We start from the raw sequence: 72,089 nt of genomic DNA, 5'->3' as shown, positions 1-72,089 counted from the left end.
ATACTAACTTTAATCTATTCCAATCTATTTTACTAATACAATACATATTAATAAAAATGAAATTTAGGGCTTCCCTGGTGGCGCAGTGGTTGAGAGTCCGCCTGCTAATGCAGGGGATGCGGGTTCGTGCCCCGGTCCGGGAAGATCCCACATGCCGTGGAGCGGCTGGGCCCGTGAGCAATGGCCGTTGAGCCTGTGCGTCCGGAGCCTGTGCTCCACAATGGGAGAGGCCAGAACAGTGAGAGGCCCGCGTACCGCAAAAAAAAAAAAAAGATATTTAAAAGATATTTTTATGTTTGTCTATAAGGTTAGGTTATTAAAAAAATACCTTTTCAAAAGAAGAGAGAAAAAAATGAAGAGGAAAATATACCAATGGACAAAGATAAAAGTTAAGAGTAAATTCAACTTGGAAACTAAATGTTCATCACGAAGAGAATGTATACATTATATGGTATATTCAGAAAACATCCATACAATAAGCCAATCTATACAATAGTTAAGATGAATGAACCCAAGATACACGTATCCTCATGAATTAAAGTTCAGAACAATACTTTATATTGCTTATGATCACATATATGTATAATAAAAATATAAAACCCTGTTTAGGGTAAAAAGATATAACAAATTTAGGATGGTAGTTTTCTCTGAGAAGTGGGGGATGGTAATGGAATCAAAGAGGAGTATCAAGGGTGCTGTGCCTGGACTCATATGATATCTGCCTAAAGCAAATAAGGTTACATATTAAGATTTGACAAGATTGGATGGGGTGTTCATTATGTTTTTCTCTTTGTATCTGAAATACTACCTAATTTGAAATTGTTTTTAAAACTCATCGGTTTCAAGGACTATGTCAGATTTAGCATAAGCAAGCATTGCAATGGGAAGGAATATCTAACTTGCACTGAGATGTCTTAAGAGCCCAAGATATAAGAGTTTTGAGAATCACAATCCCGCCAAAAAATAATTTCTCAATGTATTTCCACCTGGACACATGCAACAAATGATATTTGCATTCTTACTTTCATGGGCATTCTAGAAACTACTTGTGGTGAAATAAAGCATTACAGTAATTTGCAACTACCACAAATATGAAAGGGAAAGAAATAATCCTTTGCTCACTAGAAATAAGGAGCAAATTTAGTGTACCTTCTGCTGCTCTAGTTAATAACCATACTTCTATTTTGACTCACCAAAGCAGCCTATCAGAAAACATTAGAATGAGGACGTAATTCTAGGGTAAACTTCAATTTGCATTAATTTACTTGTGTATGACAGTTATTTACAAGTATTAGTCCTCTATGAACTGGAGAGTGCCATCTCATGACACTTTTCTTTGGCTCTCTCTATTCAACATCACAATCCGGCATTTTCTAACATTCAGAGCCATCTCTGTTTGAATTGCCCTGCACGCCCCTACCCCATTCCCCTGACCCGTCTCACCTCACCAGTCTCACCTAAAATGATCCAACCTCAAAAAGGCCTTCAGGGAACCACCCTGTTTTAGTTGTATTCATTTATTCACTTTTATTCCTCTCTCCCATAGATTGGAACTGCCAGAGCAAGAGGGTGCTTGCCTACTTTATTCACTAGGGTTAGAAGGTGATGCAATGTCTGGCATATCATGAGGATCCAATAGATACAGCCTGATTACATTTGAAACTCATATTTTTAACATACCTCACAAGTAATTACAAAACCCTGTGTGGTGGGGACTTCTATTGTAAAACATTAGTAATTTACTTCTGCTGTTATTACAAATTTTTCTTAAGACTTATAGAGGTAGTAATACCTCAATAAGTGGGTAAAGCGCTTAGAACAATGCTCAGAATATTAAGAAGCTCAATATAAAATTTTGACCAGAAAAACCTTCCAAGATCATCTACCTACTCCCTCTAATAGCCACCCTTATTTTTTTAAGGAAAAAAAAAAGCTATTCATACACAAATCATTAGTCATTAGGTATTCCAGTGTTTATGAGACAAACAATTATGAGAGTCTGATAATTGTCTTAATACATCTGTACTTAACATAGAAAAGGAAGCCTGGAAATTTTTTTCAAAATTAGAATCTCAATTAAATGCAAGTCAGTTTCTAACTCTGCCAAACCATAACAAATACTTCATTTTTATGCTCTTCCTTGCTTATCAAACTGTCATAGAAAAAAAATGATAATCCTAAAACTTCAACATAATATTAATTATGCTGTCATACAAAAGTCAAGACAGACTAAGTCACACAATATTAAGCAACACCAAATGCAAGGAATCCTTCCTCACCATCATTATTTATTAAAGTCACAAAACAGTTTACTGTATTAAGCTAATGCTTCATAGGCCCTCCCAAAGAGAAACCTCATTTTCTCCAAAGAAGGATATTTGCCTATACTTAGTAAAAATAAAATTATAATCTCAAGAATATCAATGCACTTTAGCACTGATGGATGCCAGAGACTCATCTAAGGGATTATGGCCTTTAAGCCAAGATTATTATTATTTTTTTAATTTTATATATATATATATATTTTTTAACATCTTTATTGGGGTATAATTGCTTTACAATGGTGTGTTAGTTTCTGCTTTATAACAAAGTGAATCAGTTATACATATACATATGTTCCCATATCTCTTCCCTCTTGCATCTCCCTCCCTCCCACCCTCCCTATCCCACCCCTCCAGGTGGTCACAAAGCACCGAGCTGATCTCCCTGTTGAGCTAAGATTATTTTTTAAAGTTGGTTATTGTTTACTTCATTGAGTGGCACATTTAGAGCCTTATAATTTCAAAGTCTTGTTCATTCAAACACACATTCTAAGAAAATACAGTAACAGTACATGAAATCTGAAAAAGAAACCACATTTTTCAGTTTCAATTTATCTGTAAATGTCTTAAGCTAGTGTGAGTTTGATGAACATAAAAGATAAGAAATAATAAGAATTAGTTTTGATCATATTATATATGTCCCAGAATACTTTTTTGCTCATCAAAACCCTCATTTTCCTACATTTTTATGACCCTTTTTTTTCATACTTCTACTATAGTAATTACAATGGTCTAACTTTCATTAGCCATTTTATAGGTTTTCCTATTTTACTGAATTATGAGTTTTGTGAGGGCAGGTGCTATATCATTCCTTTTTTTCTAAAATCTTCCAAAGCATTTAAAATTTCAGCTTCATTTTATATGAAACAGTAAAATATGCAAGTAGAAAAGGAAAATATAGGTATGTTTTGTCATTATTATTCAATTTTAATATAACAAATTTAACAAGGTCAATATTTCCAGAAGTTTGTCTCAAATAACATACACAAATCCCTAGACATATTCAACAAAATAAGTATGAGAAAGGTATTAACATCCCTTTATGGGATGTACCTTACCACATTCAAAATTCTGAGTATTCGCTACAGTAAGAAAAAATATTTAACTTTATTTTAACCAAGATGATCTAATATATCAAACATCTGTGCTTATTAATAGTGTGATTTATCACTTTACCCAGCTTTTTAGAATCACTTAAAAATTATCTGTCTGAGAATTTTTAGCACACTCTCATGCCTGAAGAACTAAACAAAAAGTTAGTAAATATACCTAAATACTTTGAAGACATGCATCAAACACAGACTCACTGCATTTTAAAAGACAAAAAGAGTAGTCAATATATATACAGATTTAAGTGATCAATTTGATGTTTTTTTCTTTTTACTCATACTCACAGATCATATACATGTATGTAGCCATGTGCTGCAGTACTGTGGAATTCTGTCTATAAGTGAAGAAATAACAATCTAATATCAACTGTAGCCTGATTTTATTCCTTCAATCTAAGTCAATGTTCCAGAATCCTTCTTTCAGGATTTAGATCCCATCCTGAGTGAATACCACCTGCTATAGTTATATTAGCCAGTAACTATAACAAATAAAAGTTATCAAGGATTATTTTACAGGTCAAATTCTTAGTCTTTACTCTCTTTGGAAGTACCTTTCTTTTTTCAAGAAAATTCACTTTATTTTATGATCATTCATATGTATTTTACAATACTGAAATCAATTAAATATATTTCTTACCAAAAGCCATCCCACTTAAGAAAAAAAGAAATACTATAAGCAATACTTAAAAGAAATAAATTTACTATCTATTAATTGCAAGTGGATGTGGACATTTGCCAGAATTACTAAAGAAGCTGTATTATCATTGGTGTCGCACCTATGCACCTATGACTTATCCTGTGACCAACATAACAGGAAGAAAACACAGCTAGATGTCAGCAGTTTCACGTCACCACTGTCATGCCTGGGTGAATTTCATTTAGCACCTGCTGGAGTTAAGTGTTGTGAAGAACAAAATTTAATATTCAATCAAGACCAACATGAATCCATTTTGCCCGAGTCTACCCTTCTGTCATTTGTTAAATACACAAAGTACACTAATGTTTCCTTTACTTAGGCCTTAACTGAGATTTAATTGACTTAAGTTATAAATTAATCATAACTAAAATATCTATTAAAAAGTCAATGCTTAGTCACCTTTAAAATTAACAACTTTTAGTTTTGATTTGGATTTTTCAAATATATAGATATACCCAGTTGAATTCATTAGAAAACTTATTCATTGGAAGACCAACACAACTCACAAATGAACAAAACTATACATAAATTATATATATTAAAGAACTCAAGTTTCAAACTATAATAGTTTTCAGATATTTTTGGCAAATTACAAGTAATATAACTTACATAAAGTAAAATAGTTCATGTGTGCATGTAGGTGTGTATACATGTGAGAGAAAAAAACTCATCTCTAGAAAAATCTTTGACTTGAAAAAGGAAGAAGCAAAAGTCACTATTAGCAGTGAAAATGATGAATTTTATTTTCCTTTGCTCTTCTTTGTATATTAGATCCTAAGTCCATATTTATTTGGTCATTTTTCACACCACATATGTCAACTTTTATCCTAGCCTATAGCATCCACCTGTATATATATCTTTCTACTTTCTTATCTACCTTTCTATCTATCATAAGACATTTATCAGAGAAATAGAAATACCTTCACATGGAAAGTTTAACCTAAAACTATCATTTTAAAAGTTAATTTCCCACTGTATGTGCTGTAAAAAATTAAATACAATTTTATACCCAAGTTTTATCTTTTAAAAATACTACCCAAATTCAAATACTTAAGCAAGTACAATTCTGAAACAGACTGTACTCATCCTTAGTCCTTTAATCATTAAAGGCAGAAAGGCATAAATGTTCAATATTTTAAGGAGTTATGTTGTTTTCATTGTGCAAAACATATTCTCCCTCCTCAATTTTTTACATGGGGAGAATTGATTAATATACGTGACCACTGTTATTAACCAACCTCCTTCATTAATTCTTACCTGAATCAGGGTTATGTCTGCAAAATGTACTGGACCTAGAAATGTTTGTGGCTACTTGAAATGCCTCTACTATAACTAATATAACTACTTTGAAAGTTTGGACCTAGTACTCTCTGGACCTCTTGCTTTCAGCCCCCTCACTTCGTTGTGCCTGTAAATAATAATCACAGATGTAAGTACCTGTCCCAACTCTCAAACTCACATACCCACATCTATACCCAGACCTTAACCTTGTACCTCACCAGGTTAACTAAACAGGTGTCTGCAATTCTAGTGGACTCTAAATATGCCCCAAGCAAACCCTGTTTTAATTCTATAACGCTTCCCTCTATTCTTCTGCTTAATTGCCAGCTTTTCCAAAATTTTTTTTTTTTTCTTAGACTGATTCCCAAAAATATCTGCATGGGAGTGTGATGGAGTCAGGGGAGTTGTATATCTCCTACTCTCCATTGCTACTTTCCAACCACTGTTCATTCCCTAACAAATTACTCTCCTCTTTTGAAAGCTCTATTGTTTAGTGTACCTTGCCAATGTGTGAATCTCATTTCCATAGACCTTCAACACCTTCTCAATAGCTTTAACCCTAACATACAGCTAGCTCCTTTTTCTCTTTATCTTCTGTGGTCTTGATATTGATGTATTTGCTCTTTCTAGCTGTCTGGCTTCATACTGAATAAAATATATCAGTTCGAAAGACTGTTCTAGCCGATGATTTTGTAGCATGATGCTATAGACAGCCTCTCTTTCCAATTACTTTTAAAAGATTAAAGACAAAAAATTTAAAGAAAAAATGAAGATAAATCTACCATTCTAATTCATCTATTTTCACTTAAGAATGGTCTTTCCAGCCTTATAAATTATAATAAGAGCAAAACCATATTTTAATTAATATTATTTCATAAATATATGATTTCTCCAAATAACAATCAGTTATTATATCAATGGTTTCATAACATTCCATCAATTTTGAAAGGCAATCTTGCAGATGAATTCAGATTTCCCAATTTGGAGCCAGACTGAGTTAAAACTCTAATTCTCCAACTTACATTGCAGCGGGAACTTAGTCACTTTTCTGTTCTCAGTATCCCATCTGTAGAATGAGAACAATCATGCATCCTTATGTAGTTTTGTATATCTGGCTCTTGGAACCTGACACCCAAGTCGGTGCTTAATAAGTGTTAGACTGTATAAATTATAATGTGCCATGTTTTCTTTATATAACCATCTCTATTGCTGGAACTGTAGATCTTTATAGTTTGGGGGTTTTATTTGTTTTTACTACTAAAGAAAATGATGCAATAAGCATAGGGCCTTTCTTCTCTTAAATCATTTGTCTGGTAAAACCCTAAGGAATATTAACTAGATCCAAGAATACAGATGCTCTTTGGCTCTGAATATGCCTTTTTAAAGAAAGATTTGTAACAATTTATAATACAGCTATTAGGAGATCAATTTTATCACCATACTGTTGGTACTTAATCACTTGTTTTCCTAAAAAAAAAAATCTCTCTTCCCTTGTATTTCCAAAATGCCCTCTTTTTGCCTTTCTCTCTAATCACTCAATATGCTATGTTTTGCGTCCTTTCCTCCTTCCCCACAGATTGTGGCCTTTCCTAGCTCTCCAGCCTCTATGCGTTTCTGTGTTCTCTTCTTTGATATTATAATCTAATTTCATGCTCTGACATCTTTTCTATTCTGATGATATCCAAAACAAGATGGTTATCCCTGAAATATCCTCTGAGATCTGGAACTGAGTAATCTAACTACCCTCTGAAATCAACATTCCAGTAAATGCACAAACTTCAATTTTGCTTGATTTTACAATCGCTGCCCCAATGTTCCAGAATGAAAACCATGGAGTCATGTTTACCTTCCACTTCCAAACAGCCAGCTAGTTGCTAAACCCTGTGGTCCATCTCCTCCCCTAGAGGGAATCCTATACTCTAATTTCCAATATAATCTGGTTCATTTAAAAAATTAACGATAAGATTAAAAAATGAGGTCAAGCATTAAACTGTACATTCATAAAGACCTCTCATTACTATCCCAAATAGAGAGAATAATGCTTTACATACTTTTTTTTTTTTTTTTTGGCCACACCGTGAAGAATGCAGGATCTTAGTTCCCTGAGCAGGGATCGAACCCGTGCCCCCTGCTGTGGAAGGGTGCAGTCTTAACCATTGGACCGCCATGGAACTCCAACTCATTACTATTTTGGAGGGGAAGGCTTTAAAGGAGAGACGACACCATAAAGATCACTTCTGGTATTGCTCTAACTCACTCTCCTTTCAATGGGATCTGAAATAAATTAATTCTGCTTTACATTCAGGCATCAATGAAGTACCCATGTACAATTAAGTATGCATGTCCTATGACAAAATGAATTAAATAGGTGTGTTCTCCTTTACAAAATTTTCTCGCTTTACTAAGTTCAATAATTCAGTTGTTCTGCTAGGCAGAATTCTAAAATTGATCAAGAGGGAGGAGATATGGGGATATATGTATATGTATAGCTGATTCACTTTGTTATAAAGCAGAAACTAACACACCATTGTAAAGCAATTATACTCCAGTAAAAATGTTAAAAAAAAAAGAAAAGAATAATAATAAATAAATAAAATGGATCTCACACCCCTAAGATTTCTGCCCTCTGGTATACACACCTTATTTAATTCCCTCCCCTTTAGTATAGGTGGAGACTGTAAATATGATGGGACATCTCTCAATGATTAGTTTATTAATCAGTTGACTTTTGAGTAAATCCAAAGAGATGATATCTAGTCAGGCTCAATCCAACCAGGTGATCCTTTGGAAGAGCCTGGGTCCTTCTTCAAGCCAGAAATTTAAAGTGTGAGATGGATTCCACATGAGGGAAATTCTCTGTTACTGGCTTTGAAGGTGGGGGAGCCCTAAGACAAGGAAGGCCACCAACCTGCAAGAACTAACAGTGGCTCCGGTGGATAGCCAACAAGGAAACAGAGATCTCAGTCCTACAACCACAAAGAACTGAATTCTGCCAACAACCTGAATAAACTTGGAAGCAGGTTCTTTGGCAGAGCCCCCACAAAGGAACACACCCCAACAATATCTTGATTTTAGTCTTGTAAGATCTGCTCTGAGAACCAAACCACACTATACCAAACTTCAGAGCTACAAAACTGTGGGCTAATAAACTGGTACTGTTTTAAGCTACCAAGTTTGTGACAACTTGTTACAAAGCAATAGAAAACTAACACCCATGCAGGAAAAAAAAAAAAAATCAGTCTTCACTGCACTACTTGAATTTAGAGTAATGTCAGTTTTAAAATGGACTCTATATTTAGTTTTCCTTTAAATGTTATATAATTTTTTTAAAGAGAATATAACATCATTTTTATAACTACAAATGATATAATTATTTCTGTGTAACTTAAATAACATTGTATCTGTCAAGAAGTATATTTACAATTTCCCTGAGGGTGACAGAGTGTTTTAATTAGGAAATACACGCTTGTTTTTTTAAGAACTAAGATAAATCATTCTAACAATTCTGGCTACTGGGCTTCATTTAGTAAAAAGTCATGATGATATAAAGCCTATAAATACAAAAATGTGAACTCATTTAAATGTGAGGAAAGAAAAAAAATCTCAGCCCATTGCTAACATGAATTAAGCCGTTTAGCCATAATTTTCAGTGAGCATTTCTCATGTCAACATATTCTTGTTGGTAATCATTTATAGGCCATTTTCTAAGGCTTTCCAAATATACTCGCTTGAAGAAAATCCATGCTATAACTTCTCCCAATGAAAATCTTTTCCAAATCTTAGAGATACTTTGCTTCTTTTCATATGTAAAGAATGCATTCATATTAATATGCCACAATCACAGAGAAAAGTTCATTAAATAAGTAAAAATAGAAGCACTGTTGACACAGCAAATAAAAGCACACAGCAATGCACGTATTTTCTTTTAGTCAGGGCCCATTACGTTTTGCATTATATAAAATAACCTGACATAATCTTTCAAGCTTGCAGTAAAGGCTCACACTTACTATTTAACATAAAAACACATTTCATTAAGCAGCTTAACTCTTTTTAGAAGTGAAGCTTCACTTAGAAAGGAATCATTTTTATCCCGTCTATTCAGCAAAAGGTATATCTTGGTACCATAGGCCTTCTAGATCTGCCAACTGTAGTGAGCAAAACTATCGTTTACTGAGTTTCATCAAGTGCAGCGTCATGAACTGTTCCTAAAGCTTAACAGGTATCCACTCTTCTCATCCTCACAACAGCCCCATGAGGGAGGTCCTCTTTGATAGGTGACAAAACCGAGCTACTAAGAGGTGGTACAGGTGCCATCTTGACAACCCTGCTATGCTGCCTCTCAATAGATCACCAAACCCATTGTCTCTTTTCCTTGAAACTTAGTTTCATTCGTTTATCCCTCAGCCATAACAGAAGATACAATATATTTTATGGACTCAATTTTATAATGAGGCTTTACATGCAGAAAGTTCTTCCAAATATGTGGTGTATGTGTCTTCTTTTCACCTTTTGAAATGAGGCATATTGGGAAAAGGTGAGGTAGGAAAGTCGTTAAAAACATTTGCAGCTCACCAGATATGAGTCTGACCACATCTTAGCATTCAACTTGAACTCAAGTTGAATTAGCATTCAACTTTCCAGTATACCTTATTCAGGTACTGCATCTGCAGTAACCATACAGGACTAATTCACTGGTTGTATAAAGATTTCATGACAGTATGCCGCTGTAAGCTAAGTACCTGGACTTGTGAGTCTACTCTGTGCCTTGCATCTAGGGAGGCAGAGAGATAATTTTTTTAAAACATAGTAAATTAGTAAATGAAATATTACGTTACAAGGTAGTAAGTGCTCTGGACAAAGAAAAAAGAGAGCAGGGTAAGAAAACATTGCATTATGGGAGGTGCCAGGCAGGTTACAGTAGTAAACAGAGTGGTCTAGGCTGGCCTCATTGAGGTAATATTTAAAGAAATAATTAAAAAATAGAAAGTTCTTACATTTTCATGTAAAAAAAGCTCATCTGCTTTCTAATACTTCTGTACTTTAAGAACACATGCAAAGATATATATATTAGTATGTAAGACTTTTTAAGAGGGCTTTAAAAATACTCGCAGCCAATATAGAACTAAATAACCAAGTTTCATACTACTTCTAACTACAATTACGATGCTATTAACACAAAGCATGACTTTTACTCTACATGCCATTTCCCTAAATTCTGTCTTTCCTTCATTGAACAAACACGTATTGACTACCTACCACATGCTGGCATTTTGATAGCACCGACGGTGCTCCAAGGGTCACATTCCCATGGGATGACACGACTAAACAGGCAACTGCAAGATATATAAGAGGGCTGACTGGAGTATTAGAACATGAAGCAGGGGGTCAAGGGGAAATGGTATCTGAGATGAATCTCAAAGAATGGACAGGAGGTAAAGATGTGGGGAGGTGGAGAATATTGAGGCACATGCAAAGTATTGAGGCACATGGAGGACTGAAAGCATATTCTTTGCTCATGGCACTGAATATAGTCCTAAGTGAGAAAAGACTAAGGGATTCAGTAGAACATGATACACAAGGAAACTGCAGAAATATTCGGCAACTTGTAGGAGAATGAAATTTGAGAAACTGAGTTTCCCCAAATAAAGTATTCATGGTCTATCACATTAGTGAAGACGATAAACAAGGGCTCAAACAAGGCTCTCACAGTAAGACTAAGAAGGAGGCAAGAGAACAGATATCTTTAGCACGTAGAATTGACAACAGTTGAAAGCTACTGCTTCCGGGCGAGTGATAGAGAAAGAGAAGTCAAGAATGACCCTCGGGATCTGTGATGCCTTTCAGTCTAACAGGGGACACATGAAGAGGGACACAAGGAAAAAATGACGACTCCAACATGGGGCATATTGAACATGAAGTGTGTGTCATACACCTTAATGGAAAATTTCCCTAGATGGTGCCATTTATGTGTCTGGAGGCAAAAGAAAGAATTTTAGGAATAAGAAAATGAAGGTACTGGGCTTCCCTGGTGGTGCAGTGGTTGAGAGCCCACCTGCTGATGCAGGGGACACGGGTTCGTGCCCCGGTCCGGGAAGATCCCACATGCCGCGGAGCGGCTGGGCCCGTGAGCCATGGCCGCTGAGCCTGCGCGTGCGGAGCCTGTGCTCCACAATGGGAGAGGCCACAACAGTGAGAGGCCCGCGTACCACAAAAAAAAAAAAAAAAAAGAAAAAGAAAAAGAAAATGAAGGTATTAATTAAAATGTATTTAGTATTTAAACTAGTATTTATTGAGCAATATGTGTCATTTAGAACACTAGTTCTGCCAAATAAGTAAAATGACTATGTGGTAAAATAATTTTTTTTTATACTTGGTTCAACAAAGTCCTTTATTAAAAGGATTGTCATAGAAGTAATATATGCAATTCATATCTTTAAGAGAAATTAAATATGAAGCATTTGCAAATTTTCTTGAGGGATATGTTTTTAGTGTAGCATTGTGTGGGATGCACATAAAATGCTTTTTTGGAAAAAAAACCTGTCTTAGATTATTCAGACAGGTATATTATCAAAATATGTTGTGTCCATCATTTAGTGTATCTCTCTTTACACTGTATTACAATGCCATGAGAAAACTGACTCTAGGTCAATTAGATCCCCATAAAAGAGGAAGGCTTTTAAATAGAGGATGATTCTTGTTATAAAAGTCACAAAACACATTCAATCTTTTGTTCTGCATGGCTCAGCTGACACTCTTCACTTCTATTTAAGTCTTTTAAGTCTATTATTAAGATTTTTGTATACTTAGATAATACTTACATAATTACTTCTGTATGAACGTGACTTTTTTTAAAGTGGAGAGTAGTTATTTTTCCAGTAGTTACTCATGTATTGCAGTATGTTGATGAATTAAACAAGAATGAAAGAATAAATACATGATATATAACAGATGAAAGAAGTCCACAGAGTTTCAAGAAGGCTGAGTAAATAGCAAAAGAAATTAACAGGCATTCGGGCATGCCGTTTACTCAATGAAAAAGTAAATTGTTTACTGAGTGCTTTTTTTTTTTTTTTTTTTTTGCGGTACGCGGGCCTCTCACTGTTGTGGCCTCTCCCGCTGTGGAGCACAGGCTCCGGACGCACAGGCTCAGCGACCATGGCTCATGGGCCCAGCCCCTACTGAGTGCTTTAATTAGCTTTCCTTTGGAAGTGTGGCTCAGGTAGACAGGTTCTATTTTTAGCAGGTGCAAAAGAAAACTGCTTGTGATGGTACTCTGAGCTGATGAGAGCAGTGACAGTGTGTGGTATGTTGAAAAAAAAATCATTCTACTTATAAAGTTATGGAATCGTGAGATAAACTGGGTGACAATGTATGACTCTTATACATGTTTACAGTTATAAATGTATAACTGACATGCTTAAAAGGTAATGTAAGTGAATACAAATCTAATTTAAGGATTTAAAAACAATTAAGATAAACTCACAACCATCATTTACCTATATACTTATTAGCTGTTAAAACAGTCTTCTCATAGACTTAAAAAAAAAAACAACAACAACTAAAAGTGCTTTAAATGAATACCCCTTCTTTCTGTGGATTCCCAGATTGGTAAATTAAAATGACATGTCTTCCCACATCTGACTGTCCATTTTTTTCACATGAAATTTTAAAATATACAAGAGAAGCAAAAAGTACTTAAATCCAAGTTTAAGAATTCCACACATAGACATATGAGGTTATTTTTATTCCAATGGTTAATTCCATGTGCAAGGCATATTTTGGTTTCTCCTGATCATGCTTCTATTTGACACCATACATTTTTTAAAACTGGTAGATGTGATTCACAGTTCTGTATGCTAACACACAACACTGCACGTATGTTATCTCCCCAAATTAAACCTCATGGTATTTTAAGTCCTAATTTCTTCCCAGGGAAATTTCTAATTTTAGCTCTAAAATATATACATATGCATATACACACACACACACACATCTACTTGTATATATACAGATATACACACAAATAAGATTTTCCAATGTTAAGAAATATTAAAACATTATTTCAATTATTTACATGAATATCTGTTGTTACATTTCCCTCCTAGACTAAGACAGATCTACAATAAGTTGTATAAAATGACCAAGTAAATTACATTATCAATAGTATAGACTGTTATTAGACCAAAACATTATTTTGCTATGTGATTAGATCAATTTTTATAATTTAATAAAAGAGTAATCTCAGAGTCATGCCACAACTCCGTGTAGTGAAAATCCCACTGAATTTACTTTCAAATCATATTAACATTATGTTAATATGGGGGGGTTATGTAACTCACATATAATAAGGCAAGAAAATATTAATATATATATTAGATTTTGGAGCATGTATTTTCTGCTAGAGCAATGCTTGTTTGAATATAAGATTGAGTTGTTTGTTTCACAAATTTTTCTCGTTTCTTTTGTTCACGAGCAAGTCAAGGAGGGAAGTTTTAAAAGAAGATGCAGAAAACAAACAATGAAAAGGGTATTTTTATTTAGTACTTCAGCAACCACTATCTGACCCCAACCTTAATAAGCATATCATTTCAGTTCCCTGAGCCCATTTTCTTCATCTTTAAAGTAGGAGTTTTGAGAAGTAGCCTTTATTCATGAGTTTCATGGAGCTGGATCAGAGGCAGGCCCAAGAGTAAGAGAGGCTGCCAAATGGGCAGCTTCCAGCCCTTAGTCACACAGATGAAGTTGGCCTCAACCAGCACACTTCCACATTTATCAGCTTTCTACACTTGGTGTCTATATTCAACATCATTGGAAGGAACAGTTGATAATATTTTAAGCTTTAAAACCACTGGATTATTAATACCTTTGGGAAAGACAATCCTCAATGGGTCTCTCCTATACCTACATATCTTACGGGGTTTGCCAACAATGCAAGACCTTTACTGCTCTTCACCTTGGCCATTTCTCAAGCTTCTGTGTGGAATAGGCAACCACCATAGGGATGAGGCCATGTCTCCCTCTGGGACAAAGAGCAGACTAACTTACTGCTTGCTATAAAAGAGGTGGATTCCACAAGCTCAGTGCTCCTCACCTGTGACTCAAACCTACGTGTGTAGCATCAATCTAGGCCCATGTCTCATGTGACCCACATGAGAGTGGGGGACAAGGAGAACTGATGCAAATATGCTGATGTTCATGCTGCCTCCTGTGGTGTGAGTAATAAAGTTCTTTGCGTCCAACCCAGGAATCTCATGTCTACTATTGGCATCCATGAAACTGTAACACGTTAATTTATTAGTTTATAAGTAGAATAAGGTAAAGCCAAATCCTGGGAAGGACAATACCCTATTACTAGACTCTTGCTAAGGTGTTCATGGATATTTAATATCTTTAAATATTAAAACTAGACTAATAAAAATAGTAAGGTGCTGACACTCTGAACTAGATATATTACTAACAGTACAAATTAAAGAATCTAGAAGAGAAAACTGTCTCAATGGAAATTTATTACATGAAGAAAGTGGCAATAAAAACCAGAGGGAAAACGATGTATTACTTAATAAATAACATGGAGATAAGTGGCTATACGTTTTGAACATATAAAGTTAGGCCCTTCACCTCACATCATACCAAAAATAAATCAATTACAGATAAATAAGTGATCGGACGTGAAAAATAAAACTACAGATGTTTAGGAGTAAATGTGGAAGGCTATTTTTATAATAAAAATGTGCAAAGGCCTTCTTTAGCAAAGTAAGCAATTAAGGAAACATTGGACGATTTGATTGCATAGAAGTTTTTTTAAAAACCTCATGTACAGAAGAAAATTTCATAAAGAAAGTTAAAAACAAGTGATCAACAGGGAAAGTCATTTCAAGATAAGATGACAAAGAATTAAATTCTCTAAAATACTTTAAGAAATATACAACATATGCACACGAAAATATGGCCAATGCGTACAAATGGGCAACTTAAAAAAACAGGAGAGATACAAGTCGTTGATAAGCTCTTGATTTTGATAAATATATAACGTTTACTCTCAAAGTAGGCAGGGAAATTTAATATTATGCAACAATACTATTTAACTTCTGACTCTTGAAACTGATAAATATGAACTACTATCCAGTGTGGGAAACTAGAGACACTAATAGTTTGTTGGCAGGACTATAATTACTACCATTTTTAAAAAAAGTAATATGGAAACTCTGTCAAACATGATTTGCCTTAACCTTGCCTGCCCATTTTAAGGAATTTATCTAACATATCAAGATACAATGGAAAAATATATGTGTTGATGTTTTACTGTAACCTTGTTTGTACAGTAACAGGAACTCGAAATATCTTCAACATCTCAGTTTTCATGAGGAGAATGTGCATCACTATTGAGATACTGCACAGCTATTTCCCTCATAAGTAGAATGAGGCAAGTCAGTGAAAATTCACTTGTCCAATGTATAAAATTTTGTGAAAAAAAAGAATTCAATGAAAATACGTATAGTAAGAAAACATGTTCATTTCAAAATAAATACATTAGTTTTAAAAACAACTAGCCCATAAGACTTTTTGAAAAATCTCAAATCCTTTCCTTTACATTTCACTGTTGGTATAACCATTATAGAAATAAACAAAAAGCAAAAAAAAAAAAAAGACATCTAAATAGATACTAAAGCATTACCATGAAGTGCAAGGGCAAGAGGAAGCTATTCATGTTTCTTCAGACACTTTGGTACTCTACCGATTGTTATAAGGAATACTGCTTTTGTAATACAAATTATTAGAACAGAATTTTAAAAGAAAATAAATTGCCAACAAGAGAAGAAAGGAAGAAAGCAGTGGATGGACCACATGACATATTCAAATTCTAACACTCTGTATTGCTGAGACTTCTGAAAGGAAGTGACCCAAAAACTGATGATATTCACCCAAAGCCACAGGGAGAATAGAAACAGACCCAAAAGTTCTGAAAAGAAATAACAGAGGAAACATTTGGAAACAGAGGAGTTAGTAGAAAAGAGAAGAGATCCTGACCTAAAGGTTGGTATGGCCACAGTACACTAATCAATAGTACAGATATCTCTTACTGATGAGTAGCAGGGCCTAGAACATTGATCTTCAGGCCAGGCTGGGTCAGGCCAGGCATCGGTATTTTACTTCCAGAAGATGAAAGCCCTGAGAACTATCTGCTCAGTAGAGCATGCAAAGAGAACGAGCTATCTTGTGTCACATGAGGAAATTAAGCTCTGGAAAAGCTAATCAGAGTACAGCAAATATAGTAATAGTCATGGGGTTTTTTTTGTATAAAGAGAAAGAAATATATCCCGCACAGCAATATACCGCAGTACATGCACATGCAACTGCAAAGTGTCATGTGAAAAGGTAGTCGTAACCTCGATATTTAAGGAAGAAAAGCCTTACACAGTAGTAACCAACATAAAATTATCAGTGAGATACTTTACAGTTTTCATGCTAAGTTTTTGAAATCCAGTGTGTTTTTCACACTTTCAGTAATTTTAATTTGAGCCAGCCACGGTGCTCATTAGCTACGTTTGTCCAGTGACTATCTTATCAGACAAAGCATCCCTAGAACAACAGTAGCATGTATGCAAAGTTGGTCAAAATAAAAACTGATAAAACTACTGTGGAGGACCAGTTTAAGATAAATATAACCTATGCTTCATCATTCAGCCATATGCTTTCACCTAAATAAATGTTGACCAGTTGGTAGGCTTATCTGGAAAAAAAAAAGGATGCTGCTGGCCTCTACGTTTCTGAAGCTCTCCATCTGCATGTGATTCTAAATCCAGCCATGTAACACAGCCACCATTATTCTAGGGGCCCCAAATGTTACCTGGTTTTGATGCACATATTAGCAAATTTGTTGATATTAAAGTCCTAGTAATTACCATTGACACAACTTATAGGTAAGCGAGGACAGAAGAAGTGACATTTGTTATCCAGTTCGCCAGGTTACTTAAACATGGTCCAGGAGATAGAGCACTGACTCAGCCTCTGAATGATACCTCTGTGGCTTGGTAACTACCTTTCTGATACTCTTTTCCTGATCTCTAGAGCGGCTGTAAAACCTACCCCACACAGTTGTGAAAAAACGACTGACACAATGCCTTTCACATAGGCCTAGTCAAATACCAGTTTACTTTTTCCGACAATGTCTGCACAATGTTTTGTCCGGATCATAATTAGAATCATCTTTATACATTTAATATTTAAATAAAAGTTCTGGTAATCAAAGAAATACAAACCAAAGGAACCATATTATAGCACTTTTACACTTCCAAATTAACCAATTTCATTTTAAATAATATTCAAATTTGGAGAGTCTGCATTAAGAAAGGAATCACGTATGCTAGTGGCAATGTCAATGACTATCACATCTCCAAAGAGAATCTGATACTTCAGGGTCCTTGTTCTTTGATTCAGTAACCTTAGTAGTAAGCTTTCCTTGGGAAACAGTTAAAACTATCAATATTTACATCCAAAAATGTTCATCTTATTTATAGTGAAAAAATGAAGACATTCTAAATCCCTAATACCAGGAGAATGTGTATAAAAAAGCATACAACCATAGAATTGAATAATATGTAATCATTTCATATAGTATTTAAGAAATGTTTAATCACATGGTAAAATGGTATATTATCATGTTACTACTGGGATATAGAACTACCACATAGAGTAGAATATTAAATACATAAAAATGCACAGAAAAAAAGACTAATGAAGAAACTACTTTTTGAAAAAATCTGTTTAATCAAAATATCTCTATTTTAAACCCACATTTGGATTTTTGTTCAACTAAATATCACTTAATAAAAAGTTAACATCAAATTTCTCCTAAAGATTAGTAAGTAAAAATTTTGTTTCTACCAACTTATCAATTTTCTTATGTCAGTCAAAAAGTGTCATCTGGTGTCCCTCTTTGCCACGCATGCCAGAAATTTTTAAACAGAATGTAGATCTCCATCATGGAATTCTTTAAAAATGGGTTATTGGTAGAATTATTTTCTCCTTATTGATTTTTGATCACTCTGTCTTTAATTGCTCATATATGTGTATATGCATACTCTTAAACGCTTTTTTGTAACAGATCTATTTCTTCAAGTACTAAGTAATGGTTTTTAAAGTTAAAGCAAGATATTATGTGTTTACTGAACTAAGAAATGCAGCACATCCCCAGCAGGCCTTCCTTAAGGGCATGAGAGAAAATGCAAAAGCCACCTTGACTAGAGAGTAAAGATCTGAAGGGAACTCAGTTACACCACTGGGTCTTAACTGGCTCAAAAGGCCCATTTGTTGCCTGGTGACAAATCTATGCTAGCTACTCCAACATAATTTAGCCCATGAATAATTATCTTACTAAGGAAGCAGAACTATGACTCTAGGGCTTCCTGAAGCATGAGGAAACATAATTTTAAATCGTACTTTCATAGCAAAAATTTACTTTCCAAAAGGGTAGTACAAACAATAAAACAAATACCCAAGATGAGTCATTTTGACTCCTTTTTGTACTTGAATTGACTCAGAATGATTAAAATTCACTAGGTAAACTGACTGCCAATTTAGGCTGTTCTTCTCAGCACGCCTCCAAATTCTGTAAGACTAGAAAGCCTTGCAATCACGTTTAAAACTCCTTCAAAGACAAAATATTTCCTGATTTGGCAGAAATTAAAGCCTAAAAAAAAAAGTTCCTTGCTATCAGAGGTTAATGGATTAGAGTACCATTTATACAAACTGGGCATAAAACAGTTAAACCGTAAGGCTTAGGCGGAAGCCTGGCGACACCCCAGGGCCCTGCAGGCAGTCTTGGCACTCTTCAGGTGCTGTGGGAGATGCTGAGTAGGAGATACAGGAAACAACCTTAGAGACAGGTGTGTTTAATGAATGGGCGGGGGAAGGAGGATAGTGTCTATAGCTCCCAACCCATGACAAACTAGGACCAGCTCTTCTCACCCCCAGAACAGGACAGAAAAAGGGGAGGGAAGAGAGACACCAGCAGGAAAAGACATCCTGCCTCACAGTGATGAGAGTAGTAGAAGCAGAGGCTTATAATAGAGTTACATGTGCTTTATTAGAAAAATAAATGGAAATACATAGTTGAATCCTTTCTTGAGGAACACCATTATTCTGCATTACAGGCGAAAGCCTGAGTATGTTCAGAATGTGCTCTTTTCAACTGGAATGAAATTACAGTGCCAGCGCAGCAGAAAATCTTGGATCACAAGAAAAATAACATAAGCAGAACAAAGAAATCATGGAAATAAAACACGGATCAAGGAGGAAATACTTTCTAACCACTCAAAATGAGGAGAGATCAGTAAGTAGTATAAACGCTGGGACAGCACCACAAGTTAAGCATATACACCGAATTCACAATTACCTGGATATACATGGACATGTACGCGCGCACACACACGCAAACACAGAGTGGCTTTTGCTTCAACGAATCCCTTCTGCCAGTCCTCTAAAGTCTTCTAGGTAAAATAGTAGGAACTACGGCGACAGGGATTAACTCCACTGACCTTCATTCACTCCCCTGATGCCAGGTCAGCTAATGGACTTTATTTACCTAGAGACCAGAGGGCATTAAGGCCTTAGACCAGCTAAAAACTTCACTGTGATTAACATAGTCAAGTGGAACCAAGAACATGAGTCGACTGCTTCTGTTACATCAAATTTTTTTCTCCTCTGAAATACGATCTTCCAGATTCAAAGAAATGACCACAGAAAAAAACAATCTGAACAATGACAGATCATCTAAATCCCACTGATCATACTTAAAATAAGACTTCCCCTAAACCATTTGAAAACTTAAAACCACTTATATTTTCAAACTATTTAAATTCCACACACATCCTAGATAATTCTCTGCTTGATTCAAGGAATCTCCTTTCCAAATTACCACTTCTGAAATATAATTTACCAACACACAGAAAATCAAAGATTTTCTTGAAGGTTTACTGTCCCTCTGCCCAAGGACTCTCATTTCACACCTTGAAACACTGACAGAATTCTAATAATCCTTATGGCCCAAATGTGTACATATACATATGTACACACACACACAAGTTATAGCCCTTTTTTCAGGGTGCACAAAATGCACTTTAAATGCAGACATTACGGTTTTGTTTTTAGCGGTGCAGTTTGTTTTCTAACTATTTAAACTAACTGCATGGTGTTGATACCACAGGCTCCTCATTAAAGGGTACAATTTTTAGAATCTATGAAATTAATACAACTGTCCTAGGAAAACCGAAATTTCCCTCTTCATAATTACACAACAGAAAACAACTCTTTTAAAAATATGGAAGACACTTAAGGTTGTTTTGCTTTTACAATGAATGCTGAATACTGTAAGTAATAATTACAGTTGTTACCACTCATGAAGTGCTGAGAGAAACCAAATTTTATCTACTTTTCAAATGGGTTGTGGTTAACATTATTCATCACAGTTAGAGAGGATAAGAATCAGCTTAAGTCTATAGGGACAACACTTTCATACGGTGTTAAACATGTCAAAGCAACTGAATATCTTTCAAAAGTAAAAAATAAAAATATTTTATAACTTATTATTATTTAAAAAATTTAACTCAAAAACACCACCAAGAATCTCAAAGCTTCTTTTGTATAACTGCTAAAAATCTGTTCCGTTTTTTTTCCAACCCAATGAATTACAAAATCAAGGAGAGGAGAATAAAATAACCCTTAAGTATTTTTGATTTGTATAAAAACAATGAACAATGACCTAAATTCAATCCCAAAATGTTCACTAAAACATCACTGTTACTTATCTAAGACAGCAGCATTATTCAACTTCTCAGTCTCTCAATATCCAAATATTCTAATAGCCCTAACACACGACTAATGCTTACAGATTCATTCTTCTATAACTGTATTAGGTAGAAAACTGTCATCTGCTTTTCAGTCATTTACACTGTATAAAAAGTGTTTCGGTCACCCCATTAAAAAAAAATCCTTCACTTTAGTCACTGAAATCCATATAACTTCTTTTTCTTTCCACAGTTCCTAATAAAGTGCTCTATTATATTTATGTCAGATAACAGTTCAAACAGAATTATAAAAAGTCTAGACATTATATATTTGAACCAATATTTTCTAGCAGACAATATTATTAACTTACTCAAAGCTCTTAACTTTTGTAAGATAACAGATCTCACGTTGTTTATAGATTTGCTATCAATCAAGCTTCTCTTTTTAAGGTATGAAAGAGACTGGAAGGATTAGAGATACTGGGAATAGTAAATTACAACTCTTATTTGGTGTTTTTAGGTGAAAATCAAATAGTGCTCTGAAGCTATAGGTTGTTAATTCATATAAAGGATGGGATAATTGTTATTTTAAGTTGTCAGCTTATTTCATCATCTTACTTCTGGTACTTTAAGCCAGAAAAATCTAAATTATGTTAACTTTTAGTAAGAGTAAGCCTATAATAAGTAACTGAAACTTCTTCAAAGATACAGGATCAATTTTTCTTTATTAAAAATGTATTTTTTGCTCAGAAACTTGGCCACCAAAATATTTCAGAATAAACACGATATACTCACATTCATATGTGATACAAATACTGCTTACCTCAGTCAAGTGTGGTGTAGGGTTAAATCCACAGAGGTTACACACTTCTTTCTTGCATTCAGTGCAAGTATTGTAGTTAGGAGGATCCTGAGAACCTATGTTGAGTTTAGTTTTGCAGAGAGGACAGGCTGATTCTGGTTTGGGGACTTCCTCCAGTCTGGGGGGAAGAGCAGCCTTTTGAGGCTCGGCTGTTGAAGGTTTGCTGTCCTTAGTGGGCAGAGGCTTCTTTTCCGTTTCTGTTCTTTTTACTGTTGAAACTTGTTCAGCTTTGGGCTCTAATTTTTCAGCTACTAGAGCTTTGGTTTCCTTTTTCACAGGGATAGCCTTTGCAGGTGCAGGTGGTGCTGTGGATTTGGGTGGCCCCTGAGAAGCAGGTGGCTGTGAAGGAGGGAGTTGTTTTGTCGGGGCTGCTGGCCCACCCTGTGAATGAGACCCAGGCTGGCCTGCTGTGGAGATGAGATTCGATGCCTGGCTGAAAATGGATGCTCCAAACCCAAAGAGTTTCCCAGTCACTGTTTCTTGAGGAGTTGTGGGCTGTGATTTAGGGACGTCAGAAATACTTCCCAGATTCAGACTAAAACGTCTCGACTGCTCCTGAGGTTTCGGGGGCTGTGGAGATGGGGGGGCAGTTTGGCCAGCGGAAGGTCGTGGACCTTGGGGTGTTGGTGCCCCTTTTGGCATAGGCTTGGCATCTGGCTTAGGACTCATTCTGGTTTGTGCTTTCTTGGGTTCGTCCTTCTTCTGAATTGAATCAACTTGTTTTTGACCTTTGCTCTCTGAACTAGGCCCAGGATGTGAAATAAGTTTTGAATCTGATGCAGGTCGAGGGATGACTTTAGAATCGAATGGGGTGACTTTTTCTCCTGTGGGTGGAAAACTCTGTGAGGGTTTGGCAGAGTCTGGTTTTACAGCAGGAATTGCTTTCTCTTGATCCTGTGATGGTACTTTGGAGCTTGGAACATCCGGTTTTGCTGCTGTTGACAATGAAGACACAACGTCCGTGGCTGGCTTTTCTGTCTTGGGCTGCTTTGGTTTATCATCAGCCACGGAGACCTTGGCCTGTTCAGATGGGACGGAAGGCTCTTTGGGAGGGGCCGGCTTGGAGGAGGACTCTGCCACGGGAGGCTGCTGGGCTGTGACTGGGAGGGAGCCACGAAGGGTTGGCTGTTTCACTAGTGGTGGGGGCTTTTTAGACTCAGGTGCCTTTGAGACATCCTGTTTGGGTGTAGTATCTTTCTTTGGAGAAATCTGCTGTGACTGTGGGGTTGGCTTGCTCACTGCTGATGTAGGAACAGGGGCGGTCTTCGGTTTGGGCTGGGGTGATGATGGAACTGGAGCCAGGTCACCTCCTAGAGCTCTCTGCATCTGACAGTTTAAACAGAGCCACTCTTTTATCTAGAAATAATATAAATAATATAAAACAATAGTCAGTGAGATAATAACAATGTAGAAACAAAAACATTTTTTAAACTGCATGGTACCATTTGAAACTATGTCTCTTACTATGCAAAACATAAAATATACATCAAATAATTTTACTTAATTTCTATTAAAATATTAAAATGTTAGGTACATTACAATATAACTAATGAACCTCTGAGCCTTAAGCTCTGAAAACAAAATAAAAATCAGCACAGAATTGTATTTTTCTTCTAATGTTAGTTTTGTTATTCTTTGCCTTTGTAAAACAAAATACTCAGTTTGATTACTCCTAGAAATAGAAAACCATGTATGATAAAAGAAAATTAATTATAACATATTAGATTCCAGAATCAGTTATGTTAGATATTTTCTCTATTGATGGCTCATAAGCAATTTTTAGTTATATAACCCAGAGTATGCTTCTCAAATTATTAACACATTACTACCTTCTTAAATTAGCAAGAGCATCACTTCCCCCTCCAAGGTGATATAATCAAATATGAGAAAACAAAAAACTTGTATTAGCCACTGTAGGTTAGAAAGAGAACATTCTCTGTTAAGAAAATAAATGAAAAATAATGGCACACCCTCAAATTATCATAGACAGCATCATCTAACAGAGAAAACATTGCTTCCATTTCCTTTTCATTACTGGAAAGAGCAATATAAGTATGCAATATACTTATATGACTGGTGAGATATATATGTGAGATACACATCATATATGCATCATGTATAGGCGTAAATGCATCTGTTCTTTTCATATCACCTTCATTGTTAAAAGGAGATGTTGAATTTGGTACTACCATATTTTAGAAGATATTTTAAAAGTACCTATGTTCAAAATTTACCTTTTCTTATTCCAAAATAATGTATGCTCATTATACAAAACTTTAAATATTACGAAAGTAATTTTGAAGGGCAAATTCATGATCTAATCTTTAACTCCCAAAGTAACCAATGTTACCAGTTTAGCACTGAAGTTCTTTGTTCAGAAATCTACACAGTGAAAAACTAAATATATGGAGCATAAGTACGAGAAAAGTTTCCTACAGTACAAAATTGTAGAGTATTAGGCTGGCAAACAACATACTCTCTATTTGAAACAATTCCCTTTTGAAAAGAAACCAAACTAGTCATTTCTAAACTTTTAAAAACTTTTTTCACTTGACATTTTATGCTGTTAAACTTTAATGAAAAAAAACTCTACTGTACCTTTTTCTTAATCATTAAAATGGCTTAAAAAAAAAAAAAAGACACTGAAATTATTTAAACTCAGGTACCAGTATAACAGGGCTTATTTTGCAATCTCATGGAAAGCAAACTTTTGTTTTTAGAAGGTTGAAGGAACATTTTAAACTCTAACTGGCAAGTTATATTTCTGTTTAAAAATGTGAATCAAAAAGCAAAATGAAAACATTTGTTACATATGGGTGGGAGGTACTTGGGTGTTCATTACATTTGTTTTCAACATGAGTATTGAGTACTTATGTATTTGCTATATTGTCTTTACCTTTCTGTATGTTTGAGGCATTTCACTAATAAATAACTCTTTAAACATAAAGATATTTGAATCCCAAAACATAATCAAGCAACTGTTACCTATGTAAGTAACATGACTAAAGGTGAGCTTGAATGTAAGGAAATTCACTCCACTTTGTCCCCTTCTTGATGGAAGGAAATTTCTCCATAAACGTGCCCCTACACATTCAGCCATCTCCCTCCCCTACTGCCAATGTCAATTCTGCTACTCTACTATTTATTTTTTCTCATTTGTTTTCTTCCACAGTCTTAAATGATACCATGTGACCTGATAATCATGCAGCCAGACAAGATGAAAGAAAATATAATTAAAAGCATAATTCTTTACTTATATTTTATCAATGATTTTTTTCTATAAATTATTATATGAGAGCTATACCCAGATTAACCACTTTAAACTACAAACTTCTAGGGCTAGTGTCTGTCATTGTATTAATTGCTCTTATTCTTTCTAACAAATGGCAGAGCCAAAGAAGACGCAAAATGTATTCATCTGTTTCTTTCTTTATTCAAATATTTATTGAGCAACTTCTACTTAGCACATACCACTGAACAAAAGAGACAAAAATCTCTGTCCTCATGGAGACTATATTATAGAAGAATCAGGTAAGAAACAGGTTAAAGCATAATATAATTTCAAGATAATCACAGATATATAATAAGTATCTGATGGTGATACTGTGATGAGTCCATTTATCCTTTCTTCCTGCAAGTTCTCCCTCAAACAAGCCCCCCCCCCCCGCCAATTTCTTTGGATTCATTTGGTCTTATCAGCAAAATTTTAAGTCTCTTTGCCATGGGAACATTGGAGCGTCATGCATAGCTGGCCAGTAGGCTTTTACTCCATCTTTGGACCACTGCAAAATTAGAACACTACCACAGCATATCTAATGTATGATTTCCTTCAATAGTGGGTCACACATACTATACTGTCCTCAATCCAAAATCAAATGTTTCCTTGTAGTTAATAAATGTATGTGACTATGTCTCTCAATAAGCAGACAAGGGAGAGTTAGGAAAAGAGGGGTGGATAACACAGGTCACTGCTTCTTCATAGGGATACAATTCTACTTTTCTCTTAATACACCCTTTTTTTGAACATCTTTTGTCCTTCTCATGACCCCATTTTCTTCACTTTGATAAGCAACATATAAAAGACATCTGATCCCTCAATGTTCCTCCTCACTGTGAGAATACAGGTTAAAATCATTGTCTGTAGCTTTCACAATATGAAAAGCATTTTATCCTCTTAGGATTTTTCAGAAAGAGCCTCTTTTTTATTTAATTCTGGCCAAATCTGTTGAAAACAGAAATGAGTTTTATCTCAGAACTTAATCTACTACTGAACACAGCAGCATTTCCAAGTCCCTGATTGAGCTGAAAACAAAAAATCTTTCCTATACATTAATAAAATGAAAAACTCCACAGCCTGCCCTGACATTAATATCATGAACCACCATCTACTTTTTCACAATGCACTGAGGGAGAGTTAAGGAGTAGTAATAGCACCTTTGCCCTCTCACTCATCCGAGTTAAAAATCCCATTATATCTTTACTGCATTTTCAGTTATTTCCAAAGTGTGTCTGCATTGCTTGTGAAAGGTAATTCCCCATTCATTCGTTCACATTTCCAAAGCCACTGTCCCTCATTTGGCCCTTGTCATTTCTCAAATACTTCATACCTCCACCAAATATAACCTGTTTAAAACAAACCACCACAGAAGGGGTTGACTCTACTTCTCTTCAAACCTCAACGCCTCTCCAATAACTGTGAAATAAAGTTAATTTTTGCAAGAAATTCAAAATATATAATTTTGCTCCTGTTCTCATGTTAGCACTTACATAATTCTGCTACCTCCAGGGCTGTATTTCCCAAAAGACTGTAAGCAACAAATGATAAAGACTTCCTGGTATAGTCTGACATAATTCTGCTACCTCCAGGGCTGTATTTCCCAAAAGACTGTAAGCAACAAATGATAAAGACTTCCTGGTACGGTCTGACCCTTTAATAATTATAGATGTTCACGAATATTTTTTGAGCTGGTTTCAATCACATAAATTAATTTAAAATGTTTATGCTCTTCAAGCTACAACATTTCTGTGTGTACTCTGTTAATCGCCACTGTTTACCTTGCCTAAATGGCAGGCCTCTACCTTCATTTTCTGGTTGCAAGCCATTCTCCCTATACCATACTTTTGCTCATGGATCATACATCCTCATTTTGATTCGAACTGAAGTAACACCCCATACTTACCCCACCTGCTAACCATACATATTTTCACTGCTTGGAGACAATTACTGTCTTGTTTAACTTCTAAAATTAAATGTTTATCTCCAACTATGAACAGAGATGAACCTGAATTTACTACCATCATTGCCTCAGACACCTGCTGCCCGTTCCATTTGGTATCCACATCTATAACACAGCTGGTTCTCCTAGTTCTGCATGATTGGGTCTTCATTTCACTATAGCTATGAATGTGGATCTTAGAAGACTTTAGTCCTTATCCCTTATTACCTATGCCAAAGAAGTCAGACAATAGCCAAGGCCAAGCCTAATTCAGAAGAAGCCTTTCACCAATATTTCATAAACAACTTCCCAGGTGCCCTGACACGAGTAGCACCCGTTCCTCTCATCATCCACATCCATTTGATAAGCAATGGGAGAAATTCAAGAAACAATACCAGGGGAGCCTACAACTGTATCAGTATTTCCAAAGCCACGGTTCCTGATCTGGCCCTCGATGAGTACTTTTATCCTTTCTTCCTGCAATTCCCCCCTCAACTCCCCCCCTCCCCACTTCTTCGGACGCTTTTGGTCTTATCGGTAAAATTTTAAGTCTCTGTGCAATGTTAACACTGGAGCTTACCTTCAACATACAAGCAGTAAAATGAAAGAATCTGTGTTAGATAAATATGTCATGCCTTAACTATTCATAAATTCTAGATTTTATATAACAAATAAGGAAAAATAGTCATCTTTTCCTTCCCCCACCTATAGTCTTACTTACAGCAAATGAATAAATGGAATTCATGATCTGGAGACACAAGTGTTTAATGAGCTACTCTAATCCAATTAGCTCTATAGAAAGAAGCAAAAAAAGGCATAGAATCGTTCATTCAGTCTTCTGACAATATGCTATACAAATGGGGGTAAGAGAGTAGTCAGCCAGGATTTCTGCTCATTCTGAGGTCATTGTGTATTCTAACGTGGACCTGCTTATAATTACTAACACAGCTCCCTGTTTAATCCAACTCCCCCGGCTCCCTTTTATGTTATGTATCAGAGCCGAGTCATGTGAAATATAGTAATACAACTTCACTGGCTAAGGCTTTTGCTGGATAATCATAAATGTCTTACTAAATGTTTCAAAGGGTACCACTTGAAAGTTTAATTGTAAATTCCACACGGAGTTTCAATTATTGGTGCCACTATCAAAAAAGTACTGAAAAATTAGATTCTGATTTTTAAGAGTATGTCTTTAATGATAATTCAAGATAATTAACTCAATACATCTAACAAATAAGATGAGTTGGCAAACACTGGGGTTCCAGAATTAAAGTATATTCCTGCTTGGAACTGTTCTTAATCTATTCGCTTCAAAAGATAATGGAAGCTTCTCAAAACAAAAGTGTCCAGAAGGCATTATGACTAACATCCACCCTTCAATGTGCTCCAAATTGGACATTTTAAACGCCAAATCTACATAAGATTTATAATGGAATCTCTGCTCAACAACACAGCATAGTAGGAGGCATAATGGACCATCTAAAGAACAAACACAATATTAGGAATTTATATTTGCTGGTGTTCATACCATTCACGTTAGCTACTGAATACATTTTCTTCAATCACACAATCACCCTGCCCTTGTACTAAAATCTGCTGGGTTCTTACTTCTGGATGCATCACAACTCAACTTTTCTGCAAACCACGGTATCTAAATGTACCATTTACTCCATCAAGGCAGTGTTCTCACTCTCTCTTACCTGAGTCACGATTCGAAATCCAATTTGTACTCCTCTTCCATTTACCAAATGCTTCCTAGGCTTTACACGATGGCCCCTCTCCTTTACCACTTAACTATTCCATTCTCCATTAAGATCTGCCCCTTCTCAACTATTCCTACTATCGTTTGAAGCACAGCATTTAGACTCAAATAGATACTGCTTTATATTTTTTTTCCAATTATTTCCTCTCTTTTCCTATCCTCACATGGACTCTTAAAAAGAGCAACCACTTCTTATGATTACTCTTACCTCTGTATTAGATACCAAGTAAATTTTAGATATTTATTGATGAATTATTCTAAACTTGTTTCCTACTTCTCATCAAATGATCTCTAAGTTATCTATGTATTATTTTTATTCATATTATTTTGAATGCCATAGAGAATATAATTAAATAATATGTATCGGATAATAACATATAATATTATCAAGAGAAACCCAAGGTAAAGTTTGGTAACAGATTATGCGTTCTGCTATTCAAGGAATGCCCAAACCACATGACCTCCTCCACAAAGGCAGCTACTAGCTGACAGCAGTTTGGCTGCAGATGGCTCACTGCAGTTGACATCTTTATGCATATTAACGCACAATTTATTTTGGATAAAAACTAGACACTAGCATTCCTCAGAACTGTGATGACATGCTCAGCGACTTGATGAAACTGTTTTATTTATGACAATCCATCCAGAATTTGAATGGATACCTTCTGAAACTGTGTGGATTACAATTTCTGCTGCATAATTCAGAAACCATTAACAAACTTTGTGAAATGTAACCTAAATCTGCACTTTTTTCTTCATAAAGCATAGTAATGTTCACCAAAGGCTAGAAATAACATTTGTTAAATCTTCACAAAATAGGGTCAAATGATAAAAGCATATCTGAGTGTCAGTGCAGCCCAACCGAAAAAAACTGCCACTTTAATCAATTTACAAAATAATTACAGTACAAAGACTTGAAAATATTATTTGTATTTTACTACAGCAACACAGAAGACCCCAAATCAGTAAACTGAACTTACACATATATTAACACTTCTGACTGCCTCTCACATGGTGAATTCAAACTTTTATATCTCAAGTGATTAACACACCTTGAGCTATCACACAATTTTGTAGCCTGCGATCCAATAGTTTCAATTAGGCAATGTTTGTGCAATTATTTAAACAACTTATTGATTGTCCTATTATTTCACTTAAAAGTGAAAAAAATTACATTAGTGAAAAGACTCAAAGGGCTCATAAACTTTGTGAACTCATTATATATGCTGAAATTTAAATATCTTTAATTTGATCAGATAGTAACTGGAATTAAGATAATCATTTGTATGTTAACTTGGAAAGGAAAGAAGTGCTTTCAAAAATACATATATGAGGGACTTCCCTGGCGGTCCATTGGTTAAGACTCTGCTCCCACTGCACGGACCTTGTGTAAAAATACAGTTTCATAAGGGATTTTAGCCTCTTTCAGCTTTCTGTGAATGGGAGCCCCCTATAACTTATTCAAATCTTAAATAGTTTTATGTATGTGCATTTTCAAGAATGTATTTAAGGAAAATCTGACTTTAAAATTAATCAGCTTTACATTATTTTCACCTTTTTTTCACAAATCCTAGCCACATTTTTCATTACCATTGATTTCCTTCTGACCATTTTTTTAAATCCTTCCTCTTTCAAGTTAAAAAACACACAGATCTACATATTAAAATTTTTCCCAACAAATACAATTATAGTTACATGTTCACATGATGAAGCCTGCCATTGACTTCTTTGAATTCTTTTACCTAAGTAGAAATCTGATCCGAAGGTTTGATGAATTCTACTGGTTTGATTTTCCTGAATAAATGATAGAAATGTCATATTTGTTTTACCAACTGATTTAAAAATCTTTATTTCTGATTAGATAGAAGAAAATAATAGAAAGGTAGTTTATTGTTTTATATTCAGGTAAGAATGTATCTCATCCAGGGCTTCCCTGGTGGCGCAGTGGTTGAGAGTCCGCCTGCCGATGCAGGGGACACGGGTTCGTGCCCCGGTCCGGGAAGATCCCACATGCCACGCAGCGGCTAGGCCCGTGAGCCATGGCCACTGAGCCTGTGCGTCTGGAGCCTGTGCGTCCGGAGCCTGTGCTCCGCAAGGGGAGAGGCCACAACAGTGAGAGGCCCGCATACCGCAAAAAAAAAAAAAAAAAAAAAAAAAAGAATGTATCTCATCCATATGGTGTTTATTATTTTCTATTTTACAAACAAGACTCCATCTGCATTTGCTAAATTATTGACTCTCCCTCTAAACTCTGAGTTCTATTCTTAACAGTGAGCAAAGTTATCAACTTCATTATGTCTATTTTCAAAATCTAACAGAGTGGCTGGCTCATAGTAGGAGCTCATGGCTTTCTGAAGAACAAAAAAGAGCTCAGCAATATAAATAAGGCTTTGGTTTGAGCAAGAGTGAGTAGAAAGGTATAAAGTCAGTGCTCTTACACCTCAATGTTTTACACTAAATTTCAAAAATAAACTCCTGCCAAGAAGGTTAATTTCTTTTTTTTTAATTGAAGTATAGTTGATTTACAATGTTGTTAGTTTCAGGTGTTCAGCAAACTGACTGAGATATACTGATATAGATACATATTAGATATATATGTATACACACATATATATATTCTTTTTCAGATTCTTTTCCATTATAGGTTATTACAAGATATTAAATACAGTACCCTGTGCTATACAGTAGATCCTTGTTGTTTATCTATTTTATATATAGTAGTGTGCACCTGTTAACCCCAAATTCTCAATTTATCCCTCTCCCCACCTTTCCCTTTCGGTAATCATAAACATGTTCTCTATGTCTGTGAGTCTCAAGAAGGTTGATTTCTTATAACTTTAAGAATATGTAAAATTCTCTCTCTCTCTCTCTCACACACACACACACACACACTTTCTGTAATCTAGAAATGACTGGTTTAAAATCAATGTGCTCTTCTATTTAAAAATGTTGCTAAATTTAGATCTAGCTTCTTGTATGAGATTCATTGCTAAGTAATTCTGTGACCTTGCAAATTCTTACCCTCGGTTTCCCAGTGACAAACGGAGTTAACAATGATGGCAACATCCCTACTTATTAGAATTTTTATACAGATTAATAATAAATACAAATATTTATTCCTGCCAATTTCAAAGCACTTCCACTTATACTGCCAAATGTAATTTTTTTTTAATGGTTTAGATTTTTTTTTTAACATCTTTATTGGAGTATAACTGCTTTACAATGGTATGTTAGTTTCAGCTTCACAACAAAATGAATCAGTTATATATATACATATATTCCCATATCTCTTCCCGCTTGCGTCTCCCTCCTTCCCACCCTCCCTATCCCACCCCTCCAGGCGGTCACAAAGCACCGAGCTGATCTCCCTGTGCTATGCGGCTGCTTCCCACTAGCTATCTACCTTACGTTTGGTAGTGTATATATGTCCATGCCTCTTTATCGCTTTGTCACCGTTTACCCTTCCCCCTCCCCATAGCCTCAAGTCCATTCTCTAGTAAGTCTGTGTCTTTATTCCTGTTTCACCCCTAGGTTTTTCATGACATTTTTTTTTCTTAAATTCCATATATATGTGTTAGCATACGGTATTTGTCTCTCTCTTTCTGACTTACTTCACTCTGTATGACAGACTCTAGGTCTATCCACCTCATTACAAATAGCTCAATTTCGTCTCTTTTTATGGCTGAGTAATATTCCATTGTATATATGTGCCACATCTTCTTTATCCATTCATCTGATGATGGACACTAGTATATGACAAGTCTCACAAATAAGAAAAATAAATACTCAGAAAAGTTAAAATGACCTGACCGAATTACAGTAAGAGTAAAGTAAGAAGACAGGCAAGAAACATTGTCTATAGTGAAGTTACTGCTTCTTTATCAAAGGTAACTAGAACTACTGCTGATTGAATTCAGAGGAATATCAGCGAGAGTATTTATGTGTAAAGGGCAGAGCTAGGACTACAACCCAGGTCTTTATATGCCTTACTGATGCTTTCGATATTGGCATTACTTTAAGGAAGATATATAAACTTCTAATAGATTATTTACATCTTTGTCTTCAATGTAGTACTTTTGAAATGTTTGTAAGTAAGAGCCCAGTTTCACCTAAGCTAATTAAGATATGGAACAGCGGAGAGTGTTAGGTATGTGTGATTTCTCCAGGGATGTGAACAATGAGCAAGTTAACCCATCCCTGTATTAAGTTTACTGATCCAATAATGATTCTGTTAGTTGTGGGTATCTGCTTTCACAGCAGAACATCTGTTCTTACTAAGCTATACAGATCATCATACTAGCTGCAATAATATGTAGCAACACTTAGTAGACATTACAAAAAGCTGGGCATGCAGAAAGACACCTGAAACATCTAGTTATTTAAAAGCTGAAAGTGGAAAAAAGCTTTGGTTCTAATGATTAAACTTATGGGTAGAGCATGAGGAATACATATTTATTTTATAGGTGCAACATCCAAGTAATGAGGAAAATGCTGCAAACTAGACCTCATGGAAAATGAAAGCTAAACGAACATGGCGTTCGTGAACACATTTAAGTAGCAAGGATTTTTAAATGATTATTTCTAGTCCTCTAAGTTCATGAGAAAATTATTTTAAATAAATTTTGTTATACTCAGGGTATTTTTGTTTCAAATACTATGAAGGATACCTAAGGATTATTAGAGAATAACAAAACAAAACAAACCCAGAATATTCTTTGTCTTCTAAAAACTTTATGTTTAGAATCAAGGGACTTTATTTCTCTTTACTGGGTTCATTTAAAATTGTGCCAGTTAAAGTATACATGCCTGTGACAAGCAAAGAACAAATGAAAAAACGGACCAAATCTGGCATTACAGGCATAAGGCATTTCAAATCATTACTGTTATCTAGAACCAAAAATTCCTGACATTTCACCAAGTAGAATGCCAAAGCTAAAGATGTGAAAATCGAGACTCTAATTTACCCATTCCTTCGTATCATATAAATTGTTTAATCAGTCATGTGATGAATGAGAATTTTTTAAATTACTCAAGTGTTAATTATAAGATGAATTTCCAAATACCGTATGCTAACACATATATATGGAATCTAAAAAAAAAAAAAAAAAAAAATGGTTCTGATGAACCTAGGGGCAGAACAGGAATAATGACGCAGATGTAGAGAATGGACTTGAGGACACGGGGTGGGGGGGGAACGGTAAGCTGGGACGAAGTGCGAGAGTGGCATGGACACACATACACTACCAAATGTAAAACAGATAGCTAGTGGGGAGCAGCTGCATAGCACGGAGATCGGCTCAGTGCTTTGTGACCACCTCGACAGGTGGGATAGGGAGGGTGGGAGGGAGACGCAAGAGGGAAGAGATATGGGGAAGAGATATACATATGTATATGTATGGCTGATTCATTTTGTTATACAGCAGAAACTAACACACCATTGTAAAGCAATTATACTCCAATAAAGATGTTTAAAAAATAATAATAATAATAAAGCAAAGGAAAATTTTTAAAAAAACAAAAACAAGCAAAAAAAAAAAAAAAAAAACGAATTTCCAAGGTTAAAAAAATAGCACAAAGGGCTTCCCTGGTGGCACTGTGGTTGACAGTCCGCCTGCCGATGCAGGGGACACAGGTTCGTGCCCCTGTCCGGGAAGATCCCACGTGCCGCGGAGCAGCTGGGCCCATGAGCCATGGCGACTGAGCCTGCGCATCCGGAGCCTGTGCTCCGCAGCGGGAGAGGCCACAACAGTGAGAGGCCCGTGTACCGCAAAAAAAAAAAAAAAAAAAAAAAGAAAGCACGAAAAGGTTTGACATTAAAAGTAAAAGCCTCTCTCTCAGGCACCAAGCTTGCATCTTCAGAATCAATCAGTGTTAACTTTTGCTGTGACTTTTTCTAGTGGCTGCCATTATAACATCAAATAATAAGTTTTGATTTATAAATTTAAGATGCTATGTATTTTCTCCTTCTATAAAAGCAACATTTTTTCAAAAAACAACCTTATATTATCATGTTTTAGGGTTGTCTTAAGCAATATCCAAGAAATTATATTTGATGTATTAATTAAATATTTTAACACACAGTTAAAGGATGTATAACTTTTTCAGTTTGATTTGTGTACCATCTAATATCATTTCACATTCCACTACTATTATGCAATCACATTTTAGAAAAAAATGACTCTTTAGTCTTTTTAGTTTTCTTCATTTCTGGGGCATAATCAGCTACTCCATCCCACTCTTTTCATTTTCCATTTTAATAGAGGAACTCCTACAGTGATTGTGATATATACATACATACACCTACATACACATTTATACATATATACATACACTTATACAGTGCCAATGATTTTTATGGACCCTTAAGTGTGAAAAAAAATTCTTAAGCTGCCCTCACACTCCCTCTTGATATCTTGCCTGGATAGAGGATTCATCTAATCACCATCTCTACAAATTTAAAGAAATTGGCTGTCTTCTGTGTTGACACCTGCCTGATTTCTCATCTTTTTGTAGATGCTAATTTTTTTCTCTGTGGAAGTCTTCCAACTTTTCTCCTTACCCTTGGAAATCAGATTATTTCACCAGGATGTATCTATCAGATGTTTTACTAATCTTGCTTGATCCATTGGTGGATCAAAATCTGAAGACTTACATTTTCTTTCTTCTAGAGCCTGACTCCATAGCCTTCATTCATTTTTTTCTGGAACTCCTATTAGAGCTCTTAGATATAATTTCCATGATTTTTAATATTTCTCTTAAAGCCTCAGAACTCCCAGAGTCCCAAGGGAGCCCCAGAATTTCAGATGACCACACCCCCAAAATGTCTACAACTCCATGGACAAGAGTTTAGAAAGAGCTCCTTATGCTGGAGTAAAATGCTCATTCCCCAGCCTCCACATCACCACAGGAAGGAGTAAAGAGAGGCATCTCAGAATTGTGCACATTCCTGGGTACATTCCCACTCTTTCCTTTCTTAACCCCCCTCGAGCTCCCAGCCTCAGAACTATACAAATTAGACCTTTAGTCACCACTAAAAATTCCAGATTCCTGAGTCATCCCTCAACTCCCAGACTCCAATCCCCCAATTAGAGGGAGTGAGAGGACCCTACCACCACATCACCAACCCTCCCTTGGTCTGTGCTATAACCTTCTACTTCATTTTTCTCCATAACACTTATTACCATCTGTCACACTATACGTTTTATTTATTTGCCACTCTTACTAGAATACATGTCGCACAAGGGAAGAATTTTTGGCTACTTTATTCACTTTTACAACTAGCACAGTCCAGAAAAGTGCCTGAAACATAGTAGGTGCTCAGTTAAATAGCTGGATAATTTGCACTACAAGCTGGGAAAATTCTGGGTCTTGCTTTTCCAGAACATCAACCAGGCCTATTTTTACCCTCAATCAGCCCACTGAAATTTGAGTGTACTAATTATTGATGAAATACCCTCTCTTAAGTATTTCTCAGGAATAATAAGAATTTTATAAGTTCTTTATATTTCCTGAATGGACTCCTTCCTGTGAGGTCAGGTGTTTTGTTTTGTCTTTCACTAGTTTATCCATGTCCTTCCTGTGATATTATTGCTAAAATGTCAAGTGACTCTCTTCAAACCATTCATTTACAGTGAATGTCTCCATTATTTAGAATGGGTAATCAACAGAGGTTTTTCTGTATTTCTTGACAGTTCTGCTTCCCCATTAGTCCTCTTCTTTGAATAAGAGGAAGTAGGATGGCAGAGGGTCAGTGTCCAAAGTAAGGACAGCTTTACTAGGAGGGTAATAGATTTAGTAAATTTGACTCCTTAAGTGTTTTGTTTGTTTCCTCCTTTAAATCACTCTGTTGTGGGAGAGGAGCATTACTTCTTCTCATTTTCTTTCGAAAGCCCTACTTTTCTCATGAGGGCCCTTCCTCAGGCAGTTCATCCCTTCATTTGGAGAATTCTTTGGCTTTAGCCTAAGCAGAAGAAAATAAAGCCTCTTCTACCTGCTGTCTTCCACTAGAGATTAGGAAAGAGTCCACTTGTCCTGTTTGTTCCTCCTGTAGTTCTGTAATTTATTACTTGATCACTACCTACGACCCACTGTTGCTGTCTGTATTTGTGGATGCTAAGCTCAGAGCTTCACTGAGGCTCCATAAGGAAGCCACCTGACAGTGGTTTCTTTAGCTCTGTTTCTGTCACTACCTTTCCATCTACTTTCTATCTTCTAGGAATTCTTCAACCTGCCAATTTATGTTATTGGTGGTCTTTCCCATTTTTTCAAACTACTACACTTTTTTTTAATGAGTACTTTTTATTATTGGTTTTACTTATTCATTTATTTTTTAACTGAGGTATACAGAACTACTATACTTTCAATCTTTTAAAACTGGGACCTCTAGAGAGGAGGTGAACGCATATGTGCTCAGAACCGTGTTGCTGTCTCTGCTTAGAATTTGGGGTGACAAATCACCTTTGTGCTAAAACAGCAAGCAACTAAAGAGAATATTCCTTTTTCTAAAAGCTCTTTCTGCTACTCCATCATCAGGAATGTCTTACTGGCTTTCTTTCTCCACAAATTCCAGCCTCCTAACGTTTGGCATATCTCTACTTTTCTTAACAGATTTTTCCCCCTCAGTTTCTCCTACTAGAAGTAGCAGGCTGATCCACCTAAAAGAGGTGGCCAGTTAAGTCATTTTGACAACCTAAAAAATTTCAGTCATTTTTTGTTTGTTCTTTAAAAAGTTGAGAGAGTGTATATGGAAGTCTAAGTGCGCTTGTTTTTCATTTTTATTTTTTAGCTCCTGAGAGATGGCCATGTTTTTGTTAAATAAAACATCTAGCTTCAGCCAAGATTAATATATGGGCCATCATGATCGAAATAATATGAGGAAAAAAAACACCCACCTAAACCCACTTTTATCACTAACATTTAGTTCATTATTAACAGTCTAAAAAATGACAAGTCATTTCATATATTACAAAATTTCCTAAGAACCAGGAGAATTATCACACATTAGGAATAAGTCTTTCAATCTCTCCTTAAACCTACCTGGTCCCAGCCTAGATATCAAAAGAGATAAAGTAAATCAACAACAACAAGAACAACAACAAGAAACACTGTAGTTACTAACTGTAAAGCAAATGTTCAGTTTCTGTGTCAGAAAGCAAACCCAAAGAGTGAACCTGTATTGCTGAGATTAACTCCATTAACAGACTAGCAAGAAGAGATACAACTATAAAAGCCTCTTAGCAAGAAGAGATACAGCTATAAAGTCTAGGCTTGGAGCCAGTGGATTCTTAAGGTTTTTCTAAACAGCACACATCTTGACAACTACCAGAGAGGACACTTAAACATCATCCCCTTCAGAGAAATATTTGAGATATCTAAGGTATGAGTGTGTTTGTTTGTATATGTATGTGTACGTGTGTGTATATGTGTGTCAGGTGGGCAGAGGTGGGAGACAGCTGGCAAATTTAGTTAAGGAAGTAAAAGTCCCCTTTCCTAAAGCTTGTGTCTGGGTGTTGACACCTCTCCAGTCCTCCTCAGATCTAGCAGTCATTTAAGAGCCAGGATGTTCAAAGCAAATATATATAGTCATAGTTCTGCTTTGGTGACAAAAATATATCAGAGAAATTCTCCTGATCTTTTCAAGGAGAGATACAAGAGACCAGGATTTTATTTTTATTTTATTTTTACCCAATAGGCTGTAAAAGTAATAATATAGAGAATAACTTGCATATAACTCAAACTTGAAAATAATAAATTCATGTAAATTAAAGTAGTATAGAATGTCTAGTCTCTGGCGCTGTCCTGCATGGTAAAACTGTTTACTCAATCTGAGTATTTTTGGACAATTTGACCCATAAGATTACATTTTTCCTTATAGGGAAAAAAATGAGAATTAAAATGAAATGTTACAATTAATACTGTAGATCAAATGGCTCTTGATTGCTATCTCAGAACCCAACAACTTATGATATTGTATCTATGTAGAAAACAATTTGAGAGTAAGCTGTCAAAGTCAACTCTGTTTAAAATATTAAGATTATCTATGACATCATATTACAACTTCAAAAGAACTTCATATATTGAAAAATACCTTCTCACACAAACGTTCAGCTAATCCTCCTAAAAACCCAATGTGTTTAACAGAGAACATGTTATTTCCATTGTTTATATGGTATCACTGTTACAGAAAGTGTAAGTGACTTGCCCAAGCTCGTCTCCTTAATAACGGGGATGCTTTTTTTTTAGCCATTGAGACCCTCTAACTGCCGCCCCCACATTCCCAACTCCTGTCAAGTGTGTCCAAATTCTTATCATTCTTCACATTCCCAGCTCAAATACTTCTATTTCCATGAAGATAGTTGTCATACCCCCCAAAGATAGTGATGACTTCTTCGTTTGATCTCATAGCACATTCTCTCTTCTTACCACGAGTAAATGGACTTGGAATCAGAAGATTTACTTTGGGTTCTGGTCATTTACTATCAGGATGATCCTAACATAGTAACCACTTGAACACCAATTTTCTCCCATAAGAGAAAACAGAATACATGACCATAGAATTATTTGGAAATTTAATTTTGATAAAACAAATAAGAAGGAACTATGTGAACTGTAAAGACCTATACAAAGTTACTTTTCATATATATCTATTTTTTCCTTTCTTATTTACAACTTTTATTTCCCCAGTTTTCTGGTAGAAGGAAGACTCCATATCTAACACATACTTGATTCTATCAAAGTACTTGATGGTGCTTCGCAACCTGGCATTTGATACACATTTGTAAAATGAATGAAGGATTGAAGGCATGACTACATTAAACAAGGTAAGTTTCATACAGGAGAATGCTCACCGCTACCGACTAAATGTGGAAGACCTAAATCTGACTTAAACTTTTCTCCAATCTCATTGAGCATTTCTTCGCCACCACTTCAGGCAACCTAGATTTATGCCTGATTCCCTAAACATACCCTGTATTATTCTGGCTCTAGGTCTTAGGCTAAATCATTACCCCCCCTTTCATGTTCTTTATCTGTTGAAATAATATCCATCACTATATACCTAGCACAAATGCCATTGTCTCCATGAAGCTTTCCTTATCTCACCCACTGGAAATGGTACTTCCTACTTGGAAGTTCACAATGTTTGCTCATGTCTCACAGCTTTTATCATTTGACCACATATTTCCTTGTGTGTGTATGACCTAAGCTAGTACATTTGGATCATGTTAAGATCAGCATTATGTTTTACTTATCTTTATAGCCTACCGAATGTGTAGTAAAATGTCTTCCACATTGTAGGTACTCAAATAATATATGTGGCTTGAAGGTCCAACTACAGGTTTCTGCCTTATAAATTGCCACAAAAACCTGACAAACATTTTATAGAAAGATCATCTACTGTTTGAAGTCATTATTACTACACATTCCTATCAAGATGGTATACTATGAACAGAAACACATCTTTATCAGAATTTTTATATATATATACACACACACACACACACATATATATATATACACACACAATATGGAATATTACTCAGCTGTAAGAAAGAATGAAATTTTGCCCTTTGCAGCAACATGGATGCACTTGGAGGGCACTATGCTAAGTGAAATAAGTCAGACAGAGAAAGACAAACACTGTATGACGTCACTTATACATGGAATCTAAAAAATACAACAAACTAGGGGCTACAACAAAAAAGAAGCAGACACACAGATGTAGAGAAGAAACTAGTGGTTACCAGTGGGGAGAAAAAAGGGGAAAGGGGCAGCATGTGGGTAAGGGATTAAGAGGTACAAAACTATTATGTATAAAATATGCCACAAGGATATATTGCACAACATGGGGAATACAGCAAATATTTTATAATAACTATAAATAGAATATAACCTTTAAAAATTGTGAATCACTATTGTACACTTGTAACATATTTTATACCTCAACTATACTTCAATAAAAAAATTAAAAGAAAAAAAGAATGTGGAAAACAGTTTAAGATATGAAAAAAAGCTACAAATATATAAACCAACTATTTATAATCTGATTTCCTCCATAACTTAAATGTTCTTATTAATTGCAATTTTACCACTGAAGTATGGCTTATCTAAAACTTTAAAGTACTCAACATGACTTTTGGTAAAAAGAGTAAAAGATACCTTAGCGGAAAACCAGAGGTTGACATATTTTAAATGGACATCATTTTCAACTTTCATCGCAGTAAGTATCCAAACTAATGTAACAGCTACCAATAATTATCACTGTTGTTTTTATCAGAACATAGATTGCATTTATAACAAGGGTACACAAGTCTCCTCTCTCGCGGATATTTAAATGACAGAATCCTTCATTGCCTGCTGCCTTCATTCCTTCTTGTGCATTATACAGCCCACTAACAGCGGTTCTCTAGATGGACTCAATGGTTCTGTGCCTTCTCATCGGGTAGGGGCTACTGCATTTCTTTTAAAAATGTATTCTTTCAAACCCTAAGCCCTTTTATTCTCACTTATTTTATATTATTATACCATCTTCACTGTATTATTTCTTAACTCCAGAGAATTTCTAAGTTCTGCAGTTTTATGTTTTCTGTCCCTTCCCCTGAACGTCCCCAAATCTCTACCTATTAAAATGCTATTTTATTCAGGGACTTTAAGCACTGAGTTGACAGTAACTGACCTGCTGAGAATAACTTTTCTATCCTGAACCAGAGTAAACAACCTTGAACTCATTTGTGTCACAACTGGCCCCTTCATGATTCAGTCTGCCAGGAAGGCTTACCCAAAGACTTGGAGTTATAAACTGTGACCCGTCTAAGAAGACACCCATAAAGTTGAACCTGTTCTAATGACTTCACTTTTTTGAAGTGACTTACGCTGTTATGAATGACTCTCAACTAACGAGGGAAGCATGCTCTCACAGTGTATAGCAAAATCACTGGCAGGAAAAGGGGATGTGCAGTTTGAAAGAATGTATTCAATTTCGTATCAAAATTGTATTTAGAATCTGAAAACACTGTCCACTTTTTTTCGCAGCATAAATAGGATCCCATTTAAGAATATCATATCAAGAGTGTCATGGTAGGTAGGAGCATGAATTTAATAGCTGATGAAAAAATTAATATAATGTAATAATAGTGTGGATTTTACCCATAGAATGCAATGAGCAAAAGCTCAGCATCTATCAATCAATTCATACTTCCTTTATGTGCCAAATTTATCAGAAATTGTAGCAATATTTTGGAGAAATATTATTGGAGAAAATGTTGAAAAACTCTAATTTACATTTGGCAGAGAAGAAAAAGAGGAAAGTAGGAAGGAAGAAGGGAAAGAAGAAAAGAACCAGAGAAAAACAGTGCCATCCTATCGTTAACAGCAATAAACTAAGCACCATTGTGTAAGATGATGGTATGGTTTAAGAGCATGAACATAACAAAAAAATGCACTTACCTCGGTTAAATGAGGATTGGGGTTAAAACCACAGAGGCTACAAACAGTGGTTTGACACTCAGTGCATGTGTTAAAATTGGCCTTTTCTGGAACATTCAACAGAAGTTCAGTGGTATTGCAAAGAGGACAGATGGTTTTGGGGAGGCCTTGTACTGGAGTCTGTGCTGCAGATGGAAAAGTTTGTGGCTGCAGAGGTTTCCCTGTTTGGCTTACAGGTTTTGTAGATTGTTGAGGAGGGGGCTTTGCTGGGCCAGGCTGCTGAGGAGGAGGCTTCATTGGGCCAGGCTGTTGAGCTGAAGTCTTGCCTGGCCCAGGCTGCTGGACCTGAGGTTTCGCTGGCCCAACCTGCTGAGCTGGAGTCTTTGCAGGCCCAGGAGGCTGAGCCGGAGCCTTTGCAGGCCCAGGAGGCTGAGCCGGAGTCTTTGCGGGCCCAGGAGGCTGAGCCGGAGTCTTTGCGGGCCCAGGAGGCTGAGCCGGAGTCTTTGCGGGCCCAGGAGGCTGAGCCGGAGTCTTTGCGGGCCCAGGAGGCTGAGCCGGAGTCTTTGCGGGCCCAGGAGGCTGAGCCGGAGTCTTTGCGGGCCCAGGAGGCTGAGCCGGAGTCTTTGCGGGCCCAGGAGGCTGAGCCGGAGTCTTTGCGGGCCCAGGAGGCTGAGCTGGAGTCTTTGCGGGCCCAGGAGGCTGAGCTGGAGCCTTTGGCCCAGGCTGCTGAGCTGCAGGCTTTGCTGTTCCTGGTGGCTGGGCCGGGGTCTTTGGGGTCCCTGGCTGTTGAGCTAGGGCCTTCGTTGGCCCTGGCTGCTGAGCTGAGGGCTTTGCAGGCCCAGGCTGTGGTGTGGAAAGTTTTCCAGGTCCAGGCTGCTGGGCTGGAGGCTTTCCAGGACTTACTTGGTGAATAGGTGGCTTGGATGGGCTTTGCAGTGAGGGTTTAACTGACTCTCCCCTTACTGTATCTGTCTGTTTAGTCTGAGGCCTGGCTGCATCTCTTTGAAGTGGCAATTTTGCCTGGTCTGTCTGAGGAGCCTGGGTGAGGCCCTGAGTTGGCTTTCCTGTTTCTGGAGGCTGCTGAGGAGATACTGATTTGGGAGAACCGTCCTGCTGAAGCAGGGCCCTCACAGGTCCTGGCTGCTTAGGAACTGGCTTGGGTGACTGTTGTTGTGATGGAGGCTTTGTGATTCCTTCAGGTTTTCCTTGTTCCTTCTGAGACATTTTTTGTTTCTTGGAGGCTTCTTCCTGGGAGGCATCAGGGTCTGATATCAAATCAAAAGGACTGAATTTATTTACAACAGAGGAGACAGCACTTAAAGGATTAACCTCTGAGAGGAAGCCAGGCATCATACTAGACTTGTGCTCTTCCTTAAAATCAGTTCTGGATTTCGATTCTTTCAAGCTAATAGTGGAAGGACTCCTTCCAGGCAATTTCTGCTCCGACCTCAGAGTGTCTGTAGTTCTACTTTTACTGAGACCAGGCTGAACTGGACGCCCTGGGTCCGGCGGTTTTCCTGGCTGCTTTGGAGGTTGACTACTATCCAACTCTTGTTTCCTAGAAGAATGAAACAAAAAGAAGTGAAAATAATGGAAACTATCACAACTCAAAATAATATTTAAAACCCATTACTTTCTTGCATCTTCAAAATTATGATGCATAAATATAACTAAAATCCATTTTTGCAGCATCCTATAAGTAATCATAAAATTTTTAATGTCTTTGTTACTTTCTTTACATGGATACAGATTTTCAACACGGAAGTGAAGAGGAAGGGGAAAAAACCCCATACTTGCTACTATAAGTAATGAACTATTAAGATATCTAGTTAGAAAGTATTTATAATAAAAATAATTTATATTTACTTAATAGAATCTAGCCATACTTCAAACCTATTTAAACATATTAACTCAACAGATCAATGCAAAGCCATGTTCCAGTACTTTTATGCTCACAGGATGTATCCTTTTTAACCAAAAGTTATAGTCAAGGAATGTTAGCCTCCCAAATACCAGCACACTAAGAAGTGAAAATATTCATTTTTAAATGAGATTGCTGCAACTGTTTTTTGTTTTGTTTTTTACTTAATAGTAGAATTTACATTAGCTACATAAGACATACAACATGACATCACAGGACCTGGTAAGGGAGGTTTTTCAGGAACTCTGAAAAAGCTGATCATCTATTCAAGTGTTGACAGAATATCTGTCAAAAAAGGTAACATCTATCAAATATTGTCCTTATTAAACTTTATAGAGTAAGAATTCCTACTTTAATTAGAAAATTCTGAGAAACAATTCTTTCTTGTGGAAGAACAGTGTTATATCATTCAATTATTTTTCTTAATCTGAGATCTCTCTATGTAACAATATGATGCTTAAAGCATCTTGAGACATACATAGCCTGATGTACAAATAGCAACAATCTGGTTGTGACCCCACTTTTGAAAAGTACTGTTACCTTCCTCAAAGGAAGAAAAAACATAATGATCTCTTTACTTAATGTTTTCTACAACACTTACTATTACCATTGTTAATTAGTCATTATTATTGACAATGACTTAAAAATGCAACAAGTAATTAATTTGCAAGATTTCTTTTAACTCATAGACAAATACACAAGATGGATATTTTTAAAATAGTTTTGGAAACATCAATTTTAAATGACTATGGCTCAATAATTAAAATACTTGTTTCTCATATACACTTTTACCAAGTACGTTAAATTTTAAACAAGCTATTTTTTACTGATAAAATTGCAACTAATAAGAACATGCTGCACTAGAATTATGGGATAAATCAAATTATAAGTACTTTGTTTGATTTATGTAACATTAATTTTGGAAAAGATTTCTTTTTAATTAAAAGAAAAAGAGATAAACAGAGTGATTCAGTAGCACTTAAAATATGAGATGATCACAATAAAGTTCTATAGGTTTTAATTTGTTTGAATAAAATTTACCTGCTAACGGACCAGCCTATAACTTTTTCATTTCAGGTCATCTGGTACTTATTATGAATTAAGTTTTTAAACTACCCCTAATGATACAGAAATTTGAGTATAGATCAAGATGTAAGGCATAGTAGGAAGAAACACAGAAGTATTACTTCTAAATAGCAAAGTGTCAGAAAGAAAATAATCTATAAATGGCAATGTATGCCACAAAATGATTTTCTAATAAAAGGTGAATAAATACAATTCTTAGTTCTGGCCATTTCCTCCAGGAAAAAAAGTTACAAAAACTTTAGATACTACCATGTCCCTGAAGCCTGTACTTAAATAAGGAACTAAAATTATTATCCTAATTGATTCCAACAGTTCTAAGAGATCTTTCAAAACACACTGCTACATATTTCCATTGGGGAAAATAATTTTGAATGTTTCCTTATAGGCCCCATTATGTGCTCCCTTCCGTATGAAGGCAAAAGAACCATAGTAAACAACCCCAAATAGATTATTTTCAAAAAGTTCCACTGTTTAGATAATCACATTATTCTAGAAATGTTCCATATTCAATTAATAAAGTTTACCATTCCCTTGAGGGGCAGATGCTTAGGAACTATCCTATAAGCGTTTAGGCATTTTATTAAAGAAATCTATATTTAAACGAATACCCAAAAAATCTATTCTTAACTGTGCTCTCTTGAAAATACTATTAAACTTAATCACTGTTTTTGTGATATTTCACTTAATCCAACATACGTACAAAACAAATAAATTTTGTGAATACCAAATATTTGTGACAACAATAAATACCAAAAGTTAAAGGAAGCTACTTGCATTAGAAATTATAACTGCATGTACTTCCTATGAATATTAACTTCTATTATATTATAGAATCCCCCTGTGAGAAAATACCCATACAGCTATAAAGACTACAATTTAAACTTAGTTTTAGTTGCTATAATTATGTAAATAAACGTCAAACATGGAGATCTGGGAGGGAAAAATAGAAAGACAATCATTAAGAGAAGATACAGGCTTAATACCAAACAAAAATATAAAGATGTCTTAGCTAACTATGTCTTTTGATGAATTTCTGATTGGTATGACAGTTGTGTTAAAAAGAAGAATGACCAAAATGCAATCTGTGTCTTCTGTACTAGACTATGAATTCCTAGGGAGAGATATGTTTCACTCATCTTTTCATCACTAGAACCAAACCTGGTAACTAGTAGATGAGTATTAATGTTTGATGAATCAATGAATGAATGAATAACAGTGAGTGAACAAATGAATGAACATATCAGGTTTTTGTTTCCCTCTAGATTAACGTCTCTTGAATTCTTTTCACTTTAAATTCTTCTACAGGTCTTGTGACATATAAATGGAAACATTCCATATTCATTTTGGCTTGCTGCTCTAGGAAGAAAAACAATAGTGGAGGTGTCTACCCAGCAGCGGAGGCCTAAAAGAATGCTAAAGAAAATAACTGACTCAGTCAGAATTGTTACTAAATATTCTACTAATCAGAGGTGTTTTTCAGTAAAGCTCTTCTCATATGACACATCTGTAGGTGTAAACAGAATGAGTAGAAGACATAATAAAATTGCATTTCCCTGGATCGACAATGAATCGAAAATGCAGAAGCATTTCATTTGTAAGCTCTAACTTCTAGCTTCTAACTACTCAAGTCTTATACAACTTCCCTTTTCATTTTACTATTGTCATCCTCAGATTAGAATTTTTCTTTCACAGGTTAACAGAAAAAAAATGTTTCAGCAGCAAATGAGATAAACATGTATTCAAGACTAAGAATATAAAAGCAGTTGGAATACTAAAATATTTTTAAATGTAACACAACAGGCAATGACACTTGACAGCGTTAAGTCATAAAATTTTATAATAGAAATATAAGCATCTTTAGGAATGTCCGTTCATTGTATATTGCAGAGGATACCAAGACTTAAACAGGCTAGGAAATTAATTCAAGGTTATAAAACTAGTTAGTCACAGAAATCTGGTATCCTAACTCCTGGTGGGCAGGAAGGGGAGGCAGGATTTCCAGTACATTGCACTGACTTCTCCATATGTAAAAGAGTATAGGTACATCAAAATAACTCACGACAGTGAATAACTCAATATACAACTTGTCTGCAGCCATCACTGCCAGTGCCGTTCACTGTGATACTGATATCACTACTCTTTATATGTATAGGGTTCCTTCAAATTAAAATCCAAGCAAAAATGTTCCTGTCAAATTTTAATTAATCCTTACTATGGCTCTACAAGATGAGTAAGATAAGTATTATTGCCTTATTTAGAAGCAAGGAAACTTAGGCACAAATGGCTGAGAGTCAGTTAAAATTAATAAGGTCTCTGGGCTCTCAACCCTTATTTCTTTAAAAAAATAAATAAAAATCAAAGCCCACCCTAATTCGCACCACATAATCTCCTAAAACTTGAAATGATTTGGATATACTTTCTTATATATACTTAAATTAATATGTGTTTATTTGGTTATCACATATGGGGATAACTTTCCAAACTTAAAGACATTTATAGAAATCTCTCAGTAAAATATAAGCAGGTTACCAAAATCAGACACGCTTATATATTTCAATGAAGCTTTCATCAATAACTGTTTAGGCCGCAGACTACCTATTGATAAGAATTCTACCGTAACAAAAACATCAACAGAGAGCTTTAAAAGTATGCTAACTGATACAAATACTGAACAAAACACCACACTTTCATAGGCTGAGATAATATTTTTTAGCCACCCTCTGAATACAAGGAAGAAATGTAGAAATCAAAGCTCACACTCTTCTTGGTATTTGTAACCAGCATGGTAAACCTGTTGCTTGTGCCTCTTAGGAAAAACTGTAGAAGAGTTGGCATACATTTCTAAAAGGTTAATAAAAGTACTGTACCTCATTATTACCCTAGAAAAATCTAGTATATGAACATTCAAAATTTTTTCTAAGTCAGGTTTTAAACAGTAGAGAAAATAGTACGTATCATAAACTGTACTCTTAAGGGAATAGATAAGAAAGGCTTTATACGAAAGAAATAGCCCAATATATTACTAGTTTAAAAACACAGAAAAATATATTCAATATAATAAAGCTAGTCTTTACTAGTAGTGTTGGTTCCCCTTCAAGAAAATAGGGTTTTTACCTGATATAGTTTACGAATTTAAGATTTTATGTGAAACATATTGCCATTGCCACTATCCACAAAACATTTTACATTTCTACTGTATTAGTTACCTGACAAAATTATATGTATATACTTATATTATCGCTCCTAAGTATTTTTATTTTATAAAGTACAGGATAAAAGCCTACACCTATATCCATATCTTTCATATTTCCAGTATCTCTAATGAAAATTGTTAGGTTATCATAAAGTAGGAGTGGTTTCAGGACCACGGACAGAGGAATGTCCTGTCTCTGAACATGCTACGAGGGTGCAAAGTTAAAGGGTTTGTTTACAACAAACAAAGGCAGGGCAGGCACAGTGATTATACCCTCTTAGGACTCTAATTAGAAAACAACTAATTTATTGGGATGGAGGAATACAGAGAGCTAGAGAGGAAAATGAATATGTTACTATTATAGATTAGCTCTTAATTGCCTGTCCAAGTTGCTATTTGTCTTTAAAAGTATGTACTGGAAACTAATTTGAAGGTAACACAAATTCACATGTTCTTCCGTAAACTGTAAAACGCTATTCCATATAAAGGAGCGGCGGTTTAAAAAATAGCATATGCTAATTCATAAATACACGTACAGCACCTGCACTGTTGTGACCAAACCATCTGTTTAATGCCACACATATTTTAGGGTTTCTCATTGAATATAAAAGGTGTATTTATTCTATACCTTCTACCTAAACAGCTCCTGTTCTCCTCTGGGGGGTAGGGTGGGAAGGAAAGACAAATCACCTCCAGGGGAATTAAAGGTATTGTTACAGAAATATTTAGACATCATTCACAGAGAGAAAGACCCCGAAATGACTGAGGAGGTTTAAACAGAAACAGGTAAACACCCAGCTCTCTCCATTTCCTAACACGTCCGTTTTGTATTAATGGAAGACTTCCAGATTAGTAAAACACTGGAGGGCGTCTCTCCACGCCACCCTAGAGAGAAAAGGTTCCAAAAGGCCAGAAATCACAACCTAAAATCACAGTTCCAAGAATGCAACCCTTGACTATCCCATCAGAAACTCTATAAGGCATCATTTTTATCCTGCCCAACAGAAAGCTTATGTTCTCTTTACCACCACCCCATTAGGGAGAATAAAATGAACGGAGGCGACATATATGTACTGCCGTGCCGGCACATACGGGCTGGCACATATGTGCACGGGAAGCTGTACATATATGCCCGGACATATACATCATGCTGTGCGTGCCTGTGCATGGAAGGCGGCTCCGCAGAGGCCGGAGGAATGCTTCCCTTGGGCAGCCCCTGCGCCCTTGACATGACAGCAGCGATCTGTCTCCTCTCCTCTTCGCTCAGCTGGCTCAGATCCGCCTCCATGCCGGCCGGAGTCACGGTGTGCAAGGGGCTCCCCGCCCCGCCAGCCCCTTCTCCGGCAGCTGCTACTGCCGCCGCCAGCCCTTCAGGGAGCCCTTCCCCTTCCAAGCTCGCCTCGTTGCCCATGGCTTAGGGAAACTCGGGGCCACCGCGCTCCCTCCTTGTGCTGCCTCCCCGCCGGGAAGCCCGTGGCCGCAGGAGCAACCGGAGACGGGGGCTGCCGCCGGGCGTGCGGGCGGCGAAGTCCCTGAACACCAGGCGGAGATTAGTCCCTCTTGCAGGTGATGACCGAGGCCAGTGACTCCTCCATGTTGGACAACGCCAGGCAACCTTTGCGGAAGACAACTCCCGACGCCGCCTCAGCGCCCCAAGCCGGGGAAAAGCAGATCTGAGCGGTGCCAGCCGGGCGCCGTCTGCCCCTCCCACCGTGCCCCGCCTCCTCGCCGGCGCCCTCGCAGTGCGCATGCCCCTCTTGGAACAGGTGATGCCTGCGCCCGCACCCATCCCACTCTGCGTCGCTCTGTCTCCTTCCTCACTCTCAGCACCGACTTAAAGGAGCCCAGCGAGAGCACAGCTAAAAAGCAGAACAAAACAGCCGACGTTTCTTTCAGGCATATTTCAGGATGCCTCAACCCTAGTTTTAGCGGACTACATTCAAGGGGACCGGGAAGGGGGTTTGAAGGGAGGTGTCCGTTTCCATTCCATCTTTGACTCATGGGATTTGTAGTTTTTTTTCTTTTCTTTTCTTTTTTTTTTTTTAAGGGAGAACTTGAAAAGATTCTAGGAATGTTTTCAGGTAACTGGAGATTAATAGAGAAGCCAGATGCCTTTGGAACAAATTTCCCCAAAGGAGATAAAACTGGCCGTTTTCATTTAGAATTTTGCCAGAACAGTTATTTTATAATCTTAGATACAGTATAAGTAAGAAGGTAAGGTTTTTGAATGCTTACCGCTGTGTTGTTCCCTAAAGGGACTACGCAAAAGTAAAGATTTGGAGAAACTGCGGATAGGATACTGTAGTAAGATCCAGATTGTCGAATATTAAAATGTTACAATAGTGTGAACTTTTAAGACGTGTGTTCAACCCTTTTCCGTACAACTGTGGGCCCAGAAAAATTAACTTGTGTAGAGTCACACAGCTGGCTAGCAGCAGAGGTATAACTAATACCCACTCTTTCAGAGCCACCCACCAACATATACTCTTTTCTTGCTACTGCGCGCTTTGGAAGGGAGTGTTTTAGTTCAGCACTGGCTCTGCAGCCCCAATTTTGCTACCCATTTCCTAACAAGGTGGACTTAATGTCCCAATTGTTGAAATTAAAGAAAATCAAAAGCTAACAACTGGGAACGAAAGAATAAATCAAACAGAAATGAATGAGTTGCTCAGAAAGTTTCCTAGGTTTTGTAATAATCATTATAATAGTTTGTTATTGTGCATTGCACTTGTATCAAAACTAAATAATGGCACAGTTGTAACAGTTTGTACTAAATTTACTGCTTTGGAAGATGGCTAGTCGTCAGATGAACTATTATTACTGGCTGAGTTCCTAGAAGAACTTTGATTCTCTTGTAAGATGCTGAGATGTGACTTCTAAAGTCAAAACTGCAAAGAGTTATTCATTTAAATAAAGAAGAGAATGCTCACACTTCATACAAACAAATCAAGCTGAGGCAACCTGACGGTCCAGTGGCCACATATGGGGGCAAATACACTGTTGTCATACCTCCTGGAAAGGAGTTTGCTTCAAAAAAGTAGATAATTAGGTACACAATTCTGAATCATAATGCCTTCTCTGACAAAATGAGTAACTGCTTCATGGCTCAGGCTACCCTCGGAATAAGTAACACTCTAGATGAAGGTGAGAAAGGAGATGATTCACATGCTGGCTATTTTCTAATAGTATGCTCAAGTTTTGTGAGAATAAAATATATTGATGTACTCAGATTCACAAACCACAAGCTTAAAAAACTGGTAAGATAAATACCCTTTCAAACTCTAGCCTCAGAATAATATCAAAACTGAGAAAATACATTGTTAACTCTATATTCTCTGCCATTGTACATGGAAAGGAGCTTGTCAAGTAATAAGAAATAAAAAGTGATAGTCAACATGCAAAGTAATGTTGACAGGCTTAACAAAAAGCAGTAATTTGTAAAATAGGAATGTTATAACCCATTGTGCAAATATGTGCATTTACTTTCTCCTTCCCTACTCTCTCCCAGGAGCAAACATCATCAGAAAAGACAAAAATGGAACGTGTGGTGGGAAGAGTAAATGAACTGTGAAAACAAGAGATGTGATGGTGACACTGGGAAACTTATCGCTTGTTGACTCTTTTTTTTAAAGGATTTTGCCGTGGGGCTTCCCTGGTGGCGCAGTGGTTGAGAGTCCTCCTGCCGATGCAGGGGACACGGGTTCGTGCCCCAGTCCGGGAGGATTCCATGTGCTGCGGAGCGGCTAGGCCCGTGAGCCATGGCCGCTGGGCCTGCGTGTCCGGAGCCTGTGCTCCGCAACGGGAGAGGCCACAACAGTGAGAGGCCCGCGTACCGCAGAAAAAAAAGGATTTTGCCTTTGGGACCTTTATAACTATTGAGTTTGAGGTAACATTTATTTTTTTAATCCTTTATTTGGGCTTAGTTGCTTGTACTGGGGAGGTGTTTCTGACTTAAAGAGAAATGCTAGAGCAGAGTCCAGGTGCATTCCTTTTGTGTGAATTCTCAGAATTCTAAGGGGATGAGGATGAGAAGTTAAAGGCTAGGATAACTTTATGGAATTTCTCTTTGTTTACTCAGAAAACTATCATAATTACTTTCATTCTGCAAATTAATTAATGGTACTAGATTCAAAATCTTTATTGCTTCCTGTTCATTATATAGTTAATAATCATTTATTTGAATTTTGATTTAACTTAACAAGCTGATAGTTCAGCTCCCATTCACTTAGCTTGATAGGTAGGTCATGAAATGAATCAATTTCTGAAAACCTCCACTCATATACTGTTATGTCTTTCTAACATTTCTCAACTCCAGAAAACCACATCTTTTTTCTTTTAATTCTTGTCTCACTTTCCCAGGTAGTTTCTATTTCAGTAGATTAGAACCAATCTAAATGTGATAGTTAACAACTAAACTAGGTCATGATTCCTTGGAATGGGGTGGCCCAGTCTACCCAAGTCCTTACAGATACCATTCAATGGGGATAAAATCAAACAGACCACCTCATATGTGGTCACATGTGCAATACTTGAATAAATTAAGGACTGCAAGAATTGAAGTTAGAAATAGTCATCAAATATTGAAAAATGTGTAGTCTCACTAGTTTTTAAAAACCTACAATAAACTTCATATAATTTAATGTAGCCTATTTAATTAAAATAATAGCATATGTTTATTAAACTCTAGCAGGCATAATGTGAATACTTATTTATTAAATGCCTTTTATGTCCCTATTAAGACCTTTATAATAATGCTAGTGAGTGTTTTGTAAGCTAAATTCAAAAGTAAAAACAGATTGAACCTTTCTGGAAAATAATTTCACAGTACTTATCAAGAGCCTTAGAAAGATTCATAACCTGTGATACCCTTTTGGAAACCAGTCCTGAAGAGATCATTTGAGTTACAAAAATGATTTTGTGAAAAAAAGTTCACTGCACTATTATTTACAACAGCAATAAAGTAAAACAGTCTTTACTCCTCAAAATAGAGAAGTAAAATCTGGTATAACTAGATGGTAGTATTTTATGAAGATATTTATTTAAAATAATGCTTTTAAAGAGTTCATTATAACATGGGGAAAATTTCTCAAAGTATACACAGGGTAAATTTTCATAAAGTTATATACTCAAATGTGCAAAAAAATGAAACCACTAAAATGCACAGAAAAAGTAATAGAGGAAACAAGACAATGAACAAAATCCATATATATTTAATGGCAAGACCATAGGTAACTTTCCTTTTTCTTTACAATTTTCTATATTTTCCAAATTTTCCAAAATGAATTTGTAGGTTGTAATGGTGAAACAGCACTAGTAATTATTACTAATCTTTTTTTTTTTTAACAGCAAAAATAACACAACCCGTTCAGCTAGGGAATCAAAATGTGAACATCTTTTCGTAACAAATGCCTCTGAAGAAGCTGAAGAAAATGATGCAGTATATATCCTAACAGTGAATTCATATGACGTGATGAGTGCTACAACTCAAACAATTCTTGTACTTTCTGTATTTAAAAGTCCATGCATTCCTAGTGTATGTGTGGATGTATATATTCATGTTTGTATAAGTATACTGAACGTGACTTTTTTTGTTGTTTTTTTTTGGTGGGGGGGGTTGTTTTGTTTTGTTTTTTGCGGTATGCGGGCCTCTCACTGTTGTGGCCTCTCCCATTGCGGAGCACAGGCTCCGGACGCGCAGGCTCAGCAGCCATGGCTCACTGGCCCAGCCACTTCGCGGCATGTGGGATCTTCCCGGACCGGGGCACGAACCCATGTCCCCTGCATCGGCAGGCGGACTCTCAACCACTGCGACACCAGGGAAGTCCCATGACATATTTTTATATAGACACATATTTTTTTTAATGTTCCCTCTCTAACAGAAGGTAAGAGAGGATTATTAATTTAGTGGAGGAGGAACCTGCAGTGGCTTAAGGTCCAACCTCATTTTTGCTGTGGTTGAGCTGTTTCTCAATTGCTCCTCTCAGCCATTTTTGTGAGCTCTGCTTTCAAATGAGATTTGCAGAAAATGAGATTTGAAGAAAATTCAAGTGAGAGTACAGTTGATTATGAACTGGCTTCTCAATTTTGAGAGGAAAAAAACATGAAAAGTCTTTTAGAGAAAAGTTTGATAAATATATTTTTGAATTCTGACATCTGGAATATCAGGCTGTTTCCTTCCCTTTATACTTTTTCCCAAACTAAATCTGTAATTTAAAATAAAAGAGAAAGTTGCTTGTATTAAAATATGTTCTTATAGGTGTGGAGAAAAGGGAACCCTCCTACACTGTTCGTGGGAATGTAAATTAGTAGGACCATCATGGAGAACAGTATGGAGGTTCCTTAAAAAACTAAAATAGAAGTACCATATGATCCAACAATCCCACTCCTGGGCATATATCTGGATAAAACCATAATCCAAAAGCATATATGCACCCGAATGTTCATAGTAGCACTATCTACAATAGCCAAGATATGGAAGCAACCTAAATGTCCGTCAACAGAGGAATGGATAAAGAAGATGTGGTACATATACACAATGAAATATTACTCAGCCATAAAAAAGAATGAAATAATGCCATTTGCAGCAACATGGATGGACCTAGAGATGATCATACTAAGTGAAGTCAGACAAAGACAAGTATCATATGATATCGTTTCTATGTGGAATCTAAAAAAAAGGTACAAATGAACTTATTTACAAAACAGAAATAGAGTCAGAGATGGTTACCGGGGGAAAAGGTGGGGGGGATAAATTGGGAGATTGGGATTGACATATATACACTACTATATATAAAATAGATAACTAATAAGGACTTACTGTATAGCACAGGGAACTCAATATTCTGTGATGACCTACATGGGAAAAAAATCTAAAAAAGAGTGGATATATGTGTATGTATAACTGATTCACTTTGCTGTACAGCAGAAACTAACACAACATTGTAAATCAACTATACTCCAATAAAAATTAAAAAAATAAAAATAAAAGAAATGCTACTGAAAAAAGTTCCTATAGACATAAAATGTGTAAAATATTAAGAATAAAATTAGTTTCTATGTCACTTTACAGTATTACTTTGTAAATTGAAAATTATTAGTAAGTCATGAGGTTATAACAGATTATTCAGCATTATTTATTCACCCATTTTATAAATAGACTGGAGTTCAGACATTTTGGAAGAGAAGATAGGGCTTATGTGAATTGCTCTGCAGAATAAAGAGAGAGCAATTTGAGTTGGTTGAGCAGCATCCACTGGAAGACAAAAGTAGAGAAACGTGTACGGGAAGGAGGGGACCCGATGCCACTTATTTTGTGGAAAGGGGAAATGGAAATGTTCTCACTGTACTAGCTTTGTCTCTCACATGCAAATTACAGGAAAGTCCACATTACTAAGGCATTTGCACATGGATTCTTTGAGAGGTGAGGGGTGGCACAGAAAGAGATGCAAAGCTTTACATCCAAGGTGATAAACATTAAAACTACAGGCACTATACAATAGCTACTATATAATTACTGTATAAAATTATTGTATAATTTTATTATATTATTATACAATAATTTATACTGTATAATAAAATACTATTTTATTATTGTATAATTTTTTTCCAAATCCATGTGTAGTGGTAAAGAATTTCATAATTTCCTTTGTATTTGTATATAGAAATACCTTGCAACTAGTGGAATATGATACCTAAATAGGGGAATCTGTTTAGTAAACATGCTAAGGTTCATTATTTTCCCAGTTATAGCTTCTAGATTAATTATAACAAAAAATAAGGAAGTTGATTAATTTTTATTACATGATTAAGTTAAGGGTGTTTGTCATTATTGATTTGGATACATTTATAAAACTTGAGTGATGTACCTCTGGTGAAACCTTGTGAAACATGACCTCTGCATATTGCTAAACTGTCTAAAACTTCTAAATAGAACACTACTATCTCTAAAAATATATATATATACACATATATATGCAGTAAGATATCACATGCATACACACGTGAAGGAGCCGAAGGTCAAAGGACATCTGACCGCTGTGTTTCCGTCATTATTATCATATATGCTAAAGTGCAAGGTTTATGATGGTTTGCAGAGAGCCCCATAATTTTCCCATGTGCTCATTCCAAACTAATGGGAGAAAACTTTGGAAAGTTTTGCTCTTGTCTGTATGCAAGCAGAAAAAGAAGACATAAATTTCAATAGGGATATGTAAAGAGTAATTGGAAAAAATTACAAATTATTCAAACAACAACGGTTCACAGCCCTTAGAGGATCTTACATAGACATTTTGAGAAAGATCAATAGCTAGGCCTCATCTCAGGCAAATTCAATCAGAATCTTGAGGAAGGGGGTGGCATTCGTATTTTTGAAAGCTCCCCAGATGATTGTAATATACAGCTTGAGTTGAGAACTACTGCTTTGAAAGATTAGTGGATTTTAATGTCAATTACAAGACTGAAAACAAGAAAGAGGCACTTGGGAATCAGTGTCAGTGTAGACTTTTCTTTGAAGCTGCAGCCAAAGGCATCTGCAACATAGTAGCCATCATCAGAAATGAATTTTGAAGAAAAAGGTAAAAAAAGACACAGATTTACTCTGTTCAAAATGGTGGTGTATGCATTTGGAATATGGTGTACAATTCTGGCCACTGCATTTTGCAAAATGTGTAACAGAGTTAAGAAAGGTACAGCAAATTAAAGAAAAAGCAATATCAGTCACTTCAATCTAGACGTTTGAAGGGGGAATCTAGAAAGATTGGAGCCTCTTACTGAAGAATATGAATTTGAAATATTCACCAAAATGTGGTAAACTAAAACAAAGGGGCTTTTTAAATACATGGAAAAGACATGCTTAAGAAAAAAAAAATAATAGGGTACAGTACATTTATGGATTTTTTTACATCTCAAATTAGGATGAAGGATGCAAACTCTTCACGAACATCATTTTTCTCCCCTTTTGGGCAAGTAGCTAAGCCACAGTTGCCAATTTCTCTTGCAGTTTTATGTGGCCTTGTGACCCAGCTGCACCTAATGAAAATGTGCTCCTTCCAGGCCTAGCCCAAAGGAATTCTGGTGTTCAGCCTCCTGTGGTTGGTAGGGATGGAGACAACATGTCCACTCCAGTGGGTCCATGGATTGAAGATGACAGAGTCATTGGGTAGGTTCCATCAGGAGGGTTCCCTGGATGACCATGTGTGGAATTCTGCATTCCCCTACTGACACCACTTTCCCTGGACAGTTTTGTAAATGAGGGGGACAATATATGTATTATATTCGAACCACAGTATATTTGTTTTCTTGGTGTTTTTGTTAAAGTAGTCAGCATCATCTTAACTAATCCAAGATAGCAGGAGCTAATTCTATACAGGAGAAACTAACATTAATAAAATACATCCCCTCCCTACCCCCATTCCACATCAGTGATCCTGGTTCCATTTTCCTTTTGGAATAGCAGGATGGGTAAACCTGGGTGCCTCACTGACCCCTGAAAATGCCACGCTCACCTCTTCTCCAGCTTTTGTTCTTTCTTAATCTGGCAAAATTGTGCCCTCACCTCTATCCATCTATGCATTTCTCGAGGCCAAGCTCAAGGCCCATTTACCATAATAAGACCTTTTCCTACTCTGAAGCTGCTATTGTTCTCCATTGTTATTTGAAAATCTTACTACCCATTTGACATTTATTTACATATGTTCTTGCTTTATTTGATTAACTGTTTCAGAACTGAGTTCTTAGAATGAATCAAAAGTGTTTCTGTTTCTCTTGCAGTCCTATCAGTATCAAGTGCGCACAGTGCTCAAACCAACAGACATTAAATGCATTACTTAGTGAGGAGTCTTCAGGTTAAAAACACGAATAATGCAAAAAACACATTAGGTTATTTTGCAGAGGACATCTACAGGGCGGGGGGAGTAAGGAAATGTTTTCATTGAGATAAAAGAAACCTCTTCTGTAAAGGTACAATTTTTAACCCATAAATAACATATTTAGTATATTACTAAGGTAGTCTCTTCAGTATTTTATCTATTCTTGCCTCAGTTAATCCTTCTGACAGTCCTGTCATTTAACTACTGTTTTGTCCATTTTATAAATGAGAAAACAGAGATTCAAGAAAGTTATTTAAATTTCTTAAGGTCACTTAACCAATAAATAACAAGAGAGAATTCAAACCTAACTCAACCTGAATCTTATAACTACTACTTTCTTCACTTGTATTAAAATACCTTCCATTTCTAACCGGAAAAGACAGTCACTGCTAAAGAGTCTATATGAGGTGGTATGTCTTGTGGCCACTTTCAGAACTTGGCTAATACATTAAGTATATTAGAGGTACATGTATTTTAACATGCTAATCAAAAATGATAATAATAATTGAAAAATGGCATATAGTACTTTAATTGTTTGAGAAATATCCCATGTAGACAGAGAGAGGGGAAAAAATATTTCAGAAAGAAGTAATAGGGCTTCCCTGGTGGCGCACTGTTTAAGAATCCGCTTGCCAATGCAGGGAACATGAGTTCGAGCCCTGGTCTGGGAAGATCCCACATGCCGTGGAGCAACTAAGCCCATGCACCACAACTACTGAGCCTGTGCTCTAGAGCCCGCGATCCACAACTACTGAGCCCACATGCCACAACTACTGAAGCCTGCGCACCTAGAGCCTGTGCTCTTCAACGAGAAGCCACCGCAATGAGAAGCCCGCGCACCGCAACGAAGAGTAGCTCCCACTCGCCACAACTAGAGAAAGCCATGCGCAGCAACAAAGACCCAACACAGCCAAAAATAAATGAATAAAATAAATTAAAAAACAAGAAGTAATAAAACTTTCTCATGATTTTCTAGGCTAATTTAATTTAAAAAGTTGCCTTCATCATTATCAATTTATCATGTTTTATTTGCATTTAATGCTAGATGTCTTGCCACAAATCACAGGGTATGAATTTTTTTGTTCACCATTTCAGGAGCCATTTGGAGAAATTATTTCCCACGAAGTTCTAGATTGGCTAGGTTAATTATTGATGAGCAAGCAGAGGGTGGACAGGATTTTATATAATTCTGCCTCAGGCTTCCCAAGTCTTCCATTTGACTTAGTACTAATATTAAAAAAAAAAAATCAGTGTCTGCTATTGGTGGATGGTCCACAATCTGCCTATAATAATAACTTCACGTTTTCTAATGGCCTTCACTGCAGGGATCTCCAGCTTTTGAAACCCGACAGCCATACAATACTGCAATAACCATCACAGGTCTGTTTTACAAACGGTTAAACCGCAGAAATGAATCAATGAGCCAGTCTCCAGCTTAACTCTTGAATCATTTATACTTGCCACGAGCGAAGTTTAATTTTTCACACATTTTGTTATCATCATCCATCATAAGACCAAAGACATACCAATCACAAATTCAAAATTTGAGCACTTCAAAGAAAAAAAGTAATTGTATCAATCTAATAAATGACACTCCAAGATAATCACGGTCTTTTATTGATTTCTCTGCCATTCTTGGCTGGAAATGGTGGCTATTTTTAATCATAGATAGTAGAAGACTCAAACAGAAACTGCTAGAGAGATCTTCCACAAGTAAAGGCTCCTTCTGAAGAGAACAAGTTAGTTTCTTTCTAGTCATTTTGTGGGTGTCATTCCCTTCTGAAATGCATCCTGAAAAAAGATGAACTATCTGGCAGCAGAAACAGGTCATACCTTGCAGCTCATCAGTTTGCTTTAGGTGTCCAAGAAGTCCATCTTGGAATCATCTCTTTCCTACTTGCCTGCCCTAATGGCTAGTGATGACCTCCTGGCTTTGCTCAGTGGGGCAGGCTGCCTTCATTCAGCAACCAGTTTGAGAACCTACTATGTGCTGATGCTAGAAATATAGTGTGATACAAAGGATTCAAATCCGGCTTCCTGGTTCCTGTGCTTAAAAAGTGTATAATGTAGTGGGGGAAACAGATACTTTTAAAAGTATTTACAGATTGCTTATTTTCAAAAATGTCAAGCCAGCTTATTTGGACAAGTCCTCCCGTTGCAAAAAACTGAGTTGGTCAAAATACGTTTAGAAGGTTAAGATGCATCACAGAGCTGATAATACAGCGAAGTATTACCAGTCCCAAACTGAAGGGACGTAGAAACCCATAAGCTGCTTTTGTGCTGAGAGCATTTGGTGATTCAGAAAAATGTCAGCTTTCCTTTCAACAGCCTTGTAGAGTGATGAAGACTGAAATAAAAGCCCAGAGTCTGCAAATGGTGAAGAGACTGACATGAGATCCTCCCAATAAGCTAGAACACCAAAGTGCTACAGGGCAAGGTGAACTAGAAGGGGAATCACTTCTTTCAATTGCTTAAGTTACGTAGGAAAACGCAAGTCTCAAATTTTACGTTTCCAATATTAAAGTGGACTGTACGTACCACTAGGTGGAAGGCAAAAGCACAGGAAGGTCTTATCTGGAGGAAGGTACTTTCACCCTAGACTTCTAAAAATGTCTGCTCTTTCTGGGAGAGAGGAAGTCAGATGCTGAGATTTAAGGTTGTTTCAGGGGAGCTAGTGAAATGTAGCTCAAGATTGGAGTTGCTTATGAGAAGAATGGGAAAGGAAACTAAGAAAAAGAGTAAAATTAAACAAAACCCTGAGGAGTAAGAGATGTCCACCTGATCCTTGCGCCAGAGATTGTAACAACTGTCTGTGATCTTTCTGGGCAAAGTGTGGTGCTTGGACCTTCTACATCAGTTCCGCCTGAGAGCTTGTGGAAAAACAGACTCTCAAGCCTGACTCCAGACCTACTGAATCAGAATCAGCACTTTAACAAAATCCCCAGGTGATTCATATGCACATTAAAATTTGAAATAATGAATGAAATAAATTTGACAGAATGAAAATAATGAAGCATGAAAGGAGAAGGAATGATGGAACTGTAGATGCTGTGTATTTGATTTTAGAGCCCATGCAGTTTCTTAATTTAGGCACCTGGAGAGACGGCTAAGTTGTGCCTTCAACATGCTTTCAAACTGGCACAACAAATAAAAAATAATAATAATTTAACTATGTTTTCAAAATTAGAAATATTTATGCTACCTTGGTAAACTTCAATGTTACATGAAGCATGAAGATGTGCTACTAACATCTTTCCCAACTTTTTTGTTTCACCATCTATTCTTTCTTTGGCAACACTGTGTTATAATTTGTTAGTAAAATATTCATTATCACGTGTAGAGCCAATATGAAAACAAATTAAATGAAAAACAAAAGATGGGAAGTGAACAAATCCTTAAATTCATCATGAGAACTGAGTTTTTGGCAAGAACATATGGGAAGCTTTAGGAGCCCTTATCCAGGTATAGGTCAGGATAAGATGGTGACCACACACCCATTTCCTCTATCACTAGTGACTATGACAGCAAGCCAACTACTGCAAGACTGAGTGTGGCCCAGAGATGTTTTGCCTTCCTCACACAGTGATTTTTTACGTGCTATTTCTTCTTTAATTGGGATATTTCCCATTTCAAAGTTCAGATTTCTTGCTTTCATGTTAAAATGAAACTCACAGCACTGTCCTGGTTCTTACTTGGCAACAATCAACTGTAGTGGGGTAGCAGTTTCTCCTTCAGACCTGCTCCTGACTTTGTGGTTGATATTCCTTGTCTGCCTCCTGTAGACATTTTGTATTTGACAATTCTACAGTTTCTACTTCTTACCAAGAGAGGACATAATCTTTCTACCAATTAAAGATGACTAGCTAGGGCTTATGACATTCCTAACTGATTTTAAATGTGGCAATTGAACTACAATTTTAAAAGATGAGGAATGAGACCTGCATTACATTATAGATCTCAGCCACATTTTCTCCTTTGCATCTCCACTGATTCCTTCCACTGATTTTCCTTTGAGCACATTGGTTTGTGTGCCTGACAGGTTGAAATTCCTCTGTACGGCATGTGTCAGACTTGCAATTAACGATCACGTAGGTAGAATAACAGTGATAGCAATATGAAAGAGAAGAGTTCATCCTCCTTAGTGTCTGGAGGGTTTTTTTGTAATTAATCTCTTCCTTTAGCCGCAAAGAACGTTTCCCTCCCAAAATAATAAATGTCATACATGAACTCGCTTTCCATGTAACTCTTCTTATTTCTAAAAATCCTTTTGAAGTCAAAAATTAACACTGCCTGTCTTCTTTGATAAACCCTTGTCTCTGGAGTTCATAAATTCTCTAGGACTTACTAACTTTTGGGAGAAGTTAGCAATATTTGAAAATCTCTTATAGATAATTTGAAAAATTAGCATGTCATATATCTGGCCATAAATTTGATATTAAAATAAAATTCTATTTAATCTTTAAGTCCCGTAATACATTTATAACTTGTTTCAGAAAAAATCTGGCCCAAGCCAGAAATATGTGAGTCACTTCAGACACCTTCCTTTCCTGAAGGTCATTAAATTATATACTCCAAAAACTCTAGAAAAAATATGCCCCTCCTGACTTATTATCCCCTTGTCCCCTATATGAACTTTTTCCCTTCTAAGATGTCTCATATTATGCCTTTTCTTTTCTGGTGCTCTGAAATCCCCTGGTCTTATGTTCTTACCCCCATCCCAGTCTATCCAAATCGTGCCCAAACTTCACGGACCTTCTCAAATGCATATCCCTCATGAAACCATCCCTGATTACTATATGACTTTCTGAGTCAATCCTTTGGCATATATCATGTGCCAGATTAAAATATTATTCATCTTATTAAGTAAACATGTTTTAATCCCGTTAGTAGTATGTTTGTGAAAGAAATGGACTGTATCCCTTTTTTTTTTTTTTTTTTTTTTTTTTTTTTGCAGTACGCGGGCCTCTCACTGTTGTGGCCTCTCCCATTACAGAGCACAGGCTCCGGATGCGCAGGCTCAGCGGCCATGGCTCACGGGCCCAGCCGCTCCACAGCATGTGGGATGTTCCCGGACCGGGGCACGAACCCGTGTCTGCTGCATCGGCAGGTGGACTCTCAACCACTGCACCACCAGGGAAGCCCTGTATCCCATTTTTTTAATCCACTAAATTTCTTTCCATAAAACTCTATAAATACACACTGACAGTCTGGTTCTGAGATCTAATAGCTTAAATCAAAGATCTTACACCATCAAACTTTCTCTACATAGAAAATTTTTCTAATCAGCAGACAAACATACTTCTATTCCTAGTATGTTTTTAAAAATATCCTTCTCTTGACCTCATATCTCCCGCTAGCCTTAGTCCATTTCTGTTCCCCTTTGTAGCTGAACTGATGGTCTCACCCAGTATTCATGGATTTAAATGTCCAGCCCATATGATACCTAACAGTTAAATCAAACTTAACATGTTCAAAATAAATACTGATCTCCACCCATGACCCAAAACACTACTCCTGCCATTTCCCACAACTCATGTAACAATAACTATATCTTTCTAGCATTAAGGTCAGATGTCTTTTTCTCTTGCAACCAGTATCCAATCCAATGGCAAATCCTATTGTCTCCAGCCTCAAAATTTATCTGGAATCCAAACACTTGTCACCTCCCACACTGCTACTATGATTACTCAATCATTTCCTGCCTGGATTATTTCAGTAGCATCTATCTGCTCGGCCAGCTTTCACCCTTACCCAGCTTAAGTCTATTCTCTACACATGTGGTCAGAATGCTGCTATCAGATCCTGTCACTTCTCTAACTCAAACACATCCAGTGTCTTCCCATCTCAATCAAAAGAAAGGCCAAAGAATTTGCAAGGACCTACAAAGCCATATGTCATTTTAAGCCAACTCTCTTTATCCCCTAGTCGTCTCCCCTGTACCTGTATCCTTCCAGCCACATTGGCCAACTTGTTTCTCAAACCTACCAGCCATACTCATGCTGCAGGGCCTTTGCACTTACCATTCTCACTGCTTGGTACAGTCTTCCTTACTAGGTCCACAAAACGTCCTGCCTTTAGGTATTTGCTCCTTAGTTTGCTCCAGTGTAACCTTTTCAGTGAGACCTTACATGAACAGTCTCTTTAAAATGGCAATCTCTCTACTCACCTTAGCACTATTTATTATCCTCCATTACTTACCCATAACTGATATACTGTATATTTTACTTATCTATTTTGTCTTACCAACCAGAATGCATACTTCATTAGAGCAGGGGTTTTCTTTATCTGTTCCATTTGTTGATTTATACCTAATGCCCAGAACAGTGGCTGGCATGTAATAGTTATTTAATAAATATTTTCTGAATGTAAGAATGGTTGAATGAATGACGAGAAGATTAACATTATCTATTGTAAAACTAGATTATAGGTGAAATGCAATTATAATACATTTATCCTGGTAAATTCAGAGGGAAGTTCTCATGCTGTCTTTGGATGATACAAACCACATTTTTGGACTTAGATACCATATACACAGTTAGGTTCTTATAGTTTTTCTCTACCCTCTACTGTTTCCTACTCACCTCTGTGATGGACAAAGCATAAAAATGTTCCTCAGGCATTATAGATTCAACATGCCCCAAACCTCATCATATTCACTCAAACTTACTCATTCTGTCATGCTACCTAACTCACTAAATGGCAACACTTCTTGCCCAAGCCAGATATGTAGCAGTTTTCCCAGAATCCTCCCTCATCTGGTATAAGCAATCTCAGCACTCCAGTAATATTACTCAGCCATAAAAAAAGGATGAAATAATAGCATTTGCAGCAACGTGTATGGACCTGGAGATGATCACACTAAGTGAAGTAAGTCAGACAGAGAGGACAAATATATCACTTATATGTGGAATCTAAAAAAAAAAAACAGATGCAAGTGAACTTATTTACAAAAGAGAAACAGAGTCACAGACATAGAAAACAAACTTACGGTTACCAAAGGGGATAGCGGGGGGCGGGGTAGGGATAAATTAGGAGTTTGGGATTAACAGGTACACACTACTATAAATAAAATAGATGAACAAGGACCTACTGTATAGCACAGGGAACTATATTCAGTATCTTCAATAACTATATTATTGAGTATAGTTATATTATAGGTAATAACTTATAATGGAAAAGAATCTGAAAAATAGACGTATATGTGTGCGTGTGTATATATATATATTTATATATATATATCTGAATCACCTTGCTGTACACCTGAAACTAACTCAACATTTAACTCAACTATACTTCAATAAAAAAGAAAAAAAATGAATTGCAGGGGTATCCCAGCCTTTTCCTTCTCTTTCTAAGAAACTACAGCAAGATAATTTTTGAGAGACAAATTTGTGGGGATTTTTTCGTTTGTTTTTCTCTGCTCTTTTACACCAAGCAGGAGAGTAGACCTGTAGTATTTTCTTGGCACAGGAATTTTCAGCATTCAAGTAGAAGCTGAGTATTTACAGGGACAAAAGGAGTGAAAGAGTATGAGGGAGAAAAATGAGAGAGAGAGAGAGAGAGAGAGAGAGAGAGAGAGAGAGGAGAAGGAGGAGGAGGAGGAGGAGGAGGAGGAAAGAGAGAGAGGAGGAAAATGAGGGGGAGAGAGAGAGAGAAGATTAAGACATTAGAACAAGTAGTTGTATTCGGTACATGGTTCTCCCAGGAAGGCTCTGTCCTAAGCACACTGGTGTTTAGACCTTCCAAAGAGCTACACTCTTCCATTAAAACCTGGGAGCTGGAAAGTCTCCAGACTCAAAGGAATGCAGACTATAATAATGGTACTCTTTTTTTTTTTTTTTAATAATGGTATTCTAAATGACACCAAGAGGACCAATGACCAGTGACCTACCTTGTTGTCACAGAAGGTCTTGAAGATCTCGAATGGTAGCAAACACATGGAGCCCTGAATATCCCACCCACTCAGCAGAATGGAGGCTCTATCAACTTTAGTTTTTTTAATTTTTATTTTGTACTGGAGTATAGTTGATTAACGATGATGTGTTAGTTACAGGTATACGGCAAAGTGACAGGTACACGCTACTATATTTAAAATAGACAACCAACAAGGACCTACTGTATAGCACAGAGAACTCAGCTCAATATTCTGTAATAACCTAAATGGGAAAACAACTTGAAAAAGAATGGATACTTGTATGGGTATAACTGAGTCACTTTGCTCTATGAGCTTTAAATTCATACCCATGGTATTTCAGCATTTGTAGGCTAAGATTTATTTGGCCTAGTCAATTGTTTCTCTCTGTGTCTCTCTATGAAACAAAGTCACCAGTATGACTAACATTTCAGATAAGGACTTTTCTGAACACCAAGGGAAAAAAAAAAAAACAGGCTCTAAAGCTCCAGAACTTCAACTTTTCATCATGCCTTTTAACCTTGGGAGAGTACAGTCTCTTTTTTCTTCTCTCATTTCCCCATTATTAAATAACATTCAATAAGTAAAACTGTCCACTGACACAAAACAGACTTCTGTACAAAACAGCATCAACTGATTTAGGGTCACAATCTTCCCAAGAACCAAAAATCTTAGAAAAGCAATGAATTAGAGAGACTAGGAGCTGGTGGCCTTGCGGAGGTGATGGATAAGGGGAGGAAATGATGAACTTAAGCAAACAAATCTTGACTCAAGCATATTAATGAAGCCATTTTGACTAAGGGACCTTTTTAATGCAGACTAAAACAGAAAATTATAACTACTTTTATTACCCAGAATTAGGAAAAGAAGATATCCTTAACCTTTACACCTCACTTCCTCCCACTCCTATGGATTAACTGGAAAGCAGACACTGTGAAGAACAGACAGGGTGGGGGAAAGGTACTAACAGGTACACAAATTGTATTTAAGAGTCAAATACAATTTGACTCTTATGGTTTGCATCAAAAAGAATAAAATACCTAGGAATAAACCTATCTAAGGAGGTAAAAGACCTATACTCGGAAAACTATAAGATGCCGACGAAAGAAACTGAAGACAACACAAACAGCTGGAAAGATATACCGTGTTTTTGGATTACAAGAATATTGTTAAAATGACAATACTACCCAAGGCAATCTACAGATTCAATACAATCCTTATCAAAATACCACTGGCATTTTTCACAGAACTAGAACAAATAATTTTAAAATTTGTATGGAAATACAAAAGGCCTCAAAAAGCCAAAACAATCTTGAGAAAGAAGAACTGAAAGTATCATGCATCCTGACTTCAGAGTATACTACAAAACTACAGTAATCAAAACAGTATGGTACTGGCACAAAAACAGACATAGATCAACGGAACAGAATAGAGAGTCCAGAAATAAACCCACACACTTATTGTCAATTAATATATGACAAAGGAGACAAGAATATACAGTGGAGAAAAAACAGTCTTTGCAATAAGTGGACAGTTACATGTAAAAGAATGAAATTAGAACACTCCCTAACACCATACACAAAAATAAACGCAAAATGGATTACAGACCTAAATGTAAGACCAGATACCATAAAATTCCTTGAGGAAAAAATAGGCAGAACATTCTTTGACATAAATCACAGCAGTATTTTTTTGGATCTGTCTCCTAAAACAAAGGAAATAAAACCAAAAATAAACAAATGGGATCTAATTAAACTTAAAAGGTTTTGCACAGCAAAGGAAACCATCAACACCACAAAAAGACAACCTACTGAATGGGAGTAAATATTTGCAAATGATATGACCAATAAGGGGTTAACATCCAACATATATAAACAGCTCATACAACCCAACATCAAAAGCAAACAACCCAATTAAGAAATGGGCAGAAGAACCAAATAGATATTTTTCCAGAGAGAAAATGCAGATGGCCAACAGGCACATGAAAAGATGCTCAACATTGCTAATCATCAGGGAAATGCAAATCAAAACCACAGTGAGGTATCACCTTATGCCTGTCAGAATAGCTATCATCAAAAAGAACACAAATCACAAACGTTGGTGAGGATGTGGAGAAAGACAATCCTTTGCACTGTTGGTGGGCATGTAAATTGGTGCAGCCACTGTGGAAAACAGTATGGAGGCTTCTCAAAGAACTAAAAATAGAACTACCATATGACCCAGCAATTCCACTCTTGGGTATATAGCAAAAAAACCCAAAAACACTTATTTGGTAAGACACAGGCACCCCAATGTTCATAGCAGCCTTATTTACAAGAGCCAACATGGAAGCAATCTAAGTGTCCAACAACAGGTAAATGAATAAAGAAGACATGGTATATATATGTGTGTGTGTGTATATATAGATATATATATCTATATATACACATTTTATACATAAAATATATACACACAATGGAATACTTCTCAGCCATTAAAAAAATGAAAATTTGCCATTTGCAAAAACAAGGATGGACTTGGAGGGCATTATGCTAAGTAAAATGTCAGACAGGAAAAGATAAATACTGTATGTTATCACTCATATATTGAATCTAAAAAATACAACAAACTAGTGACTGTAACAAAAAGAAGATTCACAGATATAGAGAACAAACTAGTGGTTACCAGTGGGGAGAGGGAAGGAGGAGGGGCAATATAGAGATAGGAAATTGAGAGGTACAACCTATTACGTATAAAATAAGCTACAAGGATATATTGGGCAACATGGGGAATATAGCCAATATTTGATAATAACTATAAATAGAGTATATATAACCTTTAAAATTTGTGAATCACTATATTGTACACCTTTAACTTACACAACATGGTACAGCAACTATACTTCAATAAAAAAGAATAAAAAAAAGATTCCTATAGTTAACATACTCACCACTAAAGATCGTCATTCTTAAGCAAGGTACAAATTGTCAACATCCTTTTTTATATTAAATAATCTACTTTTCAGATTCTTCTTTCTCAAGACTGGTTTTACTAATTTCAATTTATAAACAGCATTGCATGCTTATTTATGCCATTAAGATTTTTTAAATTTGAAACTCTGAAAGGCAGACATCCCTCCCACTTTTAGGTTTCCTGATTACACTGACTTTGCATGATTAGAAACAAATTTAGGACCCTAGAAGGGGTAGGGTTGCAAAAAGGGCTCTTTGGGTCTTTTGATGAGTGTTGGTCAGTTATTTTGCAGACTATCCTCAGTTTTAGTTTGACATTTTCTCATGAGTAGATTTGGGCCATACATTTTTGGCAAGAATGCCACAGAAATGATGTGGCTTTCTCAATGCCCTCTTGTTCTGAGATCCAGACTGTGTAGAAAATTCCCAACAAATATCTTCCATTTTAGTGGCTAAAAGACTCTCCTTGGTTTTCTTGCTTAACCAGTCTGTGCCTTATTCTTTTCTCTGTAAAATTTAGATACCAATTATGCCTTCCTCATACAGCTGTTGTGATGATTAAACAAGGTTATATTCATAAGAGATGCAGGACACTATACAGAGTAAACTCTAAATAAACAGTACCTGTTATTAATATTCATTAATAAAATACTAATAGTTAACATTATTATGCATCCACTGTGCTTTTATTATTTAACCTATTTAAACCACTAAACAACTCCATCAAATAGAAATTCACCACTAAAGTACTGCAGTAATGATGCAAGCAAATTCTATCAATGGATGCTAAATTTAGTGGATAAAAGTTTGAGAAGAAACAGAATATTTGCTTAGTCTCAATGTTCTCCCCCTTTGTCATTTGTATTAATTACAAAGAGGAAAAACAGTAACGTTACAAAAGAGAAACCCAGCAGATACCACTGTAACTAAATAAATGATCAAGTTAACATCATATAACTGATCAACATCATGTACTGCCTAATATGATGCAGTGAAAAGAGCAATTATTTGTGGCACTCTATCCAAAAGGGATAACCTCAATCTAGCTATGAGAAAACATGACATCTATCTGTATTGATTGACATTCTTCAAAATACCTGACCAATGCTCTTCAAACGTATCAAGGTCATAAAAGACAAGGAAAAATTGAAAACTTGTTACAGGCTGGAGGAAATCAGGAAACATGGAAACTAAATGCAGTGTAGGATCCTAGATGGATGTTGAACCAGGAAATGAACAATAGTGGAAAAACTGGTAAAATCTGTAGTTTAGTTAATAGTATTGTATCAATGTTAATTCCTTAGTTTTAATACATACAGTGGTTTTGTAAGACGTAAACACTTGAAGCTGAGTGAAGAGCATAAGAACCCTCTATTACCTTTTTGACTTACCTGTAAGTCTAAAATTATTTCAAAATTTAAAAAAAGATTGAAAAAATCCAGTAGCTACTACCATGATGAGGTATGAAGGATGAGGATGAAGGTATGAAAGTATGAAGTTATGGAAAAGTACACTGAGTTCACATGGTTAGCAAGTGTAAGAGATGACATTTTAATCCAGTCATTTGGAGTATAACATCTGTACTATTTTATACTGCCTCTCAGTAACATAGATATACACTGATACATAATGATAACTTGGGAAGATTTAAAAACCCACTTAGGAGCTAAACCAATGGTAAAAAAAAAAAGTTTATTTTTATACTTTATGATTTTTTCATTGTATTAGAAATGCCTATTAGTTTAAGAGGTCTAGCTCAAAGAGATCTATGTAAAATTACAGCCTCTACCTCCACTCCTAGCAATTCCACTCTTTTTCCCCCACTTTTCTTTTTCCTCTTAACACTTATCTCCAATACACACACACACACACACACACACACAACTCATTAATTTCACTTCTCTTCATCTCTATACTTTAGAATATGAGCTCTACGAAGGCAGGGATTTTTGTCTACTTTATCCCTAGTTCCTTGGTTATAGTGCACAATCAATTTCCTAGATAAATAAATGAAGGAAGGAAGAGTCCCCACCCTCACAGGGAGGCCAGAATTCCAACTGAAATGGCCAGAGAAGACTTCACTGAGAAGATGGTATTTAAGCAAAGATCTGAAGGAGGTGAGGGAGCAAGCCAGGCATATAACTGAAGAAAGAGAGTTTGGGTCAGGAAAAGCAAATTGAAAAATCCTGTGTTAGCAGGCTGCCTTACTTGTTCCAGAGCAGCAAGAAAGATGCCAGTGTCGTTATATCAGAGCGAGTGGTGGAGGAAGTGAGAGATGCAGTGAGGAAGACAGACAGTGGGGACTGCAGACACACAGGAGCTGCCAGAGTACAAGGACTTTCCTCTGGGTGAGATGGGAATCTAGTAGACGGTTGTGAGCAAAGGAGTGATATTACCTGACTTAAATTTTTACAAGATCACATTCCCTGCTGTGGAGAGATTCTAGTGAGCAAACATGGAAGCAAGGAGACCAGTTAGAAGCTACTCCAAAAACTTAGGCAAAATATTGTGGTGCATGGGCCTGTTTGGAAGCAGAAGTGGTAAGCAGTGGTGCCCACAGTGCCTACATACAGTTTCCACATAGAGTCAGTGTTCAATAGTCCTCTTCTGTAACAATCTTCTCCGATGTCCCAGAAAAAAACTCTGACTTTCAAGGCAGTTCTGAAACCTCTCCTTTTATTGCCTCTATCCTAGAATATGTCTTC

The 72,089-nt window shown here is 36.4% G+C and overlaps 1 protein-coding gene across 1 annotated transcript; it reads right to left on the bottom strand.

The window, feature by feature from the left end:
- Positions 1-21,920: 21,920 nt before the first annotated feature.
- On the bottom strand, positions 21,921-50,302 carry LOC117203302 (protein piccolo-like). Its single transcript, XM_033437553.2, has 3 exons — positions 49,816-50,302; positions 42,477-44,013; positions 21,921-23,411 (listed from the first exon to the last, which is right to left on the bottom strand). Exons 1-3 carry the CDS (start codon positions 50,064-50,066, stop codon positions 21,921-21,923), a joined length of 3,279 nt encoding a protein of 1,092 aa, XP_033293444.2. The 5' UTR covers positions 50,067-50,302.
- Positions 50,303-72,089: the final 21,787 nt, after the last annotated feature.

Source organism: Orcinus orca, chromosome 9, assembly GCF_937001465.1.
Source record: "Orcinus orca chromosome 9, mOrcOrc1.1, whole genome shotgun sequence".
Taxonomy (NCBI): Eukaryota; Metazoa; Chordata; class Mammalia; order Artiodactyla; family Delphinidae; genus Orcinus; species Orcinus orca.
This window is presented reverse-complemented; position numbering and strand designations above follow the sequence as displayed.

Coding starts and splice junctions, on each gene's coding strand:
- LOC117203302 (XM_033437553.2), bottom strand. CDS start 50,066: ATGGGCAACGAGGCGAGCTTGGAAGGGGAAGGGCTCCCTGAAGGGCTG. Junction 44,014..49,815: donor GAGCCGCCTTCCATGCACAG/GCACGCACAGCA, acceptor TCATTCTTCTAG/GAAACAAGAGTTGGATAGTA. Junction 23,412..42,476: donor CCAATCCTCATTTAACCGAG/GTAAGTGCATTT, acceptor TATTATTTCTAG/ATAAAAGAGTGGCTCTGTTT.